At 41.7% G+C, this 72,089-nt stretch overlaps 1 protein-coding gene and 1 long non-coding RNA gene across 3 annotated transcripts; both read left to right on the plus strand.

Moving 5' to 3' along the window:
* The first annotated feature begins 14,939 nt into the window (after window positions 1–14,939).
* cxcl12a (chemokine (C-X-C motif) ligand 12a (stromal cell-derived factor 1)) lies at window positions 14,940–47,139 on the plus strand. Its single transcript, XM_071380626.1, has 4 exons — window positions 14,940–15,097; window positions 25,438–25,555; window positions 28,662–28,745; window positions 43,881–47,139. Exons 1-4 carry the CDS (start codon window positions 15,031–15,033, stop codon window positions 43,906–43,908), a joined length of 297 nt encoding a protein of 98 aa, XP_071236727.1. The 5' UTR covers window positions 14,940–15,030; the 3' UTR covers window positions 43,909–47,139.
* On the plus strand, window positions 33,174–43,872 carry LOC139562694 (uncharacterized). 2 transcript variants are annotated; one of them, XR_011672432.1, is made up of 7 exons: window positions 33,174–35,233; window positions 35,511–35,565; window positions 36,171–36,261; window positions 36,425–36,536; window positions 38,209–38,272; window positions 38,410–38,543; window positions 38,764–43,872. It is a non-coding gene; the product is annotated as an uncharacterized lncRNA (long non-coding RNA). The 2 variants fall into 2 exon arrangements; XR_011672431.1 differs by having other exon boundaries at window positions 33,174–35,565.
* Window positions 47,140–72,089: the final 24,950 nt, after the last annotated feature.

A 72,089-nucleotide genomic window follows, 5' to 3' on the forward strand; every position in this document is an offset into this window, starting at 1 on the left:
AATTAGTCGCTAATCAGAAGACACCTGCTCCTTTTCCCTTACCCAATCACAGTTCCTTTCCCTTGGTTTAAAATCCCTGTCAGTTGTTTTCTCAGGAGCTCAATCTCTCTGTCAATGCCATATGTCTGTAGATCCATTGTGTGGTTTGCAACTACATGTCACTTTGTTCCTACCTGTGAGTATTGTTTTTGTTATGGTGTTTGAGTGTTTCTTTGATAGTGGGAAAAGGGGGTAACCAGACAGTTCGCCCATGGGCATACACTACCCATAGGTAAACTGTTAAATACACTAGTTAGAACTGGGCGGACCACCCACTGTATTTTTGGTTAGTTAGCTGTTGAAATAGGCTAGTCTAGCTTAGTGGTGTTTTTGGATGCTTATTGTTTCATTCCTTGGGTCCAGCTCAGCCACTTTTCCTGCCCCCCTCATTACCGTGTGTTTACTAATAAACCCTGAGTTTGACGGTAGATTTAAGTTGTCGTGGTTATTTGTTCTCACTGTTACGTTTTCACTATTATAATTTGCGTGAGTTGTGTTACGGGTCCCATTACCATCCCCCCCCAGATTGTCGGGCCAAAGGGATTCGTAACAAGTATCCTTTAGGGGTTCTTCAAATTGAAACTCTTGTGGAACCCCTATAAGTTCACTGAAGAACCCTTTAAAAGGGGTTCATTTTTGGGGTTTGTTTTTGGACCACCCACCCTTCTCCTGTTATTGTTATTATTATGATATTAATAATAACAATTACGCATAAAAATAACACAATATTTTAGTGTTTATCTCAGTGTTTATTATGATTTTAGTGGCAAAGCAGAATGAAAACATTTAAATATGAGGTAAACTCCCAGCAGAGCACCAAGTCCAGTGTGTATTTCCTCTGACATGTTGATGTTAATATGCTCCGTATCCATAGCCAGAATGTTTTTGCAGTGCATGTTGATTGAACAGGTTTCTTGTTTTATTCATCAGAGGTGTGCGTAACGTTAGTATCTGGAATTTGTCAGCATCAGTAGAACACGCCTGACTCTCCTTCACCAGTCATACAAGGAGAATGGTCTAATGCCGCCCATCAAAAAGAGTGCTGGCCCAAGCACAGGTTACACCTGAAGCATGAGGACCTGCAGCGAGTTGTGAACTTCATAAACAACTATGCAGAGGATAATGCAATAATATTACCAGGACGCCACCCAGGACACAAACACTTTGGTGGAAAGCTGCTGCCATCGCATGTGACATAAGCAGCAGTGTGGCGAATCGATGACAACACTTGATATGTAAAGCATAAACACATTTTGATGATTTAATTGACCTCCAACATGATTGGCACTACTTTTACTGATCTCACATTATTTCTGTATTTTTCAGAGGTACGTGTAGTTGGTCTGTCTTCCTTCAGGAATCTGTGGAGAAAATTGCTGCCCCACATCTCAAACTCCAAGCTGAGGACAGACCTGTGCTGGCAGTGCCAGAGGAACAACTATCAGGTCTTCAGATCTGCCAGAAGCTGTTAAGTCAGCTAAGCTGAAGAAGCAAGAGTAGCATCTCCTGCTTGTTCAGAGTGAGCGGGCTGGCTACCAGAAAATGGTTGCTGACTGCAAGACCACCTGTCAAGACCTGCAGTTGTCTCTGGGGGCCCCTACTGAACCAGCCAGAAAATACATCAGGATGCATTACAGCTTTGATTTTGCTCAACAAGTAAGCAACATTTCCTCCTTTATACTTATTAAAGACATAGATAGATATACACTCCCCCCCCCCCCCCCCAAGAAAATATATATACACTACCGTTCAAAAGTTTGGGGCCGCCTAGAAATGTCCTTGTTTTTGAAAGAAAAGCAACTTTTTTTTTCCATTAAAGTAACATAAAATTGATCCTTTTCTCAAAAGTGAGTTTACATGTGTCAACTTTCAAAGCAGGAAAAACTAAAATATCTTGAACTTATTCAAGAACGATCTAATGTAAAGCGAACTGGATGGAATATGGAGAAAAATGCACAAAATTATTCCTGAATCTCCAATACAGCTAACAAAAATAATTTGCAGAAACTCGTTACTGAAGACGGAGTCATCTATGATTCTCCGAATTATATTTTTAAAGAGGAAGCTAATTATTTTAGGCAGATGTTCTCTTTTCCGTCTCCTCCTTCAGGTACTCAGCAGGAAGGTCTGATTTCTCTATTTTTAAAACAAGACCTAGATGGCAAATATAAAGACCCAGTCCATCTAAAAAACTGGAGGCCCCTTATGTTAAAGATCCAATGTTGTGATGCAAAAATACTAGCAAAATGCATAGCACTCATAATTAAAAGGGTTTTAGCAGGTATTGTTCATCCTGATCAGACAGGTTTTTTACATGGACGATATATTGGAGATAATATACAACTACTAGAAATAATAGAACAACATGAAACATAAGAAGCCAGGAATGGTATTTATAGCGGATTTTGAAAAGGCATTTGATAAAGTAAGACTGGATTTTATTTCTAAATGCCTGAATCTTTTCAATTTCGGTAAGTCTCTTATAAAATGGGTAAAAATAATGTTTAGCAACCCCAGGTGTAAAATAGTAAATAACGGCAACTTCTCAGAGTTTTTAATTGTCAAGAGGAGTTAAACAAGGGTGTCCGCTGTCACCATATCTATTCATTATGGCAATCGAAATGCTAGCTAATAAAATCAGATCCAATAACAACATTAGAGGATTAGAAATCCAAAGCTTAAAAACAGAGGTATGCCGATGACTCAAGTTTTATATTAAGTCCGCAAGCTAGATCCCTATAATGTCTCATTGAAGATCTAGACAACTTTTCTGTACTCTCTGGACTAAAACCTAATTATGATAAGTGTACAATATTACGTATTGGATCCTTAAATACTACTTTTACATTACCCTGCAGTTTACCTATAAAATGGGCTGATGGTGAAGTAGACATACTCGGCATTCATATCACAAAATATATAAATAAGTTCTCCACAATGAATTTCAATAGAACACTTGTAAAAGTAGACAATCACCTGCAACCATTCAAACGTTTTATTTGAACCCTAAATGGTTCTCAAGTAGATTGCTAAGAAAAGCTCATCCATTGTTTAAAAATGGCCTTTTTGCCTTTGTGCAGATTGCCATGTCTCATTTTCGATTAATTGAAAATGATACTTTTTTCAAAGTATCTCTCTTTTTCAAACAAGCATTGCAGAGCTGGCTACAATTTCAATTTCATCCCCCTGAAAATATATATATTATGGCTGAATTTAAATGTGCTGGTTGATAAAAATACCTGTTTATGGGAAAGATGTTTGAAAAGGGAATTTTGTTCTTAAATTATATTGTAAATTGGAATGGTAGAGTTATGTCCTTCATGGAGTTATCTGAATTGTACGGGAAGGTCTGCTCAATCCAACAGTACAACCAATTGATTACAGCATTACCCCAAAAATGGAGGCAGATGGCAGCGGGAGGAGGTAGGGAACTGGTCTGTCTGCCCAATATAAAGGATCAAAACTGGCGGAAGAATAAAAATAGCATAAATAGGAAAGTATACCAGTTTCATTTCAGGACCAGGATGTTGACAACTGTGCCATACAGATTACAAAATAGTTGGGAAGAGATTTTTGATGTACAGGGTATGAGTTGATATATAAAACAACGCAAGATTCAAGACTTCGTGCTTTTCAGCTAAAATTATTAGATAGAATTCCTGCCAACAAAATGTTGAATATTTGGGGCATAAAATCATCAAAGCTCTGCAGATTTTGTTGTGAGGATATAGGATCAATAGACCATTTATCTTGGTATTGCCCTCAGGTAGCCTGTTTCTGGTCTCAGGTTCAGGAATGGCTGAAAATGCATAGCATTGATCTAAAATTTACGCTAGAAATAGTACTTTTAGGGGGTCAGTCAATTACTAATATACTAACACGCTTAGTAAAAGTATTTATCTTCAACTCGCATTTTGTGGATTCGATTAGATAGATTGAAATTGTACGTTAAACATCACAGCATAGTTGAAAGATATGTGTTGGGTAGAAACCCGAAGTGGGTTGCCAGCAGAGATAGATTGGATGGGCTGAGGGTTGGGATGTGGAGACAAGTGGGAGTGGAGACAAGTGGGAGTGGAGTTGCTGTGAGAATTATGGTCAAAGATAAAAGTAAAAAAATAAATAAATATAAAGTCAAAATAAAACATAATAAAAAGTACATTTGAATGGCAGTGTTTTGACAACTAATGCCGGTTTGCCTGAGGCTGATGCCGTGCAGGTGTTTGTACACATGCATATACACACACTCTCATTCAAATAAACGCATACAAGAACACACACACTGTACATGTAATAGTGCCAGACATGCACACAAACATGTATAGTTGGCATTGCTGTTATGATTTTAGTTGTCCTTGATGTTCTTTGTTTTAAATTTATTATAACAAATATTTTTTTTTTTTTCATTGTTTGCTGTATTCTTCTGTCTTTTCCTTTTTTCTCTTTAGTTCATTCTCTTGGTTGTTGGTGCATTGGGGGGTTATTGGGGGATGGGAATGGAATTAATTGTATTTTTTATTTTATCTTCCTGGGGAGACTGTGGGAGGGGTCTCGAATGGTTGAGGGACAGCTATTGGGGAACTGTGGGGGGATCGTGGAGGGTTCGGGTTCATGTTTTTTTTGTCCTGGTGGTAGATCAGTCAACGTGCCCTTGAGCAGGGCATTGACCCTGGATGCTTCTGTGTCACTCTGAATGGGAATCTGTTGGATGACTGGTATGATGTTGTTGAGCAGCTTCACTGCAAGTATATTGTATGTTTCGGATACTCAAAAAAATAAAATTTAAATTAAAAAAACTTTCAAAGCAGAATTACTTTCCCATTGTTCCTAAAACATGCAGTGTATGATATACCATTTTGTAGCTCTGTCTCTACTTTTTTACCAATGTAAAAATGTTTTTTATAGTTTTGCTACATTAGACTGAATCCAGGTGGTGAGTCACATATACTTATATCCTACATATTACCTCCTTATTGATTGATATCCATTGAATTGTGTCCATTTTCTTTTTTAGAAAGATTTGCACAAATATGGAAAGACAGATGGTATCATCATAAAACAATATCAATTTGGATCGTACAAGGCACAAACCTTACCTTAAATTGAGGAGATCTTTCCATTTTTCAGTTGAGTGCCTGCACCTAATGTCCTTTCACATTCAAGTCCATGTTTCATTTGGGCAGTTAAGTTCTTGCAAGAACCCCCACCAACTAAGGAGGTTCCTTGATGAACCCCACCTCCTATGGAGTTCTTGGGAAAACCTTTTGTGGGCCATTTTCAGTGTCAAGAACCATAAGGTTCTTCAAAGAACTTTGAGGATCTTAGAAGAACCCTTGTTAAACTTCTAATTGTTAAAGTGCAGTTTGATTACCATCATACCTTCCTTGTAGGCTAGATAGAGTCAAGATGAACTACAAGCTCAAATCAAAATGTAACTCCAATTACATTTCATTTGTTGCATGCTTCGTCAACAAGAGGTGTAGACTAACAGAGAAATACTTACTTATGGGTCCTTTTCCAACAATGCAGAGTTAAAGATAAACAATTAAAAATCTATAGAAACATGAGGAATAAATCCAAAGTGAATAATAACAACAACTTAAAAAAACATGGCTATATACAGGGAGTACCAGTACTGAGTCGATGTGCAGGGGTACGAGGTAATTGAGGTAGCTACAAGGCCTACATTCACACCCCTGGACTTTTTTTCACATTTTGTTGCGTTACAAAGTGAGATTAAAATTGATTGGATCATATTTTTTTGGTTAACGATATTCACCCAAAAAAATCTGACATTTGCAAGAAAATATGAAAAATAAAACAGTAATATTTCTTGATAAGAATTAAACCCCCCTGAGTCAATACATGTTAGAATCTTTCTGGGTAAGTCTCTAAGAGCATTCCACACCTGGATTGAGCAACATTTGCCTATCTTTTAAATTCTTCAAGCTGTCAAATTGTTTGATCATTGCTAGACAACCATTTTCAAGACTTGCCATAGATTTTCAAGTGGATTTAAGTAAAAACTGTAACTCAGACACTCAGGAACATTCACTATCTTCTTGGTAAGCAACTCCAGTGTAGATTTTACCTTGTGTTTTATGTTATTGTCCTGCTAAATGTGAAATCATCTCAGTGTCTGGTGGAAAGCAGACTGAACCAGATTTTCCTCTAGGATTTTGCGTCTACTTACCTCCATTCCGTTAATGTTTTATCATGAAAAACTCCCCAGTGGTACTCAGTAATGTATTGGATTTGACCCAAACATACTGTAAAACTTTGTATTCAGGACAAAAAGTGAATTTCTTTAACACATTTTCTGCAGTGTTACTTTAGTAGTTTGTTGCAAACAGAATACTTGTTTTGGACATTTTTTATTCTGTACAGGCATCCATCTTTTCACTCTTTCAATTAGATTAGTATTGTGGAGTAACTACAATGTTGTTGATCCAGCCTCAGTTTTCTCCTATCACAGCTATTCAACTCTGTAACTGTTTTAAGTCAACATTGACCTCTCCGACAACTGAGTTAGCAAGGACGCCTGTATCTTTGTAGTGACTAGGTGTATTGATCAGTGTTTAATTAGTAAATTTGGAGGTGCCGGAAGAAAAAATGATATGGAAAATATTAAATGCTTTCTTATAAAGGAGATTTGTTTTCATGCGTTCTGGTACCTCAGAGCACCCCAGGTCACTTTCCTCTAGGGCTAAATTTTAGTTCCGGCACCTCCAAACACGGGGAACATTTTTTATAGCCTAAGGGTTCGGGACAAATGTGGCTTTTATAGACACATTTCATGCCTTTCTGCATCATTTTAGATGACTGGACACTGTAGCAGAATATTTTTTAATACCTCACAAATGATCGAAATGACAGACTACTTTAACACTGACAAACAGAATCTGAGATCAATAAAAATGACCTTGTCTTCAATCTTCAATCCATCATTAGCCTAGATCTAGGTGTGAGGAGACACACATATTGTACAACATTTGGAGGAAATTATAGTCCTAAAAAAGCTTTCCAGTTTCATTAACTCACCCAATGATGCACAGCTCACTCACCGGCCTGTTTTGGCTGCATAATGTGCCCTGACAGATTTGCCGCGTGTTCCCGACTGTAGGCATGCCTCGTGATTGGACTACACACAATCCACAGCAAGGCAATTCTTTTAAATAAACTATTGATCATCTGTGGCTAAATTATAGGCCTACTCCTGGTGTCGTATTCAGAATGAATTCATTTATTTCTGAACGGACAGTAGTAATTCTATAACTTTGGCAAATGTATTTCAATTCATCAGGAGTGCAGCGGCTCCTCCAGAAGCCTTCGCACAGCTATGATTCTACAAGGAAATAAATGATGAGAAAGAAAGTGCAACGCTGGAAAGATGAGGAAAAACCAACACTACATGACCAGGAGTATGTGGACACCTTCTCGTCGAACATCTCATTCCAAAATCATGGGCATTAATATGGAGCTGGTTCCCCATTTGCTGTTATAACAGCCTCCACTCTTCTGGGAAGGCTTTCCACTAGATTTTGGAACAGTACTGCGTGGACTTACTTCCATTCAGTCACAAGAGCATTAGTGAAGTCTGGCAATGATTTTGGGCTATTAGGCCTGGCTCACAGTCAGCGTTCCAATTCATCTATAAGGTGTTCAATGGGGTTGAGTTCAGGGTTCTGTGCAGGCCAGTCAAGTTCTTCCACACCGATCTCGAAAAACCATTTCCGCTTTGTGCACGGGGGCATTGTCATGCTGAAACAGGAAAGGGCCTTCGACAAACTGTTACCACAAAGTTGAAAGCACAGAATTGTCTAAATGTCATTGTATGGTGTAGCGTTAAGATTTCCCGTCACTGGAACAAAGGGGCCCAGTCCGAACCATGAAAAGCAGCCCCAGATCATTATTCCTCCTCCACCAAACATAGTTGGCACTATGCATTGGGGCAGGTAGCGTTCTCCTGGCATCCGCCAAACCCAGATTCGTTCTTTGCACTGCTAGATGGTGAAGTGTGATTCATCACTCCAGAGAATGCGTTTCCATTGCTCCAATGGCGGTGAGTTTAAGACCACTCCAGCCGGCGCTTGGTATTGCACATGGTGATCTTAGGCTTGTGTGTGGTTGCTCGGCCACGGAAACCCATTTCATGAAGCTCCCGACGAACACTTGTTGTACTGACGTTGCTTCCAGAGGCAGTTTGGAACTCGGTAGTGATCGTTGGAACCGAGGACAGGCGAGTTTTACGCGCAACGCGCTTCAGCACTCTGCGGCCCCTTTCTGTGAGCTTGTGTGGCCTACCACTTCGTGGCTGAGCTGTTGTTGCTCCTAGACGATAGGAGAGTCTTGAACAGAGCTCAATCCAGTTGGTTATCCAGTGATTGCACGTTCATCAATAGAACAGAGGGCAATGGCGGTCTATTTGCTTGCCGACGTAGTGTCGTCAGGATGCCGGCTCGCCTGCCTCTTTCGCCGCCGCTTCCTCTTTTGAGTCGCGGGGATTCGGGCCGGGTCCAGAGTAAGGATAACATCCAGAGCTCCCAACTCTTTGACGTAGACATTTTCATCCAAATCGAGGTTAGTGATAGCTGTTCTGATGTCCAGAAAATGTCTCCGCCATCATTTCCTATGACGGAAAACAGCATGTAAAGAAACAGTGACGATCAGTGTAAAAAAAATAACAAATCCATGTGGTGAAGTAACCTTGCCTGAGACCTCAAGACTTGTGTTAGCTTCCATGCCAAGGTTTTAGCTCAATGGCTTAACACTGTTCCAAATCGTGCCTATGATTCAGGTTTGATACACTAAAAATGACAACATGCATCCTCAACCCCAGTCCTAACAGCTGTGGGAACGACTGACAGCTGCTGTCCTGAGTATGAAGCACCTGTCACTCTGGGTTTATGTGGTTCAGTTTAAAGGCTCTTTAAGTGTTTAATGGTGACTTGAACCCTGTTCACGCAGTAAAGCAAAGGCAGCTGTGATGTTGTTATGGATGTAGGGAAGAGCTGAGCGTCAGATAGGGGACAAAGATGGGCAATAGGGATGTAAACCTCAATAACTATCCAATATAGTATCTATGTATACTCATAGGCAACGCGATATACCGAATAGAGGATAATACAGTGTAGAGTTTGGTTACAGTAGGTTACTCCCCCATTTCTACATTGTGGAGAAAAACCAAGAATATCTGGCATATCTGAATATGACAAATCATGAGGAAGTTGGAAAAAATATACAACAGATTTGGTTACACAATACACCAGTCGTCGGCTGGCCTTATTATACACTATTACACGCCATCTTATGAATAGATTCTTAAAAATAATATGTCAGACTCAGCAATATAGTCTGCACAGCTAGTTTGTCTTCTCTGATCAAATCCCAAAACATGAACATGTCAATCAGATTAAACCTCCCAATAAGCCGGAGGAGGGAGCTGGTTACTGCTGATCTCAGACTAGCTAGGAGTCATGAGGAGGGAATCTACCTCCACTCACTTTCTGTCTGCTAGAGCTGACCTGAGAAAGAGCGAGAGAGAGCAATTGTTTGTTATTGTTTGTGTCGAGGTTTTAAGTTTCAGTGACAAAATAAACTTCTGTCTTAGCAGTTTGTTGTTTATTCATGCTTGGGAGAATTTGTGTGTGTGTGTGTGGATGCATGCAAGTGTGTGTGTGTTTGTAAAGACCCTACTTCTGTTATTACAAATTTATTGGAAGTTCACTCTAAAGTACACCATAGAACTCTCCATTCTTCCAGATGCAAAGAATCATGAAAAAGAAAAACTCTCACACACGACGGTCTTCCTGAGAAGAACAGTACCGTCGCTCTCTGCCAGACTCCTTTACTGCACATATAAATCAATCTCTACCAGATAGAGTTCAACAAAACAACAAGAGACAGGCAAACAACCCACACAGGCTGAGTAACATTTAGCCAAAAGGCAGAGTAGCTGTGAAACATCGGAAAATGAAAGGACACACATTTCAACATTTGCATCGTTGTTTAGACATGAACTTTCTTTCAACGGGGCTTGAGAAAACACTGTATACCAGTTTAACTAATGCGTCATGACTGACCAGATTAATTTTCGGTGTCTTCTACAGTCACATCAGCGCAACTGCTGATAAACACAGGGTTGTGTTCCCGTACCACATTAAACACCAGAACACGAGGGTCCTGTCAAACCACTGCAACACTTACTGAGCCTAAACAATGCCTTTGACCACTGTAGCGGTGGTCCATATGGTGGTGCGTGTGTTTGTGTACTGTTCTGTAAGGTTAGGTCGCATTACTTTCCAGAGGATGCAGAGAGGAAGAGAGACAAAGACACAGCTAGCAGGACCTCAATACAGCAGAGCCACTATGGAGCCCTGTAGAGCCCCCACTGGGCCAGTTGCCTGAGTGCTCCCTAACACAGGGCTGCTCTATGGAAACTGGCCTCCCTGCTACAATATGTGCAGTCATCCATAAATCAGTCATCTGAATCACATGGGCAGTTTAATTAAGAAAATACAGAAAGGAATGGTTTGGAATGGTTAAGCATGAGACATTCTCTCTTTATTTGTCAGGAAATACAGAAAGTTTTGATGTGATATGAAGTGCATGTGGTAAGATTCACCTCAATGGATGTTTCAAATATTTAGGGAAGTAGTCATTTCTGAGATGAAATACAAGGAATCCATATGTCTGTTTGATGTGTGTGTGTGTGTCTGTGTGTGTGTCATTTGTCTGTCGATTAACGATTGGTCGGCAGTGTTTAAGCTACAAGAGGGCAGTAAATCTGTGTGTTTGTGTGTCTGCTAAGTCATTTGTTACAGTTTTCTTCAAAGACATGACAGACGCTGTACCTCTGCCCCGCTGTCAAACATACAGAGATTTACTTCCATCTGATGCACACACACACACACACACACACACACACACACACACACACACACACACACACACACACACAGTCTTGTATACCTAACCTTGTGGGGACACATAATTCAGTCCCATTCAAAATCCTATTTTCCCTAACCCTAAACCTAACCCTAACTCTAACCCTTACCCTAACCTTAACCCCAAAACCTAACCTTAACCATAACCCTAAACCTAACCCTAGCTACTATCCCTAAACCTAATTCTAACCCTAATTCTGATCTTAACCCTAAACCCCCTAGAAATAGCATTTGACCTTGTGGGTGTAACCGGTGTGAAATGGCTTGCTAGTTAGCGGGGTGCGCGCTAATAGCATTTTAATCGGTGACGTCACTTGCTCTGAGACCTTGAAGTAGTTGTTCCCCTTGCTCTGCAAGAGCTGTGGCTTTTGTGGAGCGATGGGTAACAGTGCTTCGAGGGTGACTGTTGTCGATGTGTGCAGAGGGTCCCTGGTTCGAGCCCAGGTATGGGCGAGGAGAGGGACAGAAGCAAAAACTGTTACATGGGAACTAACAAAATGTCCCCAGTTGGTCAAATCTTTGTTCTGGTCCCCACAAGTATAGTTAAACAATCCAGACACACACACACACACACTCAAAGGAGATGCGTCCGTCATGTAATTTGAAAGCACCGTAAATAACGACTCACACTATGAGGAAGAGTTGGACCCCCGGAGTGAGAAATACCACAGAACACACATGCCGACCGCAAGACACACTGACACACCATCAAACACACACCCTGATCTCTAGACAGTGACACCCGGTGCAGATAAAACACAGACCTGTAGCGTTACTCATCTGCTCAGAGTTAAGCACAGTGTGGCAAACACGTGCAGATACGCACACGCATACCCACACAAACGCACACACGCACACCACACACACACCTCATTGAAACATCTGTCCTCGCTAGTAATACAAATACGTACAAATATATCCTGTCCATGAGTTTACAAGTTTAATGGTGAGCTCTTGTTCCAGCTTTCATCACTCTCTCCTTTTCCTCTTCTCCCGTCATCTGTTCATCTCTCCCTTCTTCTGTTCCGAAAAGCTTGTTTTCTGTAAGCTTCTGGGGAACCTGGCTAACTATCAGAGGCACGGCACTGACTGATGTACACATCTTGTGCCAACCTGTGTGAACGCATAATTTGCATACCTCTATCAACATTCCCACAGAACCTTAGGGCACTAGTCTCACATTAGGGTGTGTGTGTGACACTTGTGTCACATTAGGGTGTGTGTGTGACACTTGTGTCACATTAGGGTGTGTGTGTGACACTTGTGTCACATTAGGGTGTGTGTGTGACACGTGTGTCACATTAGACAATGCCAGTGTGATATCCTGGCATTGGGTAGGGTATCCACACACTCTGCCCAGAGTGGGTGAAAATGAGCTTTGGCGATGACATTTCACTTCCTTATGCTATAAAATACATTTTACCAAGACAAATATGATTCTTCAAGTTCTGAATCGGTCAGTCGGGTCTTTATCTACAGTAACATATCATTAACGTTATATCCAAAAATTCTGAATTTCGTAATCTAGTACATCCAATAATAATTACAGAGTTTACCCTAATTTTGGCCATCCTACAAGTGTAAAAACTCCAATCACTTTTGAACGGATTATGATAGAGACATGAGGTTTGGACCATTGGTTTTCGTGGAGGATTATCAACACCCACTGGTCAAAATATGCATTTTGTATAGACACCCCACTGAATGTTTTGTTTTGGGAAGTGTTATACCTCTAGTTACAGCACAGAAAGAATGCTCTGTAACATTTGAGTTAGGAGACAGTGCCAAAGTTGATAATGTAACCTACACCAAATATATTTAAACAGAAGTCCATTCACCTTTAGTATTTCACTAAATTCTAATTGCTTGGAAGATGTTGAAAGATTTAGATGCGCCATTGGGAAATGTTTTCATATTTCCTCATAATTTAATGAACATGTCAAGGTTTTAGAGTTCAGAACCAGCCACATTGGGTTGAGTGGCATGTGTTAGCTTAGCTTAGCTTAGCTTAGTGTGTGCGTAAATGTGTGTGTGTAAATGTATGTATTTGCTTAGAATGACAATACATTTGAATGTATTCAGAGAGAGACGTTAGGTCACTAACAGACACTAGTCATCATATGATAAACACAGTCACTACAAAGAGACACAACAACAGCCCATGGACTCAGGACAGATAATGGCAAGCCCCTATCTGACATCACAGAAGCGTTCAGGTCTAGTTAGAAGCCATCAAGTGTTCCTCCAATGACTGTTTCATCAGTGGTCAGACATATAAAAACTAGAAAGTGGTCAAACCACAAAGACATCACACACACATCACACTAACTGCACACACAGCATCTTCACACTTTACACCTCACACACACACTGCACCCGCTGGCTTTCACACATATTACAGTCCCTCTTGCTCAGCTCTTTCCTTTCCTTCTCCACTCAAAACTCACAGACAACCCACATCAAATAGACATACTCTCTTCCTCTCTCTCTCCCATTCTCTCTCTCGCTCAGTGTCCATCTGTGTGAGATAAGTCAACATGAAAATGCGTGATATTCCTCTCTCTGTATTCAGATCTCAGTGTACACAGCACTCCGTGGCCTCCCTGGTTCAATTTCACAGCCCAAAAAAATCAAGACAGGAAACCTGAGTATTGGCATCAGCTGATTTTGGACCAATTAGATTAATCACTCTACCACTCATCATCACTCTTCATCACCATCATCATTCATCACTATGGCAGTCTATTTAGTCAATCGGGTTCTGCACACACATTCTCTAATGGCTACCGTGCGCAAGCTATGGACGGGGTGTTCCTGGTGACATGATATTGCTGTAACATGCGCTACTCATCATGCATGTCTGTTTTCTGCTTTCCCACCACCCACCCCAGCCTTCACCTGTGTGAGCTCTGCTTTTGTTTTGGTCAGGGAGGATTTGTACAGCGTACCTTGCTCACTGCCTGTAGTTATGATGCAGAGCCTAATGCCAAGACTAATGTATTGTATTATTTTTCTAATAAATGGTGAAACTAATACATGGTATTTCCTGTCTGAACCTCCACACTCACACACACTCTCTCACACAGATCACACACACATACATACTGTTGTCTCCATGGTACCACTGAGAGTTCTGGGGTTAAGGGAACTCAAACACACAAACACACGTACACACACACACACACACACACACACACACAGTTGCTCTGGTGGGCTAAAGCCAAATGTCTGGAAGTGGACTTCACATCTGCATCCTGTTAAACTCACTAATAAAACACCTCCAAACACAACAGTGGAAACACACACACATTCTCACCTCAACCCTAACTGGAACTAGTTCCAGGCCGAGGTAAAGACAATTGTTTAGGGATTCACTTAAGCTGAGAATAGACCAGATATTTCCTTTCTAACAGGACCATATGTTCTTTCTGTGGTTAATATATCTTCTCTGTCTATTCACTGGCACACGTGTTGTAATATAAGTCTGGGGCTTGGTGTGTTTTCCATCTCCATGTTTTGTCTGTTAGTGAAATTGGGGTGATGCAGGCTTCTGGGAGAAGTTAACACACCGTGACCAAATATAAACGTGTACAAATGAATCCTGCCATTGCTCTGAACGCAGCGACCATATTAAAGTCCGAGCAGAATGCATAGCTAATTTATGAGTCACTTTTTTTATTCTCCGTATCACACTAGGCTTAACAAATGCACTGTCCCACTAAACGCTATCAATTCCAGTTCCCAAAGCCAAAGATACCGAATTTGCCATTATGCCACCAGCCTGAGGTTAAAGCAGGGGAAGTTTGCACAGATTTTCGTACCACTTTGATTTAGATCCAGAGATCTAGCGGATACTCGGTTTTCAGGGGGTCATATATCAAATCCACATACACTCCCACTTAATTTGTTCATCGTCAGACACTCCCACTTTCCCGTTCTCCCCATTGCGCCATACATAACTTCAACAATCCGACACACTCGCCCACTGTCACAGTGTGCTCTGGACTCTACACTGAACGGATTACCGGTATCGTTATCGTTCATCATGGATTTGAAACTCTTGGCGGTTATGTCTGTGCTTGCTGTGGCGACATACGTTCCTTTCTCACAAGGTAGGCTACTTTGGATGAGTTTAGCTATTATGTCTGTTATTCGTTATTCAAATCAAGCATTGTGTGGAGGTTTTCTATACCCCCGCGGGGTGGTTCTGTGTGTGTCCGAGGCGCTGCATGTTCTGCGGCTGTTTTAGTGAGACGTGTAGCTGCTGATTTCTGCTAAAATGGTCACTCATAATAATAATAATACGTTGCTCATTCGGTCTGCCTAGTTTACACCATGCTTGAGTTACATCGAATTCGATTATGCATGTTATGGTGTGTCCACAAACGCGCTATGGGGATGTTCTGAATAGTTCAGTGGGGTCTTTCTCTAACATTTCATTAACAGTATATCCCAAATGTCGGATTTCGTAACCTAATACAACCGTGCAACTTTATTGCAGCAACTTTTTACATGTTGTGGTGGTTGTTTCACGTGTCGAAAAAATCTAAATTAGCATGACATGAGCTGAACTAAATGTATAAGTCTTTGAAAATAAAAAGCTTGCTGTACGCTCAATGGTCCGTTGACATTTCACAGAGTTATGCTTGTTTTTGTGGGAGATCTTCAAAAAAGAACAGGAATTTCGCAATAATATCAAATGCATATACTATAATATGAAAATACTACATGGCATGTCTCAAAATCGATATCTATCTTACCTCTATATTGTTTTATGTCCTGCGGATTCTAGAAAAAATTTAACAGGAAAGTAAGCCTGCCAAGTAGCCTTTATTCTCGGGTGAAAATGTGTAATTCCTTCAGACAAGTGTCAGGGTAGAGAACATCACTTCTAAAATAAAATCATATGAATGAATACATACTGTGCTAACTGAATACATAACCAAATGAAACAAATCATTTCTAACATTGTTATAGGCTACATATGATAATATATAGGATTATTACACCTACATACATTTTTAACTTGATCATCAAAATATAGTGCTATAAGCGCAGCAGTTGTTCATTAATGAATGAATAACATTATTATTATTAGTTCCTATTTCCTATTTTACCATGATGAGTTATTAAATAACCTAAGTGAATTATTTATTCAGGCAGCCATAGGCTGCAGATGTAATAGGAAGCTTATGATTGTGTAATTATGTAATTTCAATCATTATTATAATTGAAGTTTTAAGTCAAAGTGCCTTAAAAACATGTAACACGTAGCCTACCAATTACAAGGTGCAGCCTGTGTCCAAAACATTGGAATCTGGTCCAGTTATTTAACGGGACATGTTTCAACTTCACCCTTAATTTTGTTGCACAGTGTTGGGATAGCTACTTAGGAGAAATATATAAAATAATATCTCCTGCCCAGCTTGTTTATCATCCTTTTGACGCCCTCTTTGCAGACTGTGTAATAAGGACTATGTCTTTGGCTATGTGATAGGTATTAACCTCTGTGATTTCTAAATGTCTGTGGGATGTTTTTCCGTACCTTACACTTGAAAACGCATCGGCAATCAATGCCTGTTTAAGGTAGGTGGTGGTTGTGGCAGGGGGACTTTGCTGCTGTTTGGCGATTTTTTTTTTTTACCATGCAATCTTCTTAATGTAGGGGATGGTTATTCTTCTTCAAATGATTGAATGCATTTTTCTTGTTGCCACAAATTACATGCTGACCAGCGCGAGCGTTGCAAAATAAATGTACATACATGTTATTCAGTCATTGCACCCACACTGCTCCCGGGCGTTAGCGTGGCCATGCTCTAAAATATAACTATTTGTGATGCTTGATGTGCCTCAAGTCCTGCCTCTCCAATCTCCTCGTTGGTTTTTAGGAGCATATACCCACGTAGGTAATTGAAAGATGAACTGAGGTCCACACTCCAGTCGGTTGTGGTAATGCACCTTTTAAAGTTGGTTGCCAACTGCCATATAAAGTCCAAAGAAGAAGAAGAAGCCGGAAGGAGGAGAGATTACTAGAAACAAACTCGGTTTACCCATTTATCTGTGGATTAATTGTTGGAGTAGAGGACCTTGTGCATTTCAGGTAAAATAACAACCCAATGTTTATATCCCAGGAGAAATTAGCTAGCAACAGCAAGCTAGCTAGCTAAATTGCCATACATGTTTAATGCTTTTTGACCTGTCCCCAAATTAATATAGTTGGTTCAGAGTTCGTTTTGATATTTCAACCTGCGTGTCCTGGACGCGTCTGTTGTGGGTGGACACGCCAATAATAAATGCAGTTGCAAAAACTCAAATAACTTTTATCTACACAATTAACATGATTTACCAATTGGTCAAAATATGCATTGTTGATTAGACACCCTAGCATGTATTTGATTTGTAGTGGCCCTAGCACAATCATTTTTCCTGATCACATGGTGCATTTAATAATAGAATGTCAACTATTATATCTTAATTATTACATCTAGTTTGAATCATTGAAAAAGTGCTCCGGGTTAAACATGCTTTATTTGGATGACTCATTGGCTAGTTCCACATTCACTTTCAAATAGCATATGAAAATCATTTTATTTTCAAATAAACTGTTCAAATGAATGGCCCTATTGAATTTATTTTTAGTGTCATATTCCCCATGAGCAGCAATAACAAGTAGCCTAGGCATTTATAAAGCATTTATAGTCTACTCGTTGTGCGTAAAGCAACACCACCAGGGCACGACAACTCCAGCAGTGTATGCATGTGGGTCTTTTTATAAACTAGGTTTCCAGTGAGGATTTCCTACACTGGACCACTAATAATCAACAATTTATTTTCATGTAATTACATTATGATATAAGCTAAAGTCATACAAATTCACAAGGTGATTAAAAACCTATGTTTAACCCTTTATTATGGTTGGTGTCTTGACGGATTTGTCTAAAATTGTGTGGCATAAAAAGTGTACGTTGTCGTTATATCATATATTAAGCATTAATCGGTTATATTTGACATTAAACTTGAACCCTGTAAGAATCCTAGATCTAGCTGTCGGAGGGTTTTTTGTAAAGCGCTCTCAGAAATGCAGTGTAATTACGTAACATTTCATGTCTCCTTATGTTATGGGGGGAAAACAACCCTAATAAATGCAATTTCAAAATTGAATGCTTAAAACCCAAAAGAGTCACTTTACCTTGATGCTTAAAACCTTAATAAATACTGTTTTTAACGTGGTTCTTCAATGATTAGCATAAAACTTGTTGGATGTGCATTTGGTGTCCAGGTGAGTAGTTACGCCGTGATATTTTCACACATCATCATCTGATCCAGGAAGGCTGAATGTCAGTCAAGTGACGAACAGCTGTTGTGATAGCGCATGCGATGCATTACAGCCCAAGTGCAGGAAAAAAAGGTGTTCTCGAGGAATGTCTGGAATATTTTGGTGTCTCATTAGCTACGCCGGTGAAGACAGTTGTGCCTGGATCCACGTTGGATTTAATATCCCTAGCGAATATTATTATAATGTTTTGTTATTTCTTACATTATTTGCTCAGGACATTTATTACATTATTACCTACAGACAAAAATAACTTTGGGATATTAGATCAGTCAATCAGTCACCAGCATTTCGACCAGAAATTTGATTTCCCTAAATTGTATCCTTTGTTTGAACTCCCCGATGCAATTCCATTCATTCCGGGGGCTACTCCAAGTCTCCTTCGCAAGAAAAAAGGAACAAGGAGTGGGCTCTTCGTCAGGCTCAGGAGGCGTGCATACCATCCACCGCTTCCGAGTATATTACTCGTTAACGTTTAGTCCCAGGATAAAAAAGTAGGCAAGTTCAGGGCGAGGATCTCCTTCCAGAGAGACATCAGAGATTGTAACATACTCTGTTTTATGGACTCATGGCTCTCCAGATATACTCTCCCCATCCATTCGGCCAGCGGGGTTCTCCATCTATCCCGCGGACAGAAAGAAAGAACTCTCTGGGAAAAATGAATGTGGAGGTGTATGTTTCATGCTGACACCGCGACGTCTCTCAAGGAACTACACTGGACTTTGTGCAACCTGGAAACCGCATATCCGGAGGCCGCATTTATTGTAGCTGGGAACTTTAATAAAGGAAATCGCTACCAAAGTTTTATCAACACATCGCCTCCGATACTTTTTACACCTTTTTTTCCCCAATTGGTAGTTACAGTTTTGCCCCATCGCTGCAACTCCCATACAGACTCGAGAGAGGCGAATGTCAAGTGCCATGCGTCCTCTGAAACACGACCCTGCCAAGCCGCACTGCGTCTTGACTCCCTGCTCGCTTAACCCGTAAGCCAGCCTCACCAATGTGTTGGAGTTAACACCGTACAACCGCTGACCGTGTCAGCGTGCATGCGCCCAGCCCGACACAGGAATCGCTAGAGCGCAATGGGACAAGGACATCTCGGCCGGCCAAACCCTCCCCTAACCCGGACGAGACTGGGACAGTTGTGCGCCTCCTCATGGGTCTCCCGGTTGTGGCCAGCTGCGACACAGGCCAGAAATGAACCCGGTATGTAGTGACACCTCATGCATTGCGATGCAGTGCCTTAGAACGCTGCGCCACTCGGGAGGCCCTCATCAACAATTCTTGACCCATTCGGCAAATCAGATCACGCCTCCATTCGGCTCCTCCCTTCGTATAGGAAGAAAACCTGACCAGGAAGTACCCGAGGTAAGGACTATTCAACGTTGGTCTGACCAATCGAAATCTATGACATGTTCCTGGTTGCCTCTGAGAATAAAATGTACGTATACACTGCCTCGGTGACTGAGTTCATTTAGAAAGTGCATAGAGGATGTTGTTCCCACTGTGATGATTATAACTTATCCTAACAGAAAACCATGGATAGATGGCAACATTCTCACAAAAAGGAATGAGTGAACTACAGCAAGTTGACTGGGAACATGGACGAGTACAAACAGTCCAGCTATGCCCTCCGTAAGGCAATCAAACAGGCAAAACGTCAGTAGAGAGACAGTGGAGTCACATTTCAAAAGCTCAGACACGAGAAGTATGTGGCAGGGATTCCAGACAATAACAGATTCTAAACGTCGCGAACACTGATGCCTTGCTCCCAGACAAGCTAAACACCTTCACCCATTTTGAGGAAAACACAGTACCTCCGAAGCAGTCCACCGCCGCTCACGAGGCCTGTGAGCTCTCGTTCTCCGTGGCCAACCTGAGTAAGATATTTAAGCGTGTTAACCCTCGCATCCCGACATCCCTGGCCGCGTCCTCAGATCATGTGCAGATCAGCTGGCTGGAGTGTTTACGGACATATTCTATCTCTCCCCATCCCAGTCTGTTGTCCCAACTTTCTTCAAGATGTCCACCATTGCTCCTGTACCCAAGAAATCGAAGGTAATTGAACTAAATGTCTGTCATCATAAAGTGCTTTGAGAGGCTAGTTAAGGCTCATATCACCTCCACCTTACACAATACCCTAGACCCACTACTATCTGCATACCGCCTCAACAGATCCACAGATGACTCAATCGCCATCGCACTGCACACTGCCCTATACCATCTGGACAAGAGGAATACCGATGTAAGAATGCTGTTCATTGACTACACCTTAACCTTCTCCATAGTGCCTTTCAAGCTCATCACTAAGCTCGGGGTCCTGGGTCTGAGCCCGCCCTGTGCAACTTGGTCCTGAACTTCCTGACGGGCCGACCCCAGGTGGTGAAGGTATGCACCAACACCTTCTCTATGCTGGTCCTCAACACGTGCTCAGGCTCCTCTTGTACACCCTGTTCACCCATGACTGCATGGCCACGCACGTCTCCAACTCAATCATCAAGTTTGCAGACGACACAACAGTGGTAGGCCTGATTACCAACAATGGCGAGACGGCCTACAGGGCCGCAGTGGAGACGGTAAAAATTTGCAAATTCCTCAGTCCAACAGTGCAGTAATACCTAACAATACCTAACAATACCTAACAATACCCACAAATCCAAAAAATAAAAATAAATTCTTAAAAAATATTGAAATTTTAGAACGAGTAATGTCAGAGTCCAGAATATATACCGAATATACACTGAATGTACTAAACATTAGGAACACGTTCTCTTTTTATGACATAGACTGACCAAGTAAATCCAGGTCAAAGCTATGATCCCTTATTTATGTCACCTGTTAAATCCACTTCAATCAGTGTAGAGACAGGTTAAAGAAGGATGCCTTGAGACAATTGAGGCATGGATTGTGTATGTGTGCCATTCAGAGTGTAAATGGTCAAGACAAAATATTGAAGTGCCTTTGAACGGGGTATGGTAGTAGGTGCCAGGCGTACCAGTTTGAATGTGCCAAGAACTGCAACGCAGCTGGGTTTTTCACGCTCAGCAGTTTCCTGTGTGTATCAAGAATGGTCCACCACCCAAAGGACATCCAGCCAACTTGACACAACTGTGGGAAGCATTGGAGTCAACATGGGCCAGCATCCCTGTTCAACACTTTCGACACCTTGTAGAGTTTACGCCCGAACTAATTGAGGCTGTACATATCTAACTCAACTTCTCCAGTATCCCTGCACACAGCACATTTGGCACTGGCACTGACCATATATATACGGTGCATTTGGAAAGTATTCAGACCCCTTGACTTTATTAACCTTATTCTAAAATGTACTAAATTGTTTTTCCATCCCTGCATCAATATACACACAATAGCCCATAATGACAAAACAAAAACAGGTTTGTAGAAATGTACGTAAGTATTCAGACCCTTTACTCAGTACTTTGTTGAAGCACCTTTGGCAGCGATTACAGCCTCTTGAGTCTTCTTGGGTATGACGCTACAAGCTTGGCACACCTGTATTTGGGGAGTGTCTCCCGTTCTTCTCTGCAGATCCTCTCAAGCTCTGTCAGGTTGGATGGGGAGTGTCGCTGCACAGCTATTTTCAGGTCTTTCCAGAGATGTTTGATCGGGTTCAAGTCCAGGTTCTGTCTGGGCCACTCAAGGACATTCAGAGACTTGTCCCGAAAACACTCCTGCGTTGTCTTGGCTGTGTGCTTAGGGTCGTTGTCCTGTTGGAAGGTGAACCTTCACTCCAGTCTGAGGTCCTGAGCGCTCTGGAGCAGGTTTTCATCAAGGATCTCTCTGTACTCCGTTCATCTTTCCCTCAGTCCTGACTAGTCTCCCAGTCCCTGCCACTGAAAAACATCCCAACAACATGATGCTGCCACCACCATGCTTCACTGTAGAGATGGTGCCAAGTTCCCTCCAGACGTGAAGCTTGGTATTCAGGCCAAAGAGTTCAATCTTGGTTTCATCAGATCAGAGAGTCTTGTTTTGGATGGTCTGAGAGACCTTTAGGTGCCTTTTGGCAAGCTCCAAGCAGGCTGTCGTTTGCTGAGGAGTGGCATCCATCTGGCCACTCTACCATAAAGGTCTGATTGGTAGAGTGCTGCAAAGATGGTTGTCCTTCTGGAAGGTTCTCCCATCTCCACAGAGGAACTCTGGAGCTTTATCAGAGTGACCATTGGGTTCTTGGTCACGTCCCTGACCAAGGCCCTTCTCCCCTGATTGCTCAGTTTGGCCGGGCTGCCAGCTCTAGGAAGAGCCTTGATAGTTCCAAACTTCTCCCATTTAAGAATAATGGAGGCCACTGTGTTCTTGGGGACCATCAATGCTGCAGAAATGTTTTGTACTCTTCCCCAGATCTTAAACAAATGTGGAAAAAGTCAAGGGGTCTGAATACTTTCCGAATGCTACGTAGCTTACACTCTCCTGTTTCTTTTCTTCCTTTCTTATTTCCTAATCGTTCACAGAAAGTTGTCACCTTGGCTGGAGGTGGCAATTGTGGACAACAAAACTATGACCGGTCCAAGTCGTTACAACAAACACTCTCTGTCTCGAGCCACTACTGGGCAGTTTCCACATAGGCACCACCAGTCAGTGTTCGTGCGAGACTCCCCAGCTTCATCAGCGGCTACAGATTCACCGTCATCTTATTTACTCCTCAGTGTATCCTGGTTCATATACGGTTGGATATTATCATTCAACAACACTTGATTAAAGTTATAATCATAGGGGGGGGGGGTCATCGTTTGCTGCAGCCATTCTACACACTATAGGTTCTCTGACAGTGGTAATGTTAGGAGCTTACTGACTCACACAGAACTACAGTTTCTTGGCAGTTTAGCTATGAAACTGCCACAATTTCAATTCCCAGTGTTCAGGGATGGGGCAAGCGGAGACCAGAAAATCAACCTCACTCCTCCCTAAAGCTCGTTGTATTCACCGAGGGTCAAATCGGGAAAATATCTATACCTAGCTTTTGTTCTTCAGAACTCATTTTTAAGCTGTTTTCACAGACCTACATGTTCGTAACGTGATCTGGACAACGATTTTGAGGTAAAGAAAATGTCCGGAACGTTCCTTTAACAAAAAAGTGTTGCAGGGTAAACCAAAACTTCTGTACTTTTTTGATACTAGAACATGTAAAACAGGCATCCCGAGGGGCGCAGTGGTCTAAGGCACTTTGTCGCAGTGCTAGCTGTTCCACTAGAGATCCTGGTTTGAGTCCAGGCTCTATCGCAGCCGGCTGCGTCCGGTAGACCCATGGGGCAGTGCACAATTGTACCAGCATCGTCTGGGAACGGGGAGTGTTTGGAGGACAGAGATGTCCTTGTCCCATCGCGCACTAGCAACTCCTGTGGCAGGCTGGGCACAATGCACACTGACACGGTCACCAGGTGTACGGTGTTTCCTCCGACACATTGGTGCAGCTGGCTTCCGGGTTAAGCGGTCCTTGTGTCAAGAAGCAGTTTGGCTTGGCCTGGTTGCGTTTCGTAGAACGCATGGCTCGCAACCTTCGCCTCTTCCCCGAGTCCGTACGGGAGTTGCAGCGATGGGACAAGACTGTAACTACCAATTGGATACCATGAAATTGGGTAAAAAAAAGATCATGTAAAACGGTACGGTGCTAGAATCTCTCTCACGGATCAAGATTATCAGCGCGGCCTATGTCCCCCTTATAGCGGGAGCGCACCGTGACTGCTCCACTTAGCCTGTACCGGGTGTCTGTGCTGCATCATGTCAGCTCCCCACCTGCACAGAAGTTAACACACTCGGATGTGACACAGCATGTAGAAATGTTTAAACTGTTAATTGCAGTTTGCAACCCCAAAAATCCATACAGGCTAGAACACTACATTGCAAGAAGATACCTGTAGCTTCCAGCGTGGTTTGCTAACATCCTTTTATTACCTTACAGCTGAAGCCAACATCAATTCACTACCCTAGTACTTTGTTTGTGATAATATGCAAACCATAATGCAAATATGCTGATTTCAAACGGATTTACTTTATTAATTCACTTAATCGGTCTTGCTATTGTTTTAGCGAACCCCTCTTGAATGACATCATTACTGGTTAAAGGGACAGCAACCACTTTTATAAAATATTCTACTTCTACGCAAATGTTGTTGATCATTATAATAGAATGAGTCCCAAATGGAAAGGAAACGCATTGTTTGTCATCTGTAGCCCAATGAAATCAGCCCAAAATAAGCTCAATAACTCAATGCATGCACACACTCTTGATTATACAATCACCTGTATTGTGAATAGGCCTAGGCTACATCTTGATTTGCCCAGTTTATCATAGAGATTTACTGTTCTAATAAACGCTTACCATTGTTATTATGCGGTTAGATTGGTAAAAACAAAGTCAAATAGAAAATGTAAAAAAAATTATAATGTAATGATATTGAACTCCAGCGATTAACCAGAGCAGTAGCTGAGTTTAAAAGGCTTCCAAACTTGCAGTGAGCACAAGCCAAAACAGACCAAGGACATGTCAAATACTCAACCATTAATGGTTTGAGACTTGCAGCCACTCCGATCTGTCCTCTGTAAACATTTAATTGTGGGGACACTACTACCACTCGTCAGTGAAATTGGTACAGCACTCTCACTCACGGGCGCAACAAATTGAGCCTCTTACCAGGCACATCTCAAAATAGGTTAATGAGCCAGAAACAACAATACTGTGCGGCCAGTAGTAGTTAAAAGGTTTTAGGAGCTCCAAAATTACTGTAGGTTACTGTATTCAATTTAATATAAATAAATAATACGGTACGTTGCTTAAAGTTTTATTGTTAAATGCTGTAAAATGCAGTGCAATATATAGCATAAATTCTGTAAAACACATTTAAGGTATTTTACAGTGCGTTCTACAGTGTTTTACTGTTGAAATGACTGAAAAGTCTTACAGTGTAGGATAATATCATTGTTGTTCCTGTTCTACTTGACAGTGGGGGCCTTGCTCCTCTCTGACAGTATTTTTCACTTGGCCTTGTGTTCTCTCCTGGTTTCTGGCTAAATGAGGTGGTGTTTTCATGTTCTCCACTTATCTCTTAATGATTACTGTATATTATATTCATGATCTCTGTTCTACCCCCTCTTCAGCTAAGCCCATCAGTATGATGGAGAGGTGCTGGTGTCGTTCTACAGTTAACACCGTCCCCCAGCGCAACATCCGAGAACTGAAGTTCCTACACACACCCAACTGCCCCTTCCAAGTGATGTGAGTACGCCAACACAAACATGCACAGGTTATAGGCAAGACCATGCACTGAAAGGGGTGACAGGTCTCTCCTTCTGGTCGGACTTTTCACACCATCAATCTTATGGAGCTGACAGCCAGTGAAAGGAGCTCCTGAGGCGCGCACGCACACACAAACACACACTCTCTCTCTCTTTCTCGCTCTTCTCTCTCTCTCTCTCACACACACGCTCGCTCGCTCACACACACACACACACACACACACACACACACACACACACACACACACACACACACACACACACACACACACACACACACACACACACACACACACACACACACACACACACACACACAGGTTACAGGCAAGCTCATGCACACACACACACACAGGTTACAGGCAAGCTCATGCACACACACTCCCAGGACCTTTGAAAGTGGTGACATGTCTCTCCTTCTTTTTTGGACATTTCACACCATCAATCCCATGGAGCTGACGGCCAGTGAACGGAGCCCCTGAGGCGCACACACACACACACACTCTCTCTCTCTCGCTCTCTCTTCTCTCTCTCTCTCACACACATACACACACATACACATACACAAATGCACACACTCGCTCTCTCGCACACACACACACACACACACACACACACACACACACACACACACACACACACACACACACACACACACACACACACACACACACACACACACACACACTCTCGCTCTCTCTCTCTCGCTCTCTCTTCTCTCTCTCTCTCACACACACACACACACACACACAAATGCACACACTCGCTCTCTCACACACACACACACACACACACACACACACACACACACACACACACACACACACACACACACACACACACACACACACACACACACACACACACACACACACACACACACACACACACACTTCTGATGCCCCTCTCATTGTCCATTCTGTAAGCCATGCACACATAATGAGACTCACAGCGTATCGTGAAAAATAGTGTGTGTGAGGAGGCTGGGAATTGGATGGCGTTTTGTTTTCAACAGGAAAACATTAATAGCAGCTCTAAATAATTGGCCTGTCTTTCCTCTTACTCCTAACTGATAGGGTCTGATACTGCTCAACATTATGAGGTCGGTGTGTGTGTGTGTGTGTGTGTGGAGAGAGGTGGTGTGTGTATGTTAAGCAATAATAGATGAGAGCTTGGTGTGCTTCATTGTGATTTTAGCACAGCTGTGATATGGTTATCGGGACAAAGCGCTAACATACACTGTATACTAACAGGCTAAACATGTTATGTTTATAACATGTGTACTACTCACTTGAAGCAGTGACCCCCCCCCCCCCCCCCCCCACATAGAGACATGTGATCTAACCCATGACCCGTCTGCAAATAGGTTAGGGTTATTCTGGACTGAGCCTATAGCTACATGGTTAGGGTTATTCTGGACTAAGCCTATAGCTACATGGTTAGGGTTATTCTGGACTAAGCCTATAGCTACATGGTTAGGGTTATTCTGGACTGAGCCTATAGCTACATGGTTAGGGTTATTCTGGACTAAGCCTATAATTACATGGTTAGGGTTATTCTGGACTAAGCCTATAGCTACATGGTTAGGGTTATTCTGGACTGAGCCTATAGCTACATGGTTAGGGTTATTCTGGACTAAGCCTATAGCTACATGGTTAGTGTTATTCTGGACTAAGCCTATAGCTACATGGTTAGGGTTATTCCATCAAAAAGGCAAAAAGGTATGGATCATGGATCCCCCTACTCACCAATCTTCAACTGTCTATCATTAAAACCAACACAGCTAAACGCTTCAACCTTTCCAGGAATTCCAATCTGTGACACTTTTAAATCTCCACTTCGCTAATGTGTGTATCTGCAGATAATTTCGCTATATCTGAAACATATCACCTGCAAGGGGACTATTTAACATGCCAGCAACATACGACCCTGCAACTAACTGCTGGCTTGCCACTGAAGCTAAGCAGTGTCGGTCCTGTTCGGTCCCTGGATGTGAGACCAGATGCTGCTGATAGTGGTGTTGGAGGGCCAGTAGGAGGCATTCTTACCTCTGGTGTAAAAACATATCCCAGGGCTGGGATTGGGGACATTGCCCTTTGTAGGGTCTCATCGTTTGGATGAGATGTTAAGCGGGCGTCCTGACTCTCTGTGGTCACTAAAAGATCCAATGGTACTTATTTTAAGAGCAGGAATGTTAACCCCGGTGTCCTGGCTAAATTCCCAATCTGGCCCTCACACCATCATGGCCACCCAATCATCCCCAGCTTCCAATTGGCTCATTCATCCCCCCTCCTCTCCCCTGTAACTATTCCCAGGGCCATTACTGTAAATGAGAATGTGTTCTCAGTCAACTTTACTGGAAAAATGGAAACTGGGCTCGGGATGAGGAATGAACAAGTGGATAGCTTTATGAGTGACAGACAGAAGTGACTGGATCTCTTAATCCAAGCAGCCAAATGCACAGTTGTCAACCGGACAAGATGGTGGTCATTACATCTGCTAGCCTGGGGCAGATCTCAAGGTGATAACAGTATGATTACAGCGGGCGAGGATAGCAGTTAGTGGCACATATAACAGCAAGAGCAGCACAGCTCTAGCCTGTAAATATACAGAGACGATGTAGAGTTCGGGAAAGTTATGTAACACTTGACTGAGGCTGCGACTGTAAATAGAGTTAGAGAATATTGGCTAATTTTAGAGTGACACCCCCCCCCCCCCCCCCAGAGCAGCCTTAGTGAGCTGCCTGAGTGAGATATTGTCCAGAGAGTTTCTCCTGTGTTGTTACAAGAGGAGATCCAACTCTGAATGGGGCTCAGTTTCGCAAGGGTTGGTTTAAGAGATAAGCACCTAGATAGATATCAAATCAAAGTTAATTGATCATGTGCACAGGGTGTAAACGGTACAGTGAAATGCTTACTTGCAAGCTCACCTCAACAGTGCATATACTGTACATTGCTTTCCATATTACTGCATATAAATGAAAATTAGGCAGTCTGTGCTGGAATGGAACAGGGCACCAGAAGCTATCAATCTCATTATTTCTTCTGTCTCAATTCATCTTATCCCTCTCTTTTCTCTCTTTGCAGTGCCAAGCTGAAGAACCACAAGGAGGTGTGTATCAACCCCGAGACCAAGTGGCTGCAGCAGTACCTGAAGAACGCCCTCAACAAGTAAGGGACCCTTTTAGAGAATCTACAACCTTAAAACACATTCATGTCTACACAGAAACATGGTATCATTCTCCTCAGAAAATGACATTTTCTCTATTCTCCACTTCATCGGGACGTACAGTACAGTAGTAAAGTAGAACACTCTCAGGGACGAATCGGAACTTGATCTGCATGTGTGCATAACTTTTCATGCACGTCTGCCAGTGACATTCATAGGCTATATGATTTAGGGGAAAGTCAAGGTTATGCGTGCAGAAATGAAATGATAAGGATTGGGCTCTAAGCCTGGATTGCGCTACAAAAAAAGTTCTACATTTTTATTTAACTAAATCAGATGGACTGGGCATATTCAGGATAGCCTGAACACAGATGCAACATAACATCTATGGGTAGCACTTCAGTTTACGGTGCTGAAATAAGAGTTTAATGTCCGGAAAGTACCAGGAAACAACAGCAAAGTAAGTCGGAAACAACCAGGTAAGAACACGGTAATTACTCATTAATAGTTAGTTTGTAGCTGCTAAATATTGATATAAAGAGTGATGAATCAATTTGTGTTTGTCACATGCGGCGAATACAACAGGTGTAGACCTTACCGTGAAATGCTAACTTACAAGTCGTTAACCAACAATGCAGCTAAGAAAAATAAGAGTTAAGAAAATATAAACTAAATAAACCAAAGTAAAAAACATTTAAAGTTACACAACAAATAACAATAACGAGGCTATATCCCGGGGGTACCGGTACCGAGTCAATGTGTGGGGGTACAGGTTAGTCAAGGTAATTGAGATAATATGTACATGTACAGTGCATTCAGAAAGTATTCAGGCCCCTTGTCTTTTTCCACATTTTGTTACGTTAGAGCCTTATTCTAAAATGTATTAAATCTTACACCTCATGAGTCTACACACAATAGCCCATAATGACAAAGCAAAACGAAATGTTTTCAAATGTATAAAAAACCCACTGTAAATAAACCATTTACATAAGTATTCAGACCCTTTACTCAGTACTTTGTTGAAGCACCTTTGGCTGCAATTATAGCCTCAAGTCTTCTTGGGTATGAAGCTACAACCTTGGCACACATGTATTTGGGCAGTTTCTCCCGTTCTTCTCTGCAGAGTCTCTCAAGCTCTGTCAGTTCGGATAGGGAGCGTCGCTGCACAGGTATTTTCAGGTCTCTCCAGAGATGTTCGATCGGATTCAAGTCCGGGCTCTGGCTGGGCCACTCAAGGCCCTGCCAAGGTTTAACTGTTCACCAGTCTTATGGCTTGGGGGTAGAAGCTGTTAAGGAACCTTTTGGAGCTAGACTTGGCACTCCGTTACTGCTTGCCATGTGGTAACAGAGAGAACAGTCTATAACTAGGGTGGCTGGAGTCTGACAATTTTTAGGGACTTATTTTGACACCTCCTGGTATAGAGGTCCTGGATTGTAGGAAGCTTGGCCCCAGTGATGTACTGGGCCATACGCGCCTTGTGGTCTGCTGCCGAGCAGTTGCCATACCAGGCGGTGATGCAACCGGTCAGGATGCTCTCGATGGTGCAGCTGTAGAACGTTTTGAGGATCTGAGGACCCATGCCAAATCATTTTCAGTCTCTTGAGGGGGAATAGGCATTGTCGTGCCCTCTTCACGACTGTCTTGGTGTGTATGGACCATGATAGTGTCGTGACATGACTACCATTAATGTGATGACGGCTATTTATCAAATCAATTAACTATGTTGAATTAATACGTGATTAAATGAATCATGTAACAATGAACTCATTAGTAACTTGGGGCACCATGGAAAAAGTTTGTTTTATGAGTTACTGTTTCCCGAATTAACTCAAGAATATATCAGAATATATCATTATCATACCAGTCATCCATTAATCATTATTTTCTCATATCAGTCTCATTCTAACATTGCATAATTCTTGGATATTTGCAGGAGCCCTAGTCTAAATAATGATTTAGCGATACACAAACTGGCTTAATTATTTATTTACTAACTAAATAATCACACAGACATACATAAACAGTATAGGTTGAATTGATTTCTAACATAATGCAATGAAAAGTCCCTAGTGGACTAACTCGATATGACGACTTGTTACACAGTGAAAGGGGTGGGGAAAGAAAGAGTGGGAGAGACAGAGAGGGGACCCATCATACATACAGTTGGAAAAATATGCTCATGGGAATGTGAATACATTTCACATGAATGACTGCTCATTTGAAAATAATTGCAATGTATATATTTATGCTTGTATGTTTTTGTCGTCGCTCTCTGTTGAAATCGCCCGGGCCGTCTATGGGGAGTCGTTCGACAGAAGTCTCTGGTTTGTCCACCAGAGGTAACAATGTCTTTTGTAGTTGTAGTAGGCTTCTTTGTCTCTGAGTGTTCGTTAGACTGGATCCTTCAGATATACACACGTGGTCTTTGGGTCGAGTTTACTAGACGAAGAGTTCTTAACCTTTCTAGCCCCGGGGTTCCGCTAGCGGAACACCCACAACATTCCACTGAAAAGGCAGCGCTTGAAATTCAAAAAATATTTTTTTTTTAATATTTAACTTTCACACATTAACAAGTCCAATAGAGCAAATGAAAGATAAACATCTTGTTAATCTACCCATGGTGTCCGATTTCAAAAATGATTTACAGTGAAAGCACAACATATGATTATGTTAGGTCAGAGCCAAGTCAAAAACACACACAGCCATTTTTTCAGCCAACAATAGGAGTTAGAAAAAGCAGAAATATAGTTAAAATGAAACACTAACCTTCGATTATCTTCATCAGATGACAGTCATAGGACATCATGTTATACATGTATTGTGTGTTTTGTTCGATAATGTGCATATATACAGTGGGGAGAACAAGTATTTGATACACTGCCGATTTTGCAGGTTTTCCTACTTACAAAGCATGTAAAGGTCTGTCATTTTTATCATAGGTACACTTCAACTGTGAGAGACGGAATCTAAAACAAAAATGCAGAAAATCACATTGTATGATTTTTAAGTAATTAATTTGCATTTTATTGCATGACATAAGTATTTGATACATCAGAAAAGCAGAACTTAATATTTGGTACAGAAACCTTTGTTTGCAATTACAGAGATCATACGTTTCCTGTAGTTCTTGACCAGGTTTGCACACACTGCAGCAGGGATGTTGGCCCACTCCTCCATACAGACCTTCTCCAGATCCTTCAGGTTTCGGGGCTGTCGCTGGGCAATACGGACTTTCAGCTCCCTCCAAAGATTTTCTATTGGGTTCAGGTCTGGAGACTGGCTAGGCCACTCCAGGACCTTGAGATGCTTCTTACGGAGCCACTCCTTAGTTGCCCTGGCTGTGTGTTTCGGGTCGTTGTCATGCTGGAAGACCCAGCCAAGACCCATCTTCAATGGTCTTAATGAGGGAAGGAGGTTGTTGGCCAAGATCTCGCGATACATGGCCCCATCCATCCTCCCCTCAATACGGTGCAGTCGTCCTGTCCCCTTTGCAGAAAAGCATGCCCAAAAAATGATGTTTCCACCTCCATGCTTCACGGTTGGGATGGTGTTATTGGGGTTGTACTCATCCTTCTTCCTCCTCCAAACACGGCGAGTGGAGTTTAGACCAAAAAGCTCTATTTTTGTCTCATCAGACCACATGACCTTCTCCCATTCCTCCTCTGGATCATCCAGATGGTCATTGGCAAACTTCAGACGGGCCTTGACATGCGCTGGCTTGAGCAGGGGGACCTTGTGTGCGCTGCAGGATTTTAATCCATGACGGCGTAGTGTGTTACTAATGGTTTTCTTTGAGACTGTGGTCGCAGCTCTCTTCAGGTCATTGACCAGGTTCTGCCGTGTAGTTCTGGGCTGATCCCTCACCTTCCTCATGATCATTGATGCCCCACGAGGTGAGATCTTGCATGGAGCCCCAGACCGAGGGTGATTGACCGTCATCTTGAACTTCTTCCATTTTCTAATAATTGCGCCAACAGTTGTTGCCTTCTCACCAAGCTGCTTGCCTATTGTCCTGTAGCCCATCCCAGCCTTGTGCAGGTCTACAAATTTATCCCTGATGTCCTTACACAGCTCTCTGGTCTTGGCCATTGTGGAGAGGTTGGAGTCTGTTTGATTGAGTGTGTGGACAGGTGTCTTTTATACAGGTTACGAGTTCAAACAGGTGCAGTTAATACAGGTAATGAGTGGATAACAGGGGGGCTTCTTAAAGAAAAACTAACAGGTCTGTGAGAGCCGGAATTCTTACTGGTTGGTAGGTGATCAAATACTTATGTCATGCAATAAAATGCTAATTAATTACTTAAAAATCATACAATGTGATTTTCTGGATTTTTGTTTTAGATTCCGTCTCTCACAGTTGAAGTGTACATGTGATAAAAATGACAGACCTCTACATGCTTTGTAAGTAGGAAAACCTGCAAAATCAGCAGTGTATCAAATACTTGTTCTCCCCACTGTATATTAAAACAAATCTCAGTTTACATTGGCGCGTTACGTGCAGTAATGTTTTGATTCCAAAACATCCAGGGATTTTGCAGAAATACTCATAATAAACATTGATTAAAGATGCAAGTGTTATTCACAAAATTTAAGATAAACTTATCCTCTATGCAACCGCTGTGTCAGATTTCAAAATAAACTTTACGGAAAAATAATTATCTGAGAACGGCGCTCAGAGCACAATCCAGCCAAAGAAATAGTCGCCATTTTGGCGTCAACAGAAGCTACAAAAACACTATAAATATGCACTTACCTTCGAATAACTTCATCAGAAGGCACTCCCAGGATTCCCAGTTCGACAGAAATGACTGAAAAGTTCCATAAAGCCCATCATTAAGCCACTTGTTGTTAGCATGTTCAGCCCACGAATCCATTTTCATGACGCACGAGCAATCCCTCCAGACAAAAACTCAAAAAGTTCCGTTTACAGGTCGTAGAAACAGGTCAAATGATGTTTGCAATCCATATTTAGTATGTGTTTTACATTAATCATCAATAAGGATCCAACCGGAGAATTTCATTGTCTGAAGAAAGAGCATTGGAACGAGAGCACTCTCTCTCTCGCTCGCGCGCAAAACGAGACTGAGATTTCTGACGACCACTCACTAAAATAGCTCCTATGAGCCCCTCCTTTATAGTAGAATCATAAGACTAAAATCTAAAGATGGTGACATCTAGTGGAAGCCCTAGGAAGTGTTTGCTTTTCCATAACTAGAATGGGTATCATTTGGCACTGTTTTGAAAATCGAGTTCTCACTTCCTGTGTGGAAGTCTTCTCAGGTTTTTGTCTGCCAAATGAGTTCTGTTCTACTTACAGACATAATTCAAACAGGTTTAGAAACTTCAGAGTGTTTTCTATACAATAGTAATAATATAATATAATAGTAATAATTCCGTTTGGGTACGCAATTCGTTCAAAGTGGAAACACTGCCCCCTGTCCATATCTTATACAGCTGCAGACTGAATGTTCAGATGTAGTCTTTATCTTCTTCACTCGCGTGGAGAGTTTCTAAACATTTCGTAACGTTCAGCTCACGCTGTCGGTCACGCTGGTCTATATTTAAATTGCAACCATTTCAACGTTTTCAGCTCGCGCTTGTAACGGCTGTCCTCCTCCTCTTCATACGAAGAGGAGGAGTAGTGATTCGACCAAAATGCAGCGGGTTGTGAATACATAATGATTTAATGACAAAACGAAGAGGAACACGAAAAAACACTTGGAAAATTACAAAATAAGAAAACGACGTAGACAGACCTGAACAAACGAACTTACATATACACGAAGAACGCTGACACAGGAACAGACTACATAAACGCACGAACAAACCGAAACATTCCCGTGTGGTGCACAGACACAGACAAGGAAGACAATCACCCACAAACAAACAGTGATAACAGCCAACCTATATATGGTTCTCAATCAGAGGAAAACGTCAAACACCTGTCTCTGATTGAGAACCATATAAGGCTGATTAGCAGTGACCTAAACAAGAAACACAAAACATACAATGCCCACCCCAACTCACGCCCTGACCAACTAAACATTATACAAAAAATAACATAAAATAGGTCAGGAACGTGACAGCGCTGCACGTATCCTGGTCTTGTAGTTTTAAACCATTTCAACATGTAGCAACCGCTCCATGCTTTCTGGTCTGTATGTCAATTCTTCAGTCCTTTTAAGCACTCACCTTGGAGGGTGGTTCCATCATGTTGCCACAATGTTGCCAAATGTCCCAAAACCATTACAGTGTAAGAATTGTGAAGGATTTGGCCATGTTTCAAGTGTGTGCAGATGGACAGTTTAGTTTAGTTTATTTATTTATTTTGGTCGTTTGGTCGTTTTTTGCTAGTTTGTTCCATTTTTGGGAATCCTGTTTCCATCCCGCACAGTAGTTGGTGGGTTGCACATTAAATTGTGCGATCGCCAATATACCATAGAAGAAGAAGAAACGTCTTGAGAAGAATAAACATTAACATCGTGAAATGTGAGTATTATGTTTATTTATTCAACAAATTACGTTAAAATGTTCATCAACATACTTTCATATGAAGGTTAAATTCAATTATTAGGACATAACGCAGAATCAGGTCTCTAGCCAAGCTAGCTACCAGGTGATCTTGTCGTTTTTTACGCTATGAACAACTAATTGTATATTCAGGAATGTGTCAATGATGTAGGAATGCACAGTTTTAAAATTCTTAATTGGTGATCTTGCTAGCCAGCTAATGACAAATCAAATTTTTCAAACTGTTTTCATTCAGGGACAAAAGAGGACAATGCATTGGCAGGCCAAACTCTTTCCCGACTGGTTTGAAGGTAAGAAATTGGAACATTATCTGATAAAAATAAGCAAGAAATGCTTTTAGCTGTGTTCTGCTTACTTGCTAGCTAGCCAAATAATTTGTCGTGCGTTGTTTGATTGATGTTGTTGTTTTCTAGTCAATGATCATGCTGTCACGTGTCTGTTGATCACGTGTTTGTTTACTTCCTCTTGTCAGTTTCCTCCCTCTGTCTCGTGTTCCACCTTTGGGGTTAAAGGCAATGTTACAAGTTAAATAAAAGGCTAATTGTAATCACACTGTTCAGACTTTGATCCGTACAAATGATCAATTAACGCACAGGCTATGTTATGATCATGGTTCAAAATAATCTAAATAATGAATGGTAAACCAAGTTGTAGGCTATATGGGCTATCTAAGGTATGGCATTGTTATGAAGAATATGTTTTGAAGTATGAAATTAGGGGTTAACAAGTCAGGGTAACAAGCCCCAGCTGAGACTGGTCAGGTAGCCTAACAAGGGTTTGGCTGCTCTCTGCAAACACGGTCCCCTTTTCTATATGTACATGAACACTACCCCACTCTCTGTCTCTGTTCCCGTGTATCTATATTAACCCTGTCTTCTCTGCATCATGGTTCCAGTCTATCTACAGGTGACCAGGTGGACCGCTTCACCAAGCAGGCCTTCGCTGCAGTCTTACGTCACCAGCAGAACCCAAAGGTCTATGATGAGGTACTTTATGTATGGACAAAGCACTGGGTATTCAATGATTGGGTCATTACTGTATCATTACTGTATGAAGAATGTGTTGCACATGAATAGAATCATAGTAAGTATTATTAAAACATATGAATCTCTAATATATTATAACAGAGTGTATTTCTCCCCCCTTCAGATTAAGATCGTGATTCCAACCTGCCGCATGGATACCTCAGCATCCATTAATATAATGGGAAGCCATTATTAGGTGTCAACTCACCTGGTCTCTACTGAGTGTCTACACACAGGTCTGTACTACTCACCAAATCAGTAAGGGAGTGTCTGTGACAAATCAAATCAAATTGTATTTGTCACATGCGCCGAATACAACAGGTGAAATGTTTACTTACAAGCCCCTAACCAACAATACAGTAAAATAATAAGTAATAATAATAATAATAATAAATAAAAGTAAAAAGTAATTAAAGAGCAGCAGTAAAATAACAGTAGCGAGACTATATACAGCGGGGTACCTGTACAGAGTCAATGTGCGGGGGGCACCGGTTAGTCGAGGTAATTGAGGTAATATGTACATGTAGGTAGAGTTGTTTAAGTGAGTATGCATAGATGAAAACAACAGAGAGTAGCAGCGGTGTCTCATCGTTGCCCACCTCAGGGCAATGCAAATAGTCTGGGTAGCCATTTGATTAGATGTTCAGGAGTCTTATGGCTTGGGGGTAGAAGCTGTTTAGAAGCCTCTTGGACCTAGACTTGGCGCTCCGGTACTGCTTCCTGTGCTGTAGCAGAGTGAACAGCCTATGACTAGGGTGGCTGGAGTCTTTGACAATTTTTAGGGCCTTCCTCTGACACCGCCTGGTATAGAGGTCCTGGGTGGCAGGAAGCTTGGCCCCGGTGATGTACTGGGTCATGCGCTCTACCCTCTGGAGTAACTTGTGGTCGGAGGCCGAACAGTTGCCATACCAGGCAGTGATGCAACCCGTCAGGATGCTCTCAATGGTGCAATTGTAAAACCTTTTGAGAATCTGAGGACCCATGCCAAATCTTTGCAGTCTCCTGAGGGGGAATAGGTTTTGTCGTGCCATCTTCACAACTGTCTTGGTGTGCTTGGACCATGTTAGTTTGTTGGTGATGTGGACGCCAAGGAAGTTGAAGCTCTCAACCTGTTCCACTACAGCCCCGTTGATGAGAATGGGGGCGTGCTCAGTCCTCCTTTTCCTGTAGTCCACAATCATCTCCTTTTGTGTTGATTACGTTGAGGGAGCGGTTGTTGTTCTTGCACCACACGGTGAGCTCTCTGACCTCCTCCCTATAGGCTGTCTCATCGTTGTCGGTGATCAGGCCTACCACTGTTGTGTCAGCCATGACCAGCCTTTCAAAGCATTTCGTGACTTGACAGTTAATGCAGTTTTTGTATTCTGATCATGTAGTTCTGATCAAGGAATTTCAAACACATCACGTGTCGACACCTACATTTACCGTGTCCACATTGTGTCCGGATTCCTTCCTTCCGTGCTATATTCAAATGCCAGTAAGCATTCTGCCCACAGTGGCATCGGCAAGATATTATAATAATACAGCAACAAAATGTTTTGGTATTTTATTAGGACCCCCATTAGCTGTTGTGAAAGCAGCATCTACTCTTCCTAGGGTCCACATGAAACACGACATATTACAGAACATTACAGAACAGACAAAAACAGCTCAAGGATAAAGTACATAAATGTAAAAACGGCACACGTAGCCTACATATCAATACAATATCTAGATCAAATAGGGGAGAAGCACTGTGCCATGAGGTGTTCCTTTATCTGTTTTTTTATTAACCAGGTTTGCTGTTCACTTGCGCAATATGAGACGGAAGAGAGTTCCATGCAATAATGGCTCTATATAATACTGTACACTTTCTTGATATTTTAACGAGGTTGTAAGCTAAGACTAATACTGTTCCTCTGTTTCCAGAGTGATGGTTCATATTGTAGCTCACGAGTAGGGACTGGAACACCACCTCAGGTCCTATGTGAAGGTACAGTACAATCTCTACACTAAACTAACCTTACACCTATAGACGTATACCACCTCATCACTCGTGCTGATCTCATATTTATCATTGAGAGCTTTTAAGTGACTGTGGCTCTCTCTGCCCCTGGTGTCTCTCTCCAGTTTGTGTTCAAGCCAGAGCCGAACTCAGCCAGTGGGGTGTCCCTAACCCTAAAAGAGTGTCCATGAGGAGCTGGCTAAAGCCATGACAGCCAACCTCAAACCCTCCACTTACTTCCTCACCAGCAACAAACTGCGTAAGGAACTCTGTTTACTTTCTTTCTAGTATTATTTTTGATTATGCAGATTACAAGCATTTCGCTACACCCGCAAAATCATCTGCTAAATATGTGTATGTCACCAATATAATTTGATTTGATCAACTTGATTTGATTACAGTAAATCACTGCTGCCTTTGTTCCTTATGTGAGTGTGTATAAGTTAATGTGTAAAGTATGTTGTCCCTGTATGTTGCAGTACTCGTTGTACTCCGTAGAAGCCTTGGTGAAGTCTATGGCCCAGCATAGGACCCAGGGTGGTAAATTCAACCTGTCTAGAAGACCAAGTTTCTCTGCCTCCTTCCACCACACAGTAGAGAAACATGCTGAGGCCTCACATCAAAAAGAACTACAAGGACAAACTGGACGCTGCCCGAAACGCCAACCACAGTCTGGCAGTCTTGGTGTGCCATAGACTGCCAACTAAAAAGTTGTTGGTTTCATTCAGAAAATTGCCACATTCAGCTCTATGGTAATGCTATTTTCTTGCTATGAGGACTGTTGACTTATTGTATGCTACAAGAAGCAAAATAAATACGTGCACCCTATACTATCAGGGTAGATTATTCATGTTTCTTGTGCTATGTAGAAACGATTTGCTAGTCATTTAAATAATAAACAACTGTATTCTGTCCTATTAATGTAGTTCCGTTTATGAAAATAGCATCTTCATTATTTATTATTGTAGTGTTAATCTATCTGTGAAAACCTGGAGAAAACAGAAACAGAAGGTGAAAACAGAAGGTGAAAGTCATAGTAATTTACACAATAACAGGGAAACAGAGCATTGCTTTAGAATACAGTGCCAAGGCGCCGTAGGTACACTGAAACTATGGCGAAACTGTACAGGAAGTAACAGTAAGCTACACTGAAACAATGGTTATAGTATTTTAAACGGTAACGGGAACAGAGCATTGTTTTAGAATACAGTGTCAAGGCCCCGTAGGTACACTGATACTATGGTGAAACTATCCAGGAAGAAACAGTAAGGTACACGAACTGATGAAAGTAGTAAGGAATCTAATAGTATTTTACAGGGGAACAGAGCGTTGCTTTAGAATACAGTGTCTAGGCCCCATAGGTACACTGAAACAATACGGTGAGACTACGCACAAAGTAACAGGTAAGGTACATAACATGTACTTAAGTACAGTGCTGAAATAACTATAATGACAGGAAAGTAATCGGAAACGAGACAAAAGGCAGCTTCAAGCAAAGACCTAAAAGGGACGTTTTTAGGATGGTCCACATAAAGCATAAGTGAAAGTTCCAAGTACATTCTTAATAAGTATACCCTCTATTATTGGTAGTTCTTCAGTAAGGAATAGTTGTTCCTACATAACAACCAGGATAATTCATCACTCTTTATATCAGGACTTAGCAGCTACAAACAAAATATTAATGGATAATTGATGTTCATGCCTGGTTGTTGCCATCTTATTTTATTGTTTTTTCCAGGTACTTTCCAGACATTACCCTCTTATTCAGCTAGCCTTGTGACCTAAGCCACCCTGCTATTTCCTGTTTCCTGTGTTCCTCTGCCCTCGGATTGGAGAAGAGCTGAGTAAATGTAACCCAATCCGCTTCAAGCTTTCAGCCTCTCTACTCTCTAGTAATAGTATTTTATGTTCTCTTCCTGTGAAGAGGAATTATTTGATAAAACAATGAATTTGTCCTTACTGCCATTAGCCCATAGAAACACATTCAATAACATATTCATACATGGTAAAACAGATTGTAAAGTCCAAAGTATGTTTTGGGGGGCGCTAGTGAGCAACCCATGGAGTAGACCAATTGCATTTATTTAATAGTTTCTTTGTGCTTTGACCCGCTAAAGAACTAGGAAACACAGCCTTTGAATGACGTGCGTTACTTTGTTCAACTTTTATTTGAGTTTTAATGTGCAAATGGCGCATAACCGGCAAAAGTTCAAGTTCAGCTGAGTCACTGACAAAAGAGAAAACACTAGCCCCAAGACGAGGAGCTCGAGTTCTTCAACAAGTGGGAGCAGCGGCTCATCGGCTCTGTGAAAAAATGAACACCAAGGATTTGAAGGCCGAGATTCTTGCTGCCCTCAGAGCGGACATTTCATCTATACTCAAGTCGGAACTCAAGGAGGCGCTCAATGAGGACTTTCATTTTATTAAGTCGGAGTTACAAGCAGTCAAGAATGAACTCGCAAAGCATACAGCAATGGTTCGTACTGAACTGGATACAGTTTTAAAAAACTGTTTCCGACAGTTTATAAAACTGACACATATACAATATTATTGACCACTACAGTAGTTACTTCACAATAGTATCATAATTAACAGAGTGAAAAGAAGGAAGCCTGTACATAATAAAACTATTCCAAAACATGCATCCTGTTTGCAATAAGGCAATAAAGTAATATTGCAAAAAATGTGGCAAAGCAATTAACTTTTTGTCCTGATTATAAAGTGTTATGTTTGGGGCAAATTCAATACACCACATTACTGAGTACCACTCTCCATATTGTCAAGCATAGTGGTGGCTGCATCATGTTATGTGTATGCTTGTAATCGGTAAGGGATAGGGAGTTTTTCAGGATAAAAAAGAAACAGATTGGAGCTAAGCACAGACAAAATCCTAGAGGAAAACCAGTCTGCTTTCCACCAGACACTGGGAGATCAATTCACCTTTCAGCAGGACTATAACCTAAAACACAAGGCCAAATGTACACTGGAGTTGCTTACCAAGAAGACAGTGAATGTTCCTGAGTGGCCGAGTTAAATGTTTGACTTAAGTCTACTTGAAAACCTATGGCAATACATGCAAATAGTTGTCGAGCAATGATCAACAACCAATTTAACAGAGCTTGATGAATTTTGAAAATAATAATGGGCAAGTGTGGCAAAATCCAGGTGTGGAAAGCTCTTAGAGACTTACCCAGAAAGACTCACAGCTGTAATCGCTGCCAAAGTTGCTTCTATAAAGTATTTTAGTCAGCGGTGTGAATACCTATGTAAATGAGATATTTCTGTTCATTTTCAATAAATGTGCAAACATTTCTAAAAACATGCTTTTCATATTGTCATTATGGGGTATTGTGTGTAGATGGGTGAGAGAAAAAAATATATTTCATACATTTTGAATTCAGGCTGTAACGCAACAAAAGGTTAAATAAGTCAAGGGGTACGAATCCTTTCTGAAGGCACTGTAGCTGCCAGACACAGATCAGCATGCAGACTACTGTACTATACAAACATAGAGCAGACAGCTCTTACACACCGTTGTGGGCGTTTTGGAGAGCTGCACTGCTCAACTCCTTGAGAATGCCTTCGTTCGAGAAGAATTGGATCACTAAGAATCGAATTAACTCTGCAGGTGTTTCTCTGTTGTGTGGGTATTGAAAAAAGGAAATGACAGAGGTTAGATAGACTATTTTCTCCCATGCTTCTGGTGCGTGGGTGCGCTCTTGGCCAAGTGTGAAGAGCTACTTGTAGTGGGTACGCCAGTCAAAGCAACGTATATGTCCAGCCAGAGTATCTAGTGATTCTATAGAGTTAACTGGCTACAGAGAGAGATATTTAACTGGGTCCTGAGCAGTAATGGTACGTTGATAAAATCACTGGAAAGCCAAACCAGGAAAAAAATTGCCATACTATATCCTATGTGGTGACAAGGATGTGGTGACAAAACAAGATACAATTCAACCACACCTATGTTTCCTCACAAAACCAGAGAGCAACATCTGTCCGTTGAAGTCTAGAAAGCACATTGCATGTAACATGTTACAGGACCTACAGCATGGTCAAGTAAGTTAATGTTTCCGACATTTCCGGACTACTAAACAACTATTGATTTACAACAGAGTTACCGCAAGTAGCAAAGAAAACAGGAGCTGCCTCCACTATTCCAGCACCAATTTCAACTTTAACATTTCAACATCATCATATTATCTTTGCTTAGTCTAATGCAGTGACAACTAAAATATACCAAAAACAATTTAGTCCAATCAACATAAGCTAAATATTAAGTAGCAGTCCATGGTACTGATTTCTGTCTGTGCGCACGCGCGTTCAAGTAGAAAAACATGTTCACTCACCCTACTTGTAAAGAAACGCTAATACCATCCACCTTTCTCTCATGTTACCAAAACTATCTATGAGTCTGCCATACCGTACACACTTTTAGTTTTTGTTGTCCTAGGCCTAACTTCCTTTCATGGGCAACGATGAGCCAGCTGGTTAACACTAGCCTAGTACATCTAGCTACATATTGAACTTCCATCCTCTCAGGCAAGGAGCACAATGTATGATCAGAATCAGAATGGATCAGAATCACCATTATAATCATTGGCCAGTATGGAGAATTAAGTAAAACCACAAGTCAAAATCCCTATCTCCATCCATGGCTAATTTATGAAAGGGACATTTTTAGCTAGCTAGCTAGCCCCCTTAGGACAACAACATAACGAGATGCAACAATTCGTTTTTTCTGTCAAGGACGTTTGGCTTTTGATGTGATTGGAGTGAAGCCAAATCCAAACTGGCTTCCCTTCACACTTTTTTGGGTACGCCAGGACCATTCACAGTTTCGCTCACTCAGTTTCGCTCAACACTGTTTGGCTATTTATTTATTTTTATTATCAAGGGAGGCCAAATACTTGCTAGCTTCCCCTGCATTCAATGCTACGGATGGCAAAATTATCATACTCTTTTTTGACAGGACAGCATGAAATAGATGGGCTTCACATACAGAGACAGAGGGGCGCTGTTTTGCTCGCTCGGATGCTTTCTCCAGTGAGATACATTCAGTCTCTTGCGAGTTGAAGGAAAATTATGAAAAACAGACAGGCAAAAGATAAATAATTGTATATGTTTTTTTCTTGGTACATTTTTTGGGGACACCTGGCTTCCCTTGAAATCCCTGAATACGCGCCACTGGTCCTGATAGAGAGACTTAAGCTGGATAATCATTGTGTTGAATGTGTTTTGTACCATTAGTCTAATTGACCCATGTGTTACTAACAGCTACAACTGTCTGGAAAATACAGAGAGTATTAATACAGGACACACACACAAACACACAGGAGGAGTGTTTCGCTGTGGACCCCAGTAGCAGTAGTTATCACAGGGGAGGTTTGGCAGAGCGAGGTAGTACATTCCAGTTTCTCTAACACTGGGCAGCAGAGACTCAGACTAAAACAAATAGTCATTTATCTAAATATGGTGTTTAATCAAAGTGTTTCTGCTGGCGGAACAGTCAAGTGGTTGACCTGAACACACAAGGACGAATCCATATGTCTATGTTAACTGTCGTATATTCATACTGGGTGTTTCTCTGTTTCAGGATGAAGAAAGCTAAGCAGATCAACTAGAGAGCCTGCAGGAAGACCACCCAACATAAACAGTGCCAAGTGAAGGTCTACACTCCTCTTGCACATTCTTCACATTTTACTACCTTAAATTTTTATCTAAAAAGGGATCAGATTAAATTTTTTTCCTACAGATCTACACAACCTACATTTTCAAAGTGAAAGAAAGTTATTAAAAAAAAGCGAAGATGTCTTCACACCACAGAGATAGTACTTGGTGGAAGCTCCTTTGTCAGCTATTACAGCTGTGAATAATTTAGAATAATATTCTACCAACTCGTAGGACAACATACTTGTCTGACCTTTGTTTTTGTCAAAATAGCTCTAAGTCAATACATTTGGTTGGGAATCATTTATGGACAGAAATATTCAAACATTGTCTCTGATTTTCAAGAAAACGTATGTCAGGTCTAGACCACTCAGGAACACTCAACACCTCTTGGAAAGCAATTCTGGTGTCTTTGACATAAAACATTGTGTAATTGTCTCACTGAAAAATACTGAGGTGGGTTTTCCTTTAACTTTTTACCTGGGGTTTGCTCCTTTCATATTTGTTTTGACTTTGATTCCTTCTTTTCACTTTGTCATACAGGCCAGTAATGTGAAGGGAATGCACTGTTGCTGATCCCTTTGTTTTTTTATATTGTGGTGGCAGCATCATGTTATGGGTATGCTTGTCATCGGCAAGGACTGGGGAGTTTGTCAGGATCAAAATAAATATGAAAGGAGCAAAGCCCACGTAAAATGTTAGAGGAAAACCCGAATTGGTCTTCTGAAAACCCAATCCTTGGATAGTTCTACTTTTCTGAGACAATTACACAATTTTTTATGCCAAACACACACTATAATGGCTTTCTAAGAGGTGTTGAATGTTCCTGAATGGTACATTCTCTGTCCTGACTTAAATGTGCTTTACAATTCTGAGACAAGGTTTGAATATTGCTGTCCATCAATGATTCCCATCCAAATGCACTGAGCTTGAGAAATTCTGACAAAAATAATGGATATATGTTGCCCTAAGAGTTGTGAAAGGTTGGTAGAATCTCATTCAAAATATTCACATCTGTAAATGCTGCCAAAGGTGCTTCCACCAAGTATTTACTTTTGGGTGGGAAAACACGCAATCAATACATCCTCATTTTGTGTTTTTCAGTCATTTGAAATGTTTATATCAAATGTGGATTAGGTTGTGCAGATCAGTAGGAAACAAATCTAATGTAATCCCTTTTTAGATGTAATTTTAAGGCAAATTGTGAAGGGGTGTGTAGACTTTCACTAGCGGCTGTATGTAATGTGAGGCGTATAGCGTGTAACATCTACTCACCTGGCACGCACACTGAACAGCACTTATCCTGTCCATCACGGAACCATCCAACCCATGGCTTGCCAAAACCACCACCTCTGTTAACTATGTTACCATAACCACTTGTACCCCTTATAGAATCCACCCCTATTACCACCAAGTGAAATTATATCTGTGCATGTATGTTTTTATATATGATGTATATACCGTTTTTTTACTATCCTATTTGATTGGTAAAGATTTTTGGAGTTGTTTTGGCCCCTGGCTTCTCTGTCATTTAGGAATTAGATCTGTGCTTTAGGTAGGTATTGATGGGGCTGAGATAGGGAGAGGAAGGAAGGAAGAGATAATGAGGGAGGATTCATGACAGAATTCACAACTCACAATCCAACTCGATCAGCTTGTCCTGGAGAGTGTACAAGGTTCAGCAATGCAAAAGAAGATCCAAGAGGCATGGGGGTGTTCACGTGTGCAGGGCAGCGCCACTAGAACACACTACAGTATGTCTGCTTATGAACACACCGGAGTGAATGGACATCCCTGTCTAGTGCCGACTCAAACAATATTTTTTTGTTTTGTATCCAGCCATGCTGGATGTTGGAAGTATTTTATATAAAGAGTCTTAATGTGAAACATAGTCTGTGATGTTATTCTCTGAGCAGCTTTGGTAATTAGCAAAGACATAGATATACACAGTTTGGAAAAGTTCGTTGGAGATTTAGAATTTCAGTCGGCGCCACGTTTGCATCAAAGTTCCAAGATATTGACTCTCGAGTTAAAACGCTAATTTCAATGTTGTTGTCATGGAACGGTGGCTGCCAGTTTGGTGCCAACAGTTGGTTTATCTCTGTAGAACTGTGACTGGTAGTGAGACCCTGTAAAACCCTTCCAGTCTATTAGGTATTTTAAGAACTGTGTTTGTGGATGCGTGCGTGCGTGTGATAGCTGTTAGGGGATCCACGGTCATTGACGGAGAATGTTGAACGGTATGTTGTTGTGTTTCCGTCTTTCGGAGTATTCTAGAACATTTCGAGTCAGAACTCTGCTTATTGAGCGACCAATGAAGAAGTAGTGGTCCGTAGCGGCGTCATGGTTATGGAAACATTAAAGGTAGTACGTCCAGATTTTATGAAAGGAACAGTTAATCCAGACTACCATAAAGGGAACGTTCAGTCAGATAACTAACAACCCACGGCTTGCCAACTTCGTGGTTCAGGTTTCCCTTTAATTCCGACATTGACTAGTCCCGTACCGTATGAACTAAAATCCCAGACAACACATGCAGTGGGTTAACCAAACTAAATTGTTGTCAGACAGACTACCACGTCAATGGGTCATGGAACATTATGGAAATTATAAAGTTTCATATTTAGCAAACCAGACACTATGAAAGCCAATCTATCAGCAGTTTTAGTGTGCTAGTGTTAGTAGCAGTATAGTAATAGTAATAGTAGAAATGGCAATAGTAGATAGATTGGCTTGACTACCTATTAATGTCATATACTGTATGTTATTTTGGATACCGATATGCACTTTACATCCAACATATTCATTCATTAACAATACGTACGTTTAGAATGTTATAATGAGAACAAGAATATGATCCACACCGTTGGTCTACTACAGTTAGTCAACTGTTGTTTTTCTATTGTCTTTAGTGGTATAATACTTTACTTTCACTTTACTTTTTCATATAACAATCTTAAGCATGAGATGCATCACATTTTCATTTTGAGTAAAAACAAATATTGTAAGAAATATTATATTTTTGTAGTTTTATACGTCAAGCACACGTTCATATGAAAGAGCTCGAACGTATAATGTCTCCAGATCTTTTCACATGAGCCATTTCCTCTGATGTAACGTCATTTCAATGTTCAACTAGATTGTTGAGTAAAATGTAATCTTTAAATAAAAAGTATTCATTTTTATGTTTGCATACTTTTTTCAATACTGTAAAAAGCAATAACATAAACTATTGGCAACACTACATCACTACATCAACACATCAGCACAACACAGGGGCGGCAGGTAGCCCCTGGTTAGAGGGTTGGACCTGTAACCGAAAAGTTGTTGGATCGAATCCCTGAGCTGACAAAGTAAAATGCTGTCGTTCTGCCCCTGAACAAGGCAGTTAACCCACTGTTTCCCGGTAGGCCGTCATTGTAAATAAGAGTTCTTAACTGACTTGCCTGGTTAAATAAATAAAAAAATTCACTCAGGTTAAGTTGCCTTTATGTCATGGTTAATCTACAGCTATAGCTATTGCAGATCAGACCCCACAAACCCTGTTACAGGAAACTAGCGTAGTGTGTGCATGGGCCCTAACCCCTGCCAAATCTACTGTTTTAATATGGGATAATTAACACACACACGTGCACATGTGCATGCACGCACACACATACACACTGCGCCAAGCAGGCCTCTCTTTTCTCATGCCTCCCTCAGGCATTACAAAGGGGAAACAGAGGGGGTCTGTCTCAGAGCTGCTAACAGACAGTCTATTAATGTCTGTACATACAGACCCCTGCAGTAACAAACCATGTTATGAATTAGCACATATAATGGCTCAGATGAACCACTCAGAACTATGAAAAGAAGAACTTGTGGTCTCACACAGGGTCAATGGAAAACCAGTCCCCATACAGTTAGAATTAGTCATTCAAATTACATAGCTGATTTCCAGTGTGTGTGTGTGTGTGTGTGTGTGTGTGTGTGTGTGTGGTCAATTGTTCTCCCATACTGTAGCTCCCATACTTTAACAATATACATACAGCCTTTGGGTCAGTCTGTGTTTGATGTCACACACACACACACACACACACACACACACACACACACACACACACACACACACACACACACACACACACACACACACACACACACACACACACACACACAGTAGAGATTAAAGGAGAGAATGGTTGTAGTTATTTAGCCATTAACTGAACCACTGGTCATTATAGGAACACATTACAGTAAACAGGTTTGACCTTTGAACTTTTCTGTATGGGGGAACTGATGCAGAACTATAGTCTCTTTGATGAGAGAGATTCTCGACGGAACAAGTAATACCTATCAGAAGATTAAGGCCTATCAGAAGCTGTTCAATTCACTCCGTTTCGATCTTCAACAAACCAGCTTTGTAGGTCCATTCGCAGGTAAAACACACAGGCATTTCACAACCTTTGATGACACACAGGCAGGTACTCCTGCATGCATGCATGCATTAACCTATTACATCTAGCTACATGTTGAACTTCCATCCTCTCAGGGCAGGGGCACAATGTATGAATTTATGGTTGGAACAGAATCGCCATTATAATCATTGGCCAGTATGGAGAATTAAGTAAAACCACAAGTCCAAATCTCTATCACCATCCATGGGAAGTTTATGAAATATGCAACAGTTGGAAGTTTTTTCTTTCAATGACGTTTGGCTTCTGATGTGATTGGCGTGAAGCAAAATCCAAACTGGCTTCTCTTGACACTTTTTGGGGGTGTGCCAGGACCATTCACTGCTGAGCTCACTCAGTTTAGCTGATAAAAATTATTTTAGTTGATCAAGGGAGTCCAAATGCTAGCTGGCTTCCCTTGCAGTTGATGCTACTGGAAGCAAAAATGTCATACTCTTTTTGACCAGACATCATCATATAGATGGGCTACACATACCGAGACTGAGGGGCGCTGTTTCGTTCGCTCGGATGCTTTCTCTGGTGAGATACATTCAGCCTCATGCGAATGGAAGGAAATTTATGAAACAGAGAGACGAAAGATACATTATTTTGTATGTTTTTTTCTTGGTACATTTTTCTTGGTGACAAGTGTGTGATGTTTGAGAAGCAAAGGGGTCAGTTCTATTTCATAAAGCTGTCACTACCAATTATTTGTCATGACTCAACACAGAGGCCAAAGACAATAAAATAGAACTCCCTGCTTAGTGCTGGAAGTGTTAACCGGTGAAGTAACATTAAAAAATGGTGTGTTTTTAATCATTACTCTGTCAAACCAGAGGGTCTTGCAGTGCCTTCAGAAAGTATTCATACACCTTGACTTATTCCACATTTTGTTGTGTTACAGCCTGAATTCAACATTGATTAAATTATCACCTACACACAATACCCCATAGTGACAAAGTAAAAAACATGTTTTTAGAAATGTTTGCAAATTTATTGAAAATGAAGTACATAAATATCTCACTTACATAAATATTGACACCCATTTGCTATGACATACCAAATTGAGCTCAGGTGCATCCAATTTCATTTGATCATCCTTGAGATGTCACTACAACTTGATTGGAGTCAACCTGTGGCCAATTCAATTGTTTGGACATGGTTTAGAAAGAAACACACCTGTCTATAAGGTCAAAAGGAACACTTATGTGAGAATGCTGTTCATTGACTACAGCTCAGCATTCAACACCATAGTGCCCACAAAGCCCATCACCAAGCTAAAGACCCTGGGACTAAACACCTCCCTCTGCAACTGGATCCTGGACTTCCTGACGGGCCGCCCCAGGGGTTAACGGTAGGCAACAACAAATCTGCCACGCTGATCCTCAATAAGGGGGCCCCTCAGGGGTGCGTGCTTAGTCCCCTCCTGTACTCCTTGTTCACCCACGACTGCGTGGCCAAGCACGACTCCCAACACCATCGTTAAGTTTGCTGACGACACAACAGTGGTAGGCCTGATCACCGACAACGATGAGACAGCCTATAGGGAGGAGGTCAGAAACCTGGCCGTGTGGTTCCAGGACAACAACCTCTCCCTCAATGTGAGCAAGACAAAGGAGCTGATCGTGGACTACAGGAAAAAGAGAGCCGGATACGCCCCGTTTCACATTGACGGGGCTGTAGTGGAGCGGGTAGAGTGTGTCAAGTTCCTTGGTGTCCACACCACCAACAAACTATCATGGTTGAAACAAACCAAGACAGTCGTAAAGAGGGTACAACAAAACATTTTCCCCCTCAGGATACTGAAAAAATTTGACATGGGTCCCCAGATCCTCAAAAAGTTCAACAGCTGTACTATCAAGGGCATCCTGACCGATTGCATGGTATGGCAATTGCTCTGCATCCGACCGTAACACGGAACCCAAACCGGCTGCGCGCGTGCGCCACCGTGCGCCATCGTGCATAAATGTATTTTGTCCCCCCCACACCAAACGCGATCACGACACGCAGGTTAAAATATCAAAACAAACTCTGAACCAATTATATTAATTTGGGGACAGTTCGAAAAGCATTAAACATTTATGGCAATTTATTTAGCTAGCTTGCACTTGCGAGCTAATTTGTCCTATTTAGCTAGCTTGCTTTTGCTAGCTAATTTGTCCTGGGATATAAACATTGAGTTGTTATTTTACCTGAAATGCACAAGGTCCTCTGCTACACCAATTAATCCACACATAAAACGGTCAACCGAATCATTTCTAGTCATCTCTCCTCCTTCCAGGCTTTTTCTTCTCTTCACTTTATATTGTAATTGGCAACTTTCATAAATTAGGTGCATTACCGCCACCGACCTATTTTGTCTTTCAGTCTCCCACGTGGGTATAACCAATGAGGAGATGGCACGTGGGTACCTGCTTCTATAAACCAATGAGGAGATGGGAGAGGCAGAAATAGAACTGACTTCCATTTTAGCACTTGGCAATGCAGACGCTCGTTAGCGCACGCGAGCAGTGTGGGTGCAATAATTGAATATTATAGATTTCAAAATTGATTTTGCAACGCACGCGACGCTAGTGGTGTAGTCAGAATGTAAGGCGCTACAGAGGGTAGTGCGTACGGTCCAGAATATCACTGGGGCCAAGTTTCCTGCCATTCATGACCTACAGTTGAAGTCGGAAGTTTACATACACTTAGGTTGGAGTCATTAAAACTAGTTTTTCAACCACTTCACAAATTTCTTGTTAACAAACTATAGTTTTGGCAAGTCGGCTAGGATATCTACTTTGTGCATGACACAAGTAATTTTTTCCAACAACTGTTTACAGACAGATTATTTCACTTATAATTCACTGTATCACAATTCCAGTGGGTCAGAAGTTTATATACACTAAGCTGGCTGTGCCTTTAAACAGCTTGGAAATTCCAGAAAATAATGTGATGGCTTTAGCAGCTTCTGATAGGCTAATTGACATAATTTGAGTCAATTGGAGGTGTACCTGTGGTTGTTTTCAAAGGCCTACCTCCAAACCAGTGCCTCTTTGCTTGACATCATGGGAAAATCAAAAGAAATCAGCCAAGACCTCAGAAAAAACATTGTATACCTCCACAAGTCTGGTTCATTCTTGGGAGCAATTTCCAAACGCCTGAAGGTACCACGTTCATCTGTACAAACAATAGTACGCAAGTATAAACACCATGGGACCACACAGCCGTCATACCGCTCCGGAAGTAGACACGTTCAGTCTCCTAGAGATGAACATACTTTGGTGCGAAAAGTGCAAATCAATCCCAGAACAACACAAAGGACCTTGTGAAGATGCTGGAGGAAACAGGTACAAAAGTATCTATATCCACAGTAAAACGAGTCCTACATCAACATAACCTGAAAAGCCAGACTACGGTTAGCAACTGCACATGGGGACAAAGATCGTACTTTTTGGAGAAATGTCCTCTGGTCTGATGAAACAAAAATTTAACTGTTTGGCCATAATGACCATCGTAATGTTTTGAGGAAAAAGGGGGACGCTTGCAAGCCGAAGAACACCATCCCAACAGTGAAGCACGGGGGTGGCAGCATCATGTCGTGGGGGTGATTTGCTGCAGGAGGGACTGGTGCACTTCACAAAATAGATCGCATCATGAGAAAGAAAAATTATGTGGAATACTGAAGCAACATCTCAAGACATCAGTCAGGAAGTTAAATCTTGGTCGTAAATGGGTCTTCCAAATAGACAATGACCCCAAGCATACTTCCAATGTTGTGGCAAAATGGCTTAAGGACAACAAAGTCAAGGTATTTGGAGTGGCCATCACAAAGCCCTGACCTCAATCCTCTAGACTGACTCAGTTACACCAGCTCTGTCAGAAGGAATGGGCCAAAAGCCCAAGGAATGGGCTACCCGAAACGTTTGACCCAAGTTAAACAATTTAAAGGCAATGCTACCACATACTAATTGAGGTTATGTAAACTTCTGACCCATTGGGAATGTGTTGAAAGAAATAAAAGCTGAAATAAATTATTCTCTCTACTATTATTCTGACATTTCACGTTCTTAAAATAAAGTGGAGATCCTAACTGACCTAAGACAGTGATTTTTTACTCGGGTATTTAACCCGAGTAAAAAATCACTGTCTTAGGTCAGTTAGGATCTCCACTTTATTTTAAGAACGTGAAATGTCAGGAATTGTGAAAAACGGAGTCTAACAGTATTTGGCTAAGGTGTATGTAAACTTCCGACTTCAACTGTATATACTAGGCGGTGTCAGAGGAAGGCCCAAAAAATGGTCAACGACTCCAGTCACCCAAGTCTCCTTAACAGCTTCTACCCCCAAGCCATAGGTGTCACGCCCTGATCTGTTCCACCTGTCCTTGTGATTGTCTCCACCTCCAGGTGTCGCTTATTTTCCCCAGTGTATTTATCCCTGTTGTTTCCTGTCTCTCTGCGCCAGTTCGTCTTGTATGTTCAAATCAACCAGCGTGTTTTCCCCGTGCTCCTGCTTTCCTATTCTCTTTTACTAGTCCTCTCGGTTTTGACCTTTGCCTGTTTTTCTGGACTCCATTCCCGCCTGCCTGACTATTCGGCCTGCCCTGACCTCGAGCCTGCCTGTCTTTCTGTACCTCTGGAACTCTGAACTGGTTTTGATCTTTTGCCTGTCCTCCACCGTTCTCTTGCCTACCCCTTTTGGATTGCTAGTAAACATCTTGGACTTTAACCATCTGCCTCCTGTATATATGGGTCTCACCTTGTGCCATTGTAATAGGACTGCTGAACAATTAATCAAATGGCCACCCGGACTATTTACTCCCCCCTCCCTATTTACACTGCTGCTAATCACTGTTTATTATCTATGCATAGTCACTTTACCCCTACCTACATTTAAAAAATGACCTTTACTAACCTGTACCCCTGCACATTGATATAGCCCCTGTATATAGCTTCGTTATTATTATTTTATTGTGTTACTTTTATTTTAATTTTTTTTACTTCAGTTTATTTAGTAAATATTTTTATAACCCTATTTTTTGAACTGCATTGTTGGTTAAGGGCTTGTAAGTAAGCATTTAACGGTAAGGTCTACTACACCTGTTGTATTCGGCGCATGTGACAAATAAAATTTGATTAGCACTAAATAAATGAATAGGGGACATTTTTGTTTGGGAACCACTGCCCTAAGTATATTCAGCTCCAAGCCAGCACACAGACACAGAGAGGGGTTGTGTGAAAAACTGACACCCCATACGTATTGCAACAACCAGGACGGGGGGGATTTGATGTTTCATAGAGCACTGTTTGTATAATTACCTCACATCATTTGTTAGATACTGGTGTGTAGTGAGAGTCATCCTACACGCTATTCCTCAGTCCAGCAGGACATATTTCTGAGGTAATATAAAATTTGATTTCCCCAGTTGGTGAACGATGTGCATCAATAGAGGTGCTGTACGTAGGCTATTCTCATTCTGTTCCTATGTGTGTAGCTTCCTGGACACGAGGGGAGTTTTTTTTAACCCTACACACTGTGAGAGGCAAAAGTATAAGAAATACATTGGACTTAATTATTGTATTTTTTTTTACGGGGTAGAACAGTATCCAGGATCTAAATCTCATGGTGATATGTGCTGTGCGGAACGTATAAGATCCTTTACAGAGTGTAACTGTTGTCCTGCTACAGTCCAGCAGGTGTCTTCACAACTGTTACCACCACCCTCGTAACCCACATCTGGTTTTGTGGAGGTGAGACGGCTGCTGCGAGATGTTTCTGACCCAGAAGCCAGAGTTCCTGAAAAGTCCTTTAGAAATAAAAGGAGAACAGTTGATTACTAAACGTCCTAAAGCCACCCCGTACAGACTCATCTCCATTATCCTTCGCAGTATGATTTAACCTTCACCGTTTTTCCAATAGGCTAATGTTCATTATAACTTGAACAGGTGAGAAACAGGTGGCTTTGACTCTTTTGAAATGTTCAATGTTAAACCGGGTTGTTATGGTTTCTACAGACTGGGTTTGAATGAATTCCTATCCCTTTGCTAATGATCATCGCTCCGTTGTTAAGAGAGCAATGTCCCCCTTAGACGAGTTCAATTGTTCTTCTCGGTGTGAGGTACCACTTTGGTTCCAGGTGGGAAGATGTCTGTCGGACGCCGGGTCAACAGCAGCAGTAATACCGGGTTTACCAGGGAGCATCTGTTGTTGGGAGGCAGAATATTTTCTGAGTGTAAATATTACACCGACAATTCTCTGGTGTGACGAGACACAGATGCGTGTTCAGTATTTACGTACTAATATTGTCCTCTCTTTCTGCTCGTCTGTTATTTGCCGGTGAATTTGTGAGCGTTTAAAGTGTTAATTTTGCTGACATAACTCTAAGAACATTGTACATAATGTCCTTCCATAACATTTTCAGTTGTGTGTAAGATTGTTTTCTTTGCAATTAGAATGTTTCTTAACACTTTAGATGAAACGACAGTGAATAGTTAAGCAATAAAATAAAAATGTGGCCCAACTTACTGCTGCTCTGCTTCTGTCCTCCCCTTCTTCCCACTTTCCATCTCCCCTGGCTACCCTCCAGGACAGCTCTTACTCGATTTCTGTCTCTCTTTCTGTCTCTCTTTCTGTCTCTCTCTGTGTCTTTCTGTTTCTCTTTCTGTCTCTCTGTCTGTCTCTCTCTTTCTGTCTCTCTTTCTGTCTCTCTGTCTGTCTCTCTCTTTCTGTCTCTCTCTTTCTGTCTCTCTCTTTCTGTCTCTCTCTTTCTGTCTCTCTCTTTCTGTCTCTCTCTCTGTCTCTCTTTCTGTCTCTCTTTTTGTCTTTCTGTTTATCTTTCTGTTTATCTTTCTGTCTCTCTTTCTGTCTCTCTCTGTCTCTCTCTCTGTCTCTCTTTCTGTCTCTCTCTGTGTCTTTCTGTCTCTCTTTCTGTCTCTCTCTGTGTCTTTCTGTCTCTCTTTCTGTCTCTCTCTGTGTCTCTCTCTCTGTCTCTCTCTCTGTCTCTCTCTTTCTGTCTCTCTCTCTGTCTCTCTTTCTGTCTCTGTCTGTCTCTCTTTCTGTCTCTCTCTGTGTCTTTCTGTCTCTCTTTCTGTCTCTCTCTGTGTCTCTCTCTCTGTCTCTCTCTCTGTCTCTCTCTTTCTGTCTCTCTCTCTGTCTCTCTTTCTGTCTCTCTTTTTGTCTTTCTGTTTATCTTTCTGTTTATCTTTCTGTCTCTCTTTCTGTCTCTCTCTTTCTGTCTCTCTCTTTCTGTCTCTCTCTTTCTGTCTCTCTCTTTCTGTCTCTCTCTCTGTCTCTCTTTCTGTCTCTCTTTTTGTCTTTCTGTTTATCTTTCTGTTTATCTCTCTGTCTCTCTCTTTCTGTCTCTCTTTCTGTCTCTCTCTTTCTGTCTCTCTCTTTCTGTCTCTCTCTTTCTGTCTCTCTCTTTCTGTCTCTCTCTTTCTGTCTCTCTCTTTCTGTCTCTCTCTCTGTCTCTCTTTCTGTCTCTCCTTTTGTCTTTCTGTTTATCTTTCTGTCTCTCTCTTTCTGTCTCTCTCTTTCTGTCTCTCTCTTTCTGTCTCTCTCTCTGTCTCTCTTTCTGTCTCTCTTTTTGTCTTTCTGTCTCTCTTTCTGTCTCTCTCTTTCTGTCTCTCTCTTTCTGTCTCTCTCTTTCTGTCTCTCTCTTTCTGTCTCTCTCTCTGTCTCTCTTTCTGTCTCTCTTTTTGTCTTTCTGTTTATCTTTCTGTTTATCTTTCTGTCTCTCTTTCTGTCTCTCTCTCTGTCTCTCTCTCTGTCTCTCTTTCTGTCTCTCTCTGTGTCTTTCTGTCTCTCTTTCTGTCTCTCTCTGTGTCTTTCTGTCTCTCTTTCTGTCTCTCTCTGTGTCTCTCTCTCTGTCTCTCTCTCTGTCTCTCTCTTTCTGTCTCTCTCTCTGTCTCTCTTTCTGTTTCTCTCTGTGTCTTTCTGTCTCTATTTCTGTCTCCCTCTGTGTCTTTCTGTTTCTCTTTCTGTCTCTCTCTGTGTCTTTCTGTCTCTCTTTCTGTCTCTCTCTTTCTGTATCTCTTTCTGTCTCTCTTTCTGTCTCTCTTTCTGTCTCTTTCTGTCTCTTTCTGTCTCTTTCTGTCTCTCTCTTTCTGTCTCTCTCTTTCTGTCTCTCTCTTTCTGTCTCTTTCTGTCTCTCTTTCTGTCTCTCTCTTTCTGTCTCTCTCTTTCTGTCTCTGTCTCTTTCTGTCTCTCTCTTTCTGTCTCTCTCTTTCTGTCTCTCTCTTTCTGTCTCTCTCTTTCTGTCTCTCTCCCTCTCCAATCTTGTCTTTCTGAACGGAAGCTGTAATGCTATAGTACGTGTCCATTCAGCTAGTCTGATGCGGAAAACACACACGTGCTTCGTCTTCCCGGTACCCAAACCAAAAACAGATGTAGCGCGTTGTCAGTTATGTTCAGAGCTCAAACAAGTTATGTTTATGTCAGAGTTATGTCAGAGTTATGTTTACTCAAACAAAAAGTATGGTTAGCTTCACAGCGTCTCTCTTTCTAAAGATAAAATGGAACTGTACTATATATAAGAATATTAATATGTATTTATGAATAGTGTGTAAATAGTTTTTTGTTTTGTTTCTTGGTGTCTTTCCTATACATAACTCTTATTTAATTTTCATTTTGAATCTAATGTGTTATCTCATGTTGTTCTTGTCTATTACTGTCGTGTACTTTGTCATGTATTCGTACGTTTTATCTGGACCCCAGGCAGGGTAGCTGCTGCATGTGCAGTAGCCAATGGGTATCCTAATAAACTAAACCCTTGAACGTGATTATGACCACACAGTCTATGCGAGAGGGTTGTATACATATAAGTGGGGTGCGTTTGAGAGCTCTTTGGTGGATATTTTGATGTTCTTGCAAGAGCCTTTTGAGCAGGGCCTTTCTTGTTCCATATCAAAGGTTTATACGGCAGCCATCCCGGCGTGTCATGTAGGGATCGATGGCTCTACCCCGGGGTCTTATCCTCTGGTGGTGTGATTCCTGAAAGGAGTCGGCAGGCTCAGACCAGTGTCTAAGCCTATGGCACTGACCTGGGACCTGGTTTTGGTCCTGGATGCTTGGAATCTTTGGACCTGAAGATCCTTTCCTACAAGACTGCCCAGCTCGTGGCCTTGGCGTCGGGCCAAGCATATTGGGGATCTCCACGCGCTATCAGTACATCCTTCCTGTGTGGAGTTTGCGCCTGGCGACTCCAAAGTGATGTTATGTCCTAATTCATACTTCTGCTCCCGAGGTTATACCAATGTCTTACAGGTCCCTGGCTTCCGAGCTGTTCCCTTTCTCTCCTCCTCTGTATGCTTCCAGTGAACAATGGAGGTCGCATGGCCTGTATCCGCTGCGCCCTTTACGCATGTATATGGATAGGACCCAGCATATCTGTGTTTGTGACCATGTTTTTGTCTTGTTTCGCTAATCCAGCTCGGGGTAGGGCATTTTGTTAAGCAGCGTCTTTCTCGTTGGATTGTGGAGGCTATCTCCCTGGAGTATGACAGCAAAGGAGAAGGGTTGTCTCGCGGTGTGCATTCTTTGATATCTGTGCTGCAGCGAGTTGGGATTTCCCACAGGCCGTTGTGAGGTTTTATCGCTTGGATGTACCAGCGCATTTATCCCGGGTTACCACAGTTCCCCTGTGGGATTGAGCATTGGGCTGCCTTGGTGTCCGGAAGCGCGCATATTTCACATTTATCCAGGTTACCACAGTTTCCCTGTGCCCTGTTGTTTTGGACTTGCTGTTCTGGGGAATTCTGGTATTGCAGACTCATTGGGTCTCTGTGTGAGCCTTTTTGGAGCCAGTAGGGTCTATGGACTTCGGCCGCTGTGGGCGATGTTAGGCAGCGTTCTGTCCGGGTTACCACAGTTTCGCTGTGGGTTTGAGCCTTGGGCTGCCTTGATGGGCGGCAGCGCACAGAGTGCGCATTTATCATTGTTACCACAGTTCACTGTGAGTTTGAGACTTGGGCTGCTGTGGCTGCACGATGCTACGCAGTGCGAGTGTGCGCTTTACCAAGTTACGACAGGTGTTCTGTTGTATCGAACTTGCGGTTCCTTGTATGAGTTCTGACATGTCACAAAATAAGTATTGTTCTTGGAACCGTGGGGTCTATGGACTTGGGCTGCAGTGGGTCAGTACACATTTCCAAATTGCAGCAGGTTCTGGTTCCCTATATTGGGCTCTGACAGTTCAGGCTTCTCGGGAAAAAGGTGGCTTCTGTAACCCCTTTTTGGAGCCGGTGAAACCTATGTGGGCCTGGGCCGCCGTGGGCCTCCTAGTTTGGTACCCTCGGAGCCGGCTTGGGGCATTATTGTATGTCCCCATAGTATGTTAGACCGAGTGACCGACTGAAAAGGAACGTACATTTATGAATATAACTACTGTTCCCTGAAGGAGGGAACGAGGCATAACACATTTTGGCCCTGCTCTGTCGGGGAGTTTGGGCTCGCTAAAGAGAGGTACTGAATTGAGGAAATGTATGCGAGCCCGGGTATTATAGCCAGGAAGGCTGGGCTTTCGAGGGCGGGCTCGGCATCCATTGGCCTGTTGGGTGTGATTTCAGTTTGCTTCAGGTCAATAGGATCGGTCGTTGACTCCCCATAGTATGTTATACCTCGTTCCCTCCTTCAGGGAACGGTAGTTATATTCATAACTGTACATTCTGTGTGTATGTGTGAGTGTGTCTGTTTGCATGTACGTATGTATGTGTGCGTGTGTGAGTGCATGTGTGTGAACCACTTGAATATTAAAACCACTTAAAACCCCCACACTGAACCCGTCCCCTCCGTCTGATAAGCAATTCACACGGTCCGCTACTACTCCCAGCACCACAGATAAAGTGGACACATCATTTTCTGAGAGAAATATAGCAACACATTAGAGAAATATATAGCAGAAAAGTATGATTTATAGCAACACATTTCACCCCTGAAGGAGATTTACTCTTTAGAGAGACAGAGACAGAAATATATTGTTTCCACCATCGCCTCTCACTGTCTCTACTAGGCCATAAACATTGAAATACATTGAAAGGACGTGTCTGGATACTTAGAGCACTCATTGTGGCAGAAGAAAGGTTTTAGAGGGGTTGCAGTTCTACTATGTAAGGTTTTTACTTTCAATAAAAAGCCAAGACGTGGATGTCGATTAAGGCAGCCCCCCGCACACATTTCAATTGAAGGCATTCACTTGTACAACTGACTAGGTATTCCCCTTTCCCTTTCCCCAATTGACTTGATTCAACCAGTAGAGAGTCGCTGTGTGATAGACTGGAACCAGAAATCGGGACAGACTGGGACCAGAAATTGGCCCGGATAATTGTTTTTAATCTAGACTCCGATACAGAAAAATACATTCTCTATCAATTTAGCGCAAAACACCTAAATTAGACAGGCCCACACGGACTAAAGATGGACCAGCACATCTGGCTTTTTGCCATAATTTCCCTATGACAGTCCAGGGAAAGGTAGTATTTAGGAGTGTTGGTGTCGACGTCAATACATCCTCCCTGTTTCCATTCACTCGGGATCAGCCCAGAGGTGTGTGTGTGTGTGTGTGGTTACTGATAACCTTTAATTGCTTCTGCTCTGTGTTATTTTAATACACTGTGCAATTATTAGTCATGCGATGCCTAACTTCCATGGATAATAGTCAGACAGGAGAGGTATACAGTGTTGCTTTAACAGCAGTGATGGTATTAGAGGCTACTTTGACAATTCTGACTTAATTATTGCCCTTGTTTAAGGAGGTAAGCGAGTGATACAGAGGTAAATAGTTGTACTGAAATAACTTAGCACTGTAGAGCTGTTCTTCTGGGGCTACAGACTTTTTATGGATGTTTCAGCTGCAAGGCCTTTCCTAGTCTTACATTAAAATCTGTAACCAGCTTTGATGTTCACAGTCAAACAGGTAAGTCTGTTTTGGTAATCACTTAAAATAAAAGATTGGCGGGTCCCCTGTGGGATGGTTGAGCTAATGTAGGCAATGAGGCTATAGACAGACTCCATGAGGGTACAAATGTGCATGTGTCAGCATATGGTCTCACAAGGGCTCTGAGGATCTCATCTCGGTACCTAATGGCAGTCAGGCTACCTCTGGCGAGCACATGGAGGGCTGTGCGGCCCCACAAAGAAATGCCACCCCACACCATGACTGACCCACCGCCAAACCGGTCATGCTGGAGGATGTTGCAGGCAGCAGAACGTTCTCCACGGCGTCTCCAGACTCTGTCACGTCTGTCACATGTGCTCATGTGCTCAGTGTGAACCTGCTTTCATCTGTGAAGAGCACAGGGCGCCAGTGGCGAATTTGGCAATATTGGTGTTCTCTGGCAAATGCCAAACGTCCTCCACGGTGTTGGGCTGTAAGCACAACCCCCACCTGTGGACGTCGGGCCCTCATACCACCCTCATGGAGTCTGTTTCTGACCGTTTGAGCAGACACATGCACATTTGTGGCCTGCTGGAGGTCATTTTGCAGGGCTCTGGCAGTGCTCCTCCTGCTCAAAGGCGGAGGTAGCGGTCCTGCTGCTGGGTTGTTGCCCTCCTACGGCCTCCTCCACGTCTCCTGATGTACTGGCCTGTCTCCTGGTAGCTCCATGCTCTGGACACTACGCTGACAGACACAGCAAACCTTCTTGCCACAGCTCGCATTGATGTGCCATCCTGGATGAGCTGCACTACCTGAGCCACTTGTGTGGGTTGTAGACTCCGTCTCATGCTACCACTAGAGTGAGAGCACCGCCAGCATTCAAAAGTGACCAAAACATCAGCCAGGAAGCATAGGAACTGAAAAGTGGTCTGTGGTCACCACCTGCAGAACCATTCCTTTTTTGGGGGGTGTCTTGCTAATTGCCTATAATTTCCACCTTTTGTCTATTCCATTTGCACAACAGCATGTGAAATTTATTGTCAATCAGTGTTGCTTCCTAAGTGGACAGTTTGATTTCACAGAAGTGTGATTGACTTGGAGTTACATTGTGTTGTTTAAGTGTTCCCTTTATTTTTTTGAGCAGTGTAGTACACTTACCAAGGAAGCTACACAGTAGTAGTAAAAGGGAAGGCAAAAGTAAATTATTGCAGATTTCTTACTGTAAAATGTTAGGCTTCACTGTGTTTTTCAAGAGGGGATAAGTATGGTATTATTTACAGAAATTGTTGAGAAAGCTGTTTGCGTTGAGTTAACTAGTAATTCTACATTATGTTGGTGTAAGAGAAGAACTGCTTATCATCAGCATATATCACCAGTTAAGATGTGAATAACACAGATATTTTAACCTACTCCATAAACATTCAGATCATATTAAACTTCAAAAATGTAGTCTACTATACAAAAACTCAGATCCTATTCAATGACTAAACATAATTGTGCAAATATTTGCATCTGATGTGGATTATGTTTCTGTAAACTGTCTGATATCAGATAAACAAACGGAGAGTCTCTGAAACAGACCCAAATAGAGAGAAAGAGGATCTGCCTTAGTTGACAGCCATGAATGAACCATACAGAAACATTATGAACATTTGTATGACATACAGTTCTATTAGAACACACACACACACACACACACACACACACACACACACACACACACACACACACACACACACACACACACACACACACACACACACACACACACACACACACACACACACACACACACACACACACACACACACACACACAATTCCATTCATTTCAGCAATCCATAGATTTGTTTTCTGCTGCAGTCGATTCACATCAAACATTGTGAAAACCACGAATGTTCAGAGGCTACTTCGATAAGTGGAGAACCTTCAAAAAAGGGATGAGTGACAACTATCAAACAAAAGCAGAGCTACACTCACATGATGAGAAAAGACTTGATGATGGTTCACAGGTCCAACATAATTTTGTACCTATAAATCCTATCCGTTACTCTGTCAAACGAACTAGTCTTTCAGGAACCGTTCTAAAGAGGAGATCTTCCACCTCAGGAAGTGTATCTTCTACCCACACACTCCTACTGAGACCATGAGGTTGAAGAGAGTCGAAGCGCAGAAAGAGATTGTGTTCTTTTAGGACCGTAAGGAATGTTACTCCAACACAGAGTCTGCTGAGTGTGTGGATAGCTCAATGGCTGCCAGCTTTTTTTCCCTTTCAAAAGCTTTCACTTTGACCAAGATTCCGCTGACTACTCAACAACACTCGAACCCCACTAACAGTGATACTATGTATATTAACTTTGGGTTTAGGGTTTCTCGTTGGAATCAAATAAAAGAAACGGACGCATTCATCAACAGACGTGATTTGTAAAAATAATAAAACAGAAGAGGTGAATGACTTGTAACAGGAGGGAAAGAAGGATCGGAGGGATGAAAAGCTATTTATATTTCTGTTCTGGGAAATGGGGAAGTGATCACTGGCAGCTTGCGTTCATTTGTGTTCTTTGCGAGGGAGCTGCATTAGGACCACAGAGATCAGATGGGGTATGATACATACTTGCCAGGACACACAGGCATGCCTGCACACACACACACACACACACACACACACACACACACACACACACACACACACACACACACACACACACACACACACACACACACACACACACACACACACACACACACACACACACACACACACAAAGGTCTATACATCACCACTCTGTTAATGACCTGTCCAACATCAAAGGATAACGCACTGTAAGCCACTGTAACCCATTAGAATGACACTACGGTATGTCCATGTGTTTCCCATTGGAGAGACTCCCCACACAGTCCGTATCCCAGAGGGTCTACTCTCGTCTACAATTATCATTAAGGGCAACATAGAAGCACCAGCAAGCAGACACCTGACCAGATCCAATAGAGAGAATGCCAATAGCCTATAGAAAGGAAGGATGCTATACTCTAGATATGTTCTTAAAATGAAACTGTTGAGAATTGAGAGTGTGTGTGTGAGAGAGAGAGAGCGTGAGAGAGAAAGAGAGAGAGAGGCATACAGTAGTTCGGTACAGTGTGAGTTACAGCGGGTCAGAAGAGTGTAGATTAATATTATAAGATTAGCAAATGACTCATGTCATGAACTTTGTTTCTGAGGCTCCAACACTATTGGAACAGTGACACATTTTGTTGTTTTGTCTCTCTACTCCAGCACTTTGGATTTTAAATAAATGGTAAATAATGTATTGTGTCATTTTGGGGTCACTTTAAATGTAAATAGAAACACAAATATCATACCCCCAAGACATTCTAACCTCTCGACATTACAATGACCGGGGAGGTTAGCATTTTTGGGGGTGTATGATATTTGTGCGTCTGTTACTTTTATCGCTCATCATTATTCATGATTCATTCAGGATTATCCGTAATCAGGCTAGCATCCACATTAATGTAGAAGTGTTTAGAAACATATGATATTGTTATTTACAATAACAGTGACTCCAAAACGAAAACCATATATTATTTACCATTCATTTCTATTGGGCACAAAATAATCAGAAACACAACCAAAACAAACAGCAAATGCATCTGACAAATTTGAAGATTTACAAGCTTGATGAATATGGGACCAAATACTTAACTTTTGACTACTTTAGTTAGGGAATTTGTTCCAATACTTTTGTTCTCCCCTTGACTTTTTCCCTTGACTTTTTCCACATTACATTGCAGCCTTATTCAAAAATTGATTATATACATGTTTTTCCTCATCAATCTACAGACAATACCCCATAATGACAAAGCAAAAATATTTTGTGTAAATGTATTCAAAGCAAAAGACAGAAATACCTTATTTACATACAGTTGAAGTCGGAAGTTTACATACACCTTAGCCAAATACTGTTAAACTCAGTTTTCACAATTCCTGACATTTAATCCAAGTAATAATTCCCTGTCTTAGGTCAGTTAGGATCACCACTTTATTTTAAGAATGTGAAATGTCAGAATAATAGTAGAGAGAATTATTTATTTCTGCTTTTATTTATTTCATCACATTCCCAGTGGGTCAGAGGTTTACATACACTCAATTAGTATTTGGTAGCATTGCCTTTAAATTGTTTAACTTGGGTCAAACGTTTCAGGTAGCCTTCCACAAGCTTCCCACAATAAGTTGGGTGAAATTTGGCCCATTCCTCCTGACAGAGCTGGTGTAACTGAGTCAGGTTTGTAGGCCTCCTTGCTTGCACACACTTTTTCAGTTCTGCCCACACATTTTCTACAGGATTGAGGTCAGGGCTTTGTGATGGCCACTCCAATACCTTGACTTTGTTGTCCTTAAGCCATTTTGCCACAACTTTGAAAGTATGCTTGGGGTCATTGTCCATTTGGAAGTCCCATTTGCGACCAAGCTTTAACTTCCTGACTGATGTCTTGAGATGTTGCTTCAATATATCCACATAATTTTTCTTCCTCATGATGCCATCTATTTTGTGAAGAAACTTGACGGATGCGTGGTCCCATGGTGTTTATACTTGCGTCCCTCCTGCCGCAAAGCACCCCCACAACATGAATCTGCCACCCCCGTGCTTCATGGTTGGGATGGTGTTCTTCAGCTTGCAAGCATCCCCCTTTTTCCTCCAAACATAACGATGGTCATTATGGCCAAACTGTTCTATTTTTGTTTCATCAGACCAGAGGACATTTCTCCAAAAAGTACGATCTTTGTCCCCATGTGCAGTTGCAAACCGTAGTCTGGCTTTTTTATGGCGGTTTTGGAGCAGTGGCTTCTTCCTTGCTGAGCGGCCTTTAAGGTTATGTCGATATAGGACTCGTTTTACTGTGGATATAGATACTTTTGTACCTGTTTCCTCCAGCATCTTCACAAGGTCCTTTGCTGTTGTTCTGGGAAAGATTTTCACTTTTCGCACCAAAGTACCTTCATTTCTAGGAGACAGAATGCATCTCCTTCCTGAGCGGTATGATGGCTGCGTGGTCCCATGGTGTTTATACTTGCGTACTATTGTTTGTAGAGATGAATGTGGTACCTTCAGGCGTTTGGAAATTGCTCCCAATGATGAACCAGACTTGTGGAGGTCTACAATTTTTTTCTGAGGTCTTGGCTGATTTCTTTTGATTTCCCATGATGTCAAGCAACGAGGCACTGAGTTTGAAGGTAGGCCTTGAAATACATCCAGAGGTACACCTCCAATTGACTCAAATTATGTCAATTATCAGAATCTGCCAAAACGATGACATCATTTTCTGGAATATTCCAAGCTGTTTAAAGCCACAACCAACTTAGTGCATGTAAACTTCTGACCCACTCGCATTGTGATACAATGAATTTTAAGTGAAATAATCTGTCTGTAAACAATTGTTGGGAAAATGACTTGTGTCATGCACAAAGTAGATTTCCTAACCGACTTGCCAAAATTATAGTTTGTTAACAAGAAATTTGTGGAGTGGTTGAAAAACGAGTTTTAATGACTCCAACATAAGTGTATGCAAACCTCCGACTTCAACTGTAAAATGTATTTATCCGCTGATTATATATAGCTGAATTTTTCCTCTTCAGTGTTGGGTTTTCGAGAGAAGACGAAGACCATCTTACTCCCTCACCACAGTTATACAAACCACATGCATGTGTTTGCCTATACACACACGCATGCATGCACACACACATACAGAGATCACAGTTATAGGATGCCAGGGATGTCATTATTTACTTCATAGAAGCAATAACAACTCTAGATACAGATTCAAAACATCTATCAGCATCTGCAAGGAAAAGCAGTGGAGCCAATCAATATATCTCTTGATACATATACTAGATGTGTGTTGTTGAAAAACATCTATATTTTCATGATGTATCACATTTTCCTGTCATTTGTATTTCACAGGTTTCATGAAAGAACAGCTACTATTATTGCAGCTGTCTCAGATCTATCGTTTGATTTCTTAGAATTAGTTTCAAAACATTTCGCCACACTTCTCACAGCTCTATAACTATAGGACTATGAGCCAATGTAAACACAGATTATAGTGTTGTACCAAAGTGAAGTATTCCAGTATATCAGAGAGTGGGCTGGAAATGTTACATTCCTGCTCACTAGACCAGAGTGACCCCGCGATAATGATCCAGCATTTACTGTATCCTGCTTCCGACTCAGAGACAGGGAGACTGTTAGATGTCATATTTGCTGTTATTATATGTGGTATTATCTACAGATTAGAGTCAGGCACACTTGCTCAGCCCTAACACTGCTATTTGTCAGTAGATGGAAGTAGATAATACATTAATACACAGTTGGGTGCATTTAAAAAAAAAAAAACGTTTTTAAAAGGTTTCTCTGCGCCGCAAATCAGTTTTGCTGTAAAGTGGATATGTCATATATAAAGGAGCAATCTGCACTTCAAACAATAACAAAGCGGTCAAACAGGTAAGGGGTGGGTAAACAGCTTAGAGATGGGGCTGGAGAAATGTAACCACTCCCAAATTCATAGACAGGGCTACGGATGCAATGACTGACCATCCATGAGATTTCAAAATGATAGTTTTAACCATGTTTTGATGCAACACAGTGTTTGTTTACAAGTACATTGTTTACAAACAAAGGAGTAAAACAAGCATATACAGTGCCTTCAGAAAGTATTTATCCCCCATGACTTCTTCCACATTTTGTTGCATTACAATCCGAATTCTAAAATTGATTAAATATGATTTTTTTTCTCTCACCTATCTACACACAATACCCCACAATGACAAAGTGAAAGCATGTTTTTAGAAATGTTTGCAAAGTTATTGAAAAGGAAATACAGATATCTCATTTACATAAGTATTCACACCCCTGAGTCAATACATGTTAGAATCACCTTTGGCACCGTTTACAGCTGTGAGTCTTTCTGGGTTAGTCTCTACCCAGGTAGCACACACGTCTGGCGCACATCTAGCCTGATTCCGGTATGCCAGATCTAAAACTGCTGCCGCAGATCTGGCAGCCGGATCCGGCCCGAGTCCAAAATGAATGACTTAACAGTCTAGGCCCAAGTCAATTGGGCCAGATCTGTCAGCCTGAACTGAGCCAAAGCTGTCATTTTAGGGCCAGAATCCACTCGATTCTACCCACCCACCTCTCCCACCTCCACTAAAAAAGTATTTACACTACCGGTCAAAAGTTTTAGAACATCTACTCATTCAAGGGTTTTTCTTTATTTTTTTACTATTTTCTACATTGTATAATAATAGTGAAGACATTAAAACTATGAAATAACACATATGGAATAATGTAGTAACCAAAAAAAGTGTTAAAGAAATCAAAATATATTTTATATTTGAAATTCTTCAAATAGCCACCCTTTGCCTTGATGACAGCTTTGCACACTCTTGGCATTCTCTCAACCAGCTTCACCTGGAATGCTTTTCCAAGAATCTTGAAGGAGTTCCCACATATGCTGAGCACTTGTTGGCTGCTTTCTGTGGTCCAACTCATCACAAAATATCTCAATTTGGTCGGGGGATTGTGGAGGCCAGGTCATCTGATGCAGCACTCCATCACTCTCCTTCTTGGTAAAATAGCCCATACACAGCCTGGAGGTGTGTTGGGTCATTGTCCTGTTGAAAAACAAATGATAGTCCCACTAAGCCCAAACCAGATGGGATGACGTATCACTGCAGAATGCTGTGGTAGCCATGCTGGGTTTGAAGGTAGTCCTTGAAATACAACCACAGGTACACCTCCAATTGACTCAAATTATGTCAACTAGCCTATCAGAAGCGTCTAAAGCCAAGACATACTTTTCTGGAATTTTCCAAGCTGTTTAATGGCACAGTCAACTTAGTGTATGTAAACTTCTGACCCATTGGAATTGTGATACAGTGAATTATAAGTGAAATAATCTGTCTGTAAACAATTGTTGGAAAAATTCCTTGTGCCATGCACAAAGTAGATGTCCTAACCGACTTGCCAAGAATATAGTTTGTTTACAAGAAATGTGTGGAGTGGTTGAAAAAAGAGTTTTGAATCAGTTACGGGTGTATTCTCAAAAGTTTACAAGGTCCAGAAAATGACATTAGGCCACTCATATGGAGTATTTTGTCAGCATGCATCAGCGTTTATTGAAGAATAGGCTATAGCCTACGACACTGAGATCAAATCAATTAAATTGTATTTGTCACATATGCCAAATGTAAATAGTCTGGGTGGGCATTTGATTAATTGTTCAGCAGTCTTATGGCTTGGGGGTAGATGCTGTTATGGAGCCTTTTGGACCTAGACTTGGCACTCCGGTATAGAGGTCGACCGATTAATCGGAATGGCCGATTAATTAGGGCCGTTTTCAAGTTTTCATAACAATCGGAAGGGGTATTATTTTTTTGAAGGGGTATTACTTGTAGATTGATGAGGAAAATCTTTTATTAATACATTTTAGAATAAGGCAAACAAAATGTGGAAAAAGTCAAGGGGTCTGAATACTTTCCGAATGCACTGTAAATCAATGTGATTTTACTACAGCTTTGTTTGGGAACCCCACTCACACTAATTCTATTCATTTCAGTCATCCGGCCAACCCTGGCTTAATATAGTGATTTTTAGGCGTTTGCTGGTGGCCACGTTAATTATAGGACGACGGAGAATACATGATCCACGACAGACAGCACCACCGCCTGGTATGGTAACTGCTCGCCATTCCGACCCGTAAGGCGCTACAGTGGGTAGTGCGTACAGCCCAGTACATCACTGGACAACCATCTCTGCAGCACTCCACCAATCAGGCCTTCATGGTAGAGTGGGCAGATTGAAGGCACTCCTCAGTAAAAGGTACATGACAGCCTGCTTGGAGTTTGCCAAAAAGAACCTAAAGGACTCTCAGACCAGGAGAAACAAGATTCTCTGGTCTGATGAAACCAAGATTGAACTCTTTAGCCTGAATGCCAAGTGTCACGTCTGGAGGAAACCTGGCACCATCCCTACGTTGAAGCATGGAGTTGGCAGCATCATGATGTGGGGATGTTCTTTAGTGGCAGGGACTGGAAGACTAGTCAGGCTCAAGGGAAAGATAAACAGAGCAAAGTACAGAGAGATCCTTGATGAAAACCTGCTCCAGAGTGCTCAGGACCTCAGACTGGGGCGAAGGTTCACCTTCCAACAGGACAATGACCCTAAGCACACAGCTAAGAAAATGCAGGAGTGGCTTCGGGACAAGTCTCTGAATGTCCTTGAGTGGAACAGCCAGAGCCCGGACTTGAACTTGATCGAACATCTCTGGAGAGACCTGAAAATAGCTGTGCAGCGACGCTCCCCATCCAACCTGACAGAGCTTGAAGAGAATGAGCGAAACTCCCCAAATACAGGTTGCAATGTAGTGTCATACCCAAGAAGACTCGAGGCTGTAATCGCTGCCAAAGTTGCTTCAACAAAGTACTGAGTAAAGGGTCTGAATACTTATGTAAATGTGATATTTAAGTTTTTGGTTTTTAGTAGATTAGCAAAAATATTTAAACTTTTTTTGCTTTGTTGTTATGGGGTATTGTGTGTAGATTGTTGGAGGAAAAAAAACAATTTAATACATTTTTGAATTAGGCAGTAGCATAACAAAATGTGGAACAAATCATGGGGTCTGAATACTTTCCGAATGCGCTGTGTAGCATAGATTCTCTATAGTCATTCTCCATCTAATAGCCTAATAAGCAGAAATTTTGCTTGCAAATGACCAAGTAAATTTGACGTGAAATTACCATAGTAATTCGTTTTTTTTATTCCTCCGAATAAAAACCTCATATGGCCCTTCTTCCGAAAAAGTTAATCTGGCCAGGTATGCTGAAGTGGACTTGGCCCGAGTACCATTAGCCGAAACCCAGAGTAATATAATTCTGCCTGACTCGGAAAGACCTCGGCCCATATGAAGCCCCCCCCGAGTACAAGTCGACGCCAAGTCTCCCGAGTCTCAAACGGAATATGCCCAAACTCACCGTTTTGACTGGGTAAGAGCTTTGCACACCTGGATTGTACAATATTTGTACATTATTCTTTAAAAAATTATTCAAGCTCTGTCAAGTTGGTTGTTGATCATTGATAGACAACCATTTTCTAATCTTGCCATAGATTTTCAAGCCGATTTAAGTCAAAACTGTAACTAGGCCACTCAGGAACATTCAATGTCATCTTGGTAAGCAACGCTAGTGTTTATTTGGCCTTGAATTTTAGGTTATTGTCCTGCTGAAAGATGAATTTGGCTCCCAGTGTTTGTTGGAAAGCAGACTGAACCAAGTTTTTCCTCTAGGATTATGCATGTGCTTAGCTCCATTCCGTTTCTTTTTATCCCAAAAAAACCTCCCTTGCCAATGACAAGCATACCCATAACATGATGCAGCAACCATCATGCTTGAAAATATGAAGAGTGGTACTCAGTGATGTGTTGTGTTGGATTTGCCCCAACCATAATACTCTGTATTCAGGACATAAAGTTATTATACCTTTATTTCATCAAGGAACACAGACTGAGACCAAGGTCTCTTTTACAGCTGGGCCCTGCGTATACATGTTTACACATAAAGTTTAGGTACAACGATTAAAAAACTAAACAAGACAAACAAAACGATCACAGATAACACAAAAAAGTACAGCAACAGATTACATTTACACATAGGTTATTCTACTAACAGCACAAGAACTTGCATTACCCGAAACAGTTACAAGCAATACAAAAATAAAAATCCTCCAATAAATATTTAAAGTGGGCAAGAGGGACAAGAGTCTCAAGTTTAAGTTTAGTCTGCAGGCTATTCCATAGGCAAGGAGCGTAACAGGAAAAGGCAGCCATACCCAACTCTGTGGAAATCGCATGGGCCTCAAGTGTAATCCATGATTGAGACCTGGTTTTAGGAATTCTAATTCTAATATTGATGAGTGATGATAAATAAGAAGGTAGTTTGTTCAGAAGTGCTTTATAGACAAACACGAGAGAATGTTGTTCTCGTCTCACGGACAGCGAAGTCTAACCCACTTTTTGATATAAAATACAGTGGTGAGTTCTGTAGCTAGCACCCGTAATAAACCTAAGTGCGCAATGATAAGTAGCATCCAGCGGTTTAAGTGTTGATGCCATAGCATGCATGTAGATAATATCCCCATAATCTATAACAGACATAAAAGTAGCTTGCACAATTTGTCTTCTATTTGTAGAGGACAAACATGTCCTGTTTCTATAGAGGAAGCCTAGCTTGATTTTTAGCCGTTTACAAAGTCAATATGCATTTTAAAAGACAGTTTATCATCCAGCCATATCCCTAAGTATGTATATGCAGGGACCTGATTTATTCGAGAACCATCTAAACTTGTAAGTGCAAGTGTATTTTCAACCAACTTTTTGAACCTATTAAAAATCATAAAATGTGTTTTCTTTGCATTTAAAACCAGTTTTGGCTGTATAAAATACCCTTGTTAATATCTTAAAATCTGTCTCCAATAGTGATAATGCTTGGTCAGCCGTTGAAGCGATAGAGTTCATGACAGTGTCATCAGCATATAAATGAATTTGACACTTATCTCATCACCGATATTGTTTATGTAGAGAGTGAACAGTAATGGACCAAGTATAGAACCTTGTGGGACCCCTTTAACCAACTCCAATGGCTCCGACTGGATGCCGTCGACTCTTAACAGCCTGACTTCTATCCTTTGGATAGTCATTAAACCAACGACAGGCATCCAATCCCAGTCCTATTAAACACAGCTTACCCAAAAGTATCGCATGGTCTACCGTGTCAAAAGCTTTAGATAAATCTA

This window comes from Salvelinus alpinus, chromosome 32 (genome assembly GCF_045679555.1).
Source record: "Salvelinus alpinus chromosome 32, SLU_Salpinus.1, whole genome shotgun sequence".
Lineage (NCBI taxonomy): Eukaryota > Metazoa > Chordata > Actinopteri > Salmoniformes > Salmonidae > Salvelinus > Salvelinus alpinus.

Excerpts from the sequence above, each read along its gene's own strand:
- cxcl12a (XM_071380626.1), top strand. The coding sequence starts at position 15,031 with ATGGATTTGAAACTCTTGGCGGTTATGTCTGTGCTTGCTGTGGCGACA. Across the intron at positions 25,556-28,661 it reads AACTGCCCCTTCCAAGTGAT|TGCCAAGCTGAAGAACCACA; the intron begins GTGAGTACGCCA and ends CTCTCTTTGCAG. Across the intron at positions 28,746-43,880 it reads CTGAAGAACGCCCTCAACAA|GATGAAGAAAGCTAAGCAGA; the intron begins GTAAGGGACCCT and ends TCTCTGTTTCAG.